This window comes from Dermacentor andersoni, chromosome 5, assembly GCF_023375885.2.
Source record: "Dermacentor andersoni chromosome 5, qqDerAnde1_hic_scaffold, whole genome shotgun sequence".
Lineage (NCBI taxonomy): Eukaryota > Metazoa > Arthropoda > Arachnida > Ixodida > Ixodidae > Dermacentor > Dermacentor andersoni.
Window position 1 is genome coordinate 204,410,228 of NC_092818.1, and position 72,089 is coordinate 204,482,316.

General features: G+C 46.0%; 1 long non-coding RNA gene across 1 annotated transcript; it reads right to left on the reverse strand.

Annotated features, from left to right (window-relative positions):
- Positions 1-39,501: 39,501 nt before the first annotated feature.
- LOC140218654 (uncharacterized) lies at positions 39,502-47,729 on the reverse strand. Its single transcript, XR_011894878.1, has 4 exons — positions 47,501-47,729; positions 46,525-46,623; positions 45,408-45,535; positions 39,502-43,352 (listed from the first exon to the last, which is right to left on the reverse strand). It is a non-coding gene; the product is annotated as an uncharacterized lncRNA (long non-coding RNA).
- Between the last annotated feature and the right edge of the window lie 24,360 nt (positions 47,730-72,089).

The following is a 72,089-nucleotide window of genomic DNA, read 5'->3' on the forward strand; positions in this document are numbered from 1 at the left end:
ACGTGTGTGTGTGAGCCCTCTTCCTTCAAAAAAGCGGGTCAACTTCGATGACGTTGGACCCTACTAATTGGCGGTTGAACTGCCGTTTCTCTCACCTAGGGATCTAGGGAGAACGGAGTGTTTATAAGGAGCTGTTTGTCGCTGCTAGTGTGTGCTCGTCAGTGTGCTCTGTGCTCGTGCTCGAGAAGCAGTGTCCTTGGAGCTTCGTGCTCGCATGCTGTATGCTTCGTCTTGCGTGCTTCATTTGGGAGTCACGCTACACTGTCGAATGTATCTTGTTCTAATGTAAATATATGTAAATAAATCCTGCTCGCCTAGTTCCTCCCAAGTTCCTCCCTACGACCTACAACTCCTACAACGGATGCCAGCGATCAGGATCGACCTCTCCGAACCCCTACACCATGCAGCCATTAACGATCACGTCCGACGTGGAAGAAAGATATTACTATCACAGTGAAATAAAATATCTCTTTGCCAGAAGCGCGAAAGCGCGTATAATATCTTCATACCACAGGGCATGCTGGTGCGACATGTAAGAGGGCGACGCCTCAGCAGACTCCGGCATCTGCCTGGCCCACAAAGAGTGTGGCCGCCGCCGTGCCACCATGCGCCCTTGGCAACAGCAGCCAGCGCTGCTCCACCGTCCCTGAAGGAGAGCCTATCGGTCTCTGGGCTGTTGGGATCCAAGCCTTTGTCTATCGAGGCAAGGCCTACCTCGAAAACACCCCGCTCAAGTGACCTGAAGTCCAGCGGCTCCCAGGAATCGATGAACACAACTCCTAGCCAGCCGGCGCAACCAGCGCCTCAGGAGTAGCGCGATTCCCGCGACCACTCCAAGAAAGACAAACCCCGGATTACAGGGCCTGGAAAGGCTCCGAAATACGCCAACTTGACTCCTCTTTGACGCAGTACAAAAGTGAAAGGTCTTATCCACAACCTTGATCACATGAAAGAACTTCTGTACAAATTCATTTCAAAGGTGTTATGTGTTCAGCAGACACACAGAAAGCCATCACAAAGAAACTTCCTCAGGCAATACGCCATTTTCCGAAAAGACCGCGTCGACGCATCCGCCTCGTCGGGTGGCGTTGCAATCATGGTGGACAAGGGTGCTGTTTCTCAGCAGTTACTTTTCCGAATTCCCCTCGAGTCCGAGCGGTGCTCTTTCAGAAGTTGGTGAGCATAAGTTTTCTATACTTCCTTCCGAACTACCCAATTTCCAGAATAGACTTTCTAAGCTTTATCGGTGAACATCCTCAGCCATATATTGTCGTTGGAGGTCTAAGTGCACATAGCACTCCGTGGGGCAGCTCTCGCTGTGACGCGAGACGCTGCTTGATTGAAAATTTCCTCTTCTCCACAAGTGTGTGCTTCCTAAACAAAAAAGAGCCCACATTCTACAGTACGGAAAGTAAAACATACTCAGTTATACATTTAAGTGTCGCATCAAGGAGAGGAGGAGGAGACAAAGGAGAGGAAAGACAGGGAGGTTAGCCAGTGTAAGTACCGGCTGGCTACCCTGTGCTGGGGAAAGGGGTAAAGGGAATAAAAGGAGAAAGAAGAACAAGAGGAAAAAAATGGAAACCAGAAAATTCACACAGTAACGCGAAACTACGCGCTACAACACTCAAAGGCGGTCGCACAATTCGCATGTCCTTAAAAACTTCAGCAAAGCCCTTAAGGCCTTGAGTGCCGAAGCCCGTCTGGACCGATGTCCTAGAGCTTTTTCCTCTGTAAAGGGGCGATTGTCCAGTTTTTCGAGAGCAGTCACGAGCACTTTTCTTGGGACTTTGTAACGGGGACAGTCACAAGGGAGGTGCTCAATCGTCTCCTTGCAGCCGCAGGTGTCACAAGTAGGGCTGTCGGCCATTCCAATGCATCAATGTCGCATCAAATACACTCATGTCACATCAGGAGCACAGCGCAATCATGAACGCTTACGGGAGTGACCACTTCCCGATAGTTTTAACATTATAGTTTTAACATTTGCATATGTGCAATAACATTTACATTTGTGCCTACTCCTGCTTGAAATCAAGAGACTCAGCAGTATTCTTAAATAAATAAATAATAAAACGTGATGAAACCTCTCCCCGTGTTCCCCAGTGGAAGGTTGACTCCACCGACTGGAGACTATGCAGAGAGCTCACGCCTCTGGAATGTGAACCTGGAATGACATCCGTACAGTTCATATCGACGACGCAATAGCATATTTCACAGCATTTATTGTGAATTTAGCATCCGTATGCATCCCAGAAACAGAAGGATCGCATTACAAACGACGTGTTCTCTGGTGGAACAATGATTGTATGGAAGCGCGAAGACAGCAATATACGGCTTGAGGTCACCTTTGTGACTCTCGAACCACGGAATACATAATAAACAATGAGAAGACAATTTCTGAGGGTAAAAAAACGCGCCGCAGTGCCGTAAGGGAAAGCTGGCGAAAGAAACTTTACCACAGACGAAAGAAGATCCTGGAACAGAATTAAAAAGTCGGCACTCATCCTATATCATTAGTAAACACCCAAGGAAATACTCGTGAAGACCAGGCTGATTTTCTAGGTGCCCATTTCGAGTACAATTCCAATTCGGGACATTACACAGACACATTTCTACGATGCCAGCGGTAAGAAGATCCATTGCCTCTGGATCGGAAAATAACAAAGAATAAATCATACAACCGTCCATATAACATCGCGGAGTTCCAGGCCTCACTGAATTGTAACAAGTCTGTCCTAGGAATACAGAACAGCTTACAACATCATCAAGCACGCCCCGAAACCCAGAAGAACCTTCTGCAGTTTTTTAACTCGACATTCTGTGGTGGGTACATACCGCTTGCCTAGAAAGACGCAATAGTAATTCCTATTCTCAAAGAGGGCAATAACCCCACTTCGGCCAGCAGTTATATGCATATTGCTCTAACCAGTTGTCTATGCAAACTTTGAGAAAATGACTAACCGGTGCGTGATCTATTTTCTTGAAAGCAACAAAGCACTAGATCCCTTATAGTGCGATTTCAGGGAAAGTAGATGCACGACAAATCACCTTGTCAGCATCGAGACAAATAACCGTGATGCCTAAGTGCGTAAAGTTTTACTTGTCGCTATTTTAGACGTGGAGAAAGCACATGATACGATTTGACGTTTTGGAATCCTTCTTGATTTGGTTGGAATGGGCATCCGGGCAACTTGCTTAACGTGATTCAAAGTTGTCTCTCGAACCGCACGTTTTCTGTTCGAGTTGGTAACCTCTTATCTCGTCCAATAATGCAGGGGACTGGTTTACCACAAGTTGGTGTGCTGATGTGTACTCTATTTGTTGTAAAAATGAACTGTCTTCATACTGTCATACCGCGCACAATGTCTTATCCTGTGTATGTGGATGGTGTGCAAATTGGTTAACGAAATGCCTGAAGGCTATGAATTCGCTGAATTTCCTGCCACGCACATCATAATGAGGCGACAGGAGATGCATCATTAGCTTATACAAAACACTTGTACGGTCATCCCTTGAATATGGAGCCATAGTTTATAACTCTGCAACACCTAGTGCTTTAAAGACTTTAGACCCCGCTTGCCATCGGCGTATGCGGCTTGCTACAGGCGCCTTCAAGACTAGCCCTATAGAAAGCCTGTATGTTGAGTTGGATGAATGCTCTCTGCCTCTCTAAAAAACGTATTTCAGTTTATCTGACTCCCTAAAGGTAAAGGCAGACGTAAAACATCCATGCCATTCCACTATAAGCGATATATCGGCTGCCAGGCTTTATAGAAACCTCACGGATTTGAGGGCTCAATTCTCCCTGAGTTTTAAAGTGTCGGGTGAAGAAACATGCATACTACTCTAAGAGAATGTCCTAGCGGATTCCAGTTGTCTTTCACCGCGTCGGGAGTGGCAGACTATCCAGTGTGATGTCTCTTCTATATTGATTTCCTAACGCGCACGTGAGGCTCAAATACGTTAGCACTTCCTCGAACTTCATGCGAAATATTCATGTGCAAAATTTTGCATGGACGCTTCGAAATCTTTTACTGGTGTTACTTACACAGCTCTGGGACAGTCTTTTCTCACTGTCTGGTGCACTAAATATGCATACAAGTATTTTTACGGTGGAATAACACGCAATCCTGTGGGCAGTTAAACACATAACGCTAATGTTTACTTTGCATAAAACTGTGTTCTATATGTAACAATAGTGTATTATGTTCTTGTTTCTGTTGCTACATGCTCTGAGTGTGTGCAGTGGGGTACCGGGATCCCGCCAGGCAGAGCGCATCTGCGCTTTTGCCCTTGTATCTGACTCCTTGTTGTCTGAAATAAATAAACATTATTATTATTATTATTATTATTATTATTATTATTATTATTATTATTATTATTATTATTATTATGAATGCACGAAATCAGTTGTGTTCACTGACTCAGTGAGCGTCGTTACACCTCTAACGACTCAAGGAAAACACAGGAATTCAGTTTTTAATTGACTATACTGCCTGGTATGCTCAGCTTACATGGGCAACCAGGTGATCATACTATGGTGGGTAGCTGGCCATAGAGGCATAAAAGGCTATGTACCTGCAGACAAAAGTAACACGTCAGTACTTTTTGAACATACAAACACAAACATAGCTAATCCTCTCATAGGACTAAACTCTTTTTTGCTCCGTGAGTTTCGGGAATACTCGCAAAGGCATTGGGATACTGAGGTGTGAAATAAGCTACACGTGATTAAACCAAGAATAGGGAAACGGATATCCGAGAAAACAGCAAGACACAGACAAGTGCTTCTTTGCAGATTAATAATAGGACATACGTCTGTAACGCACTCTTACCTCTTTACTGGAAGTGGTCCTCTGACATGAGATAGGTATGGCGACATTCTTGCAGTCCTCCATGTTCTTGTGCAGTTCCCTGGAAGAAAAACCCAGCGTAAGAAGTACTTTTATTTCGCATGTCGTGAGGACATCCCTCTTACCCCAGCATTATTTCTGAGCCATGAGCTGCTTTTGATTTTAAAAATCTGATTGTTTTTCGCAGACGCAAGCACCGTACAAACCATCGGGCCAGATTATCAGTAGCATAACGTCGCCTTGCAGTCTGCAGCTGCAGTGCAGAGTTTTGAGAGCACGTGCCTCTCAACTCTTGACTTCAAGGACCCTCTTGAGGCATTAGGGCTATTGTATACGATTTGTTATATCATCTCTTGGTAGCGGAAGGTTTATACTCGTAGCTCACATCATTGTCATTTTAGTACTCGTATATTTTACGTAATTTACAGTAACTTAATTCTAGGCCTTTGTACAGCCACCTTTCATCTACCATGTGTAACTCATTGTCCACTCCATTCATGATACATTGAGAACTCATCACTACATGTCATGGCGCTCTTTCGCCATATCTGGTCCTTGCGCCAATAAAAACCATATTATTATTATTATTATTGTTATTGTTATTATTATTTTTATTATCGCCTGCATCGCTTTCGCCGAGCCCTCCTCGGTGCTTCCTGGGCACGACGGCATCGGCGACCGTGGAAGGGCTCTCGAGTCACGATCTTCACAGCGCGCCCCCTTTTGCTGCTGCAGCCCGCGCCTTTATGGGCGTGGGCTAGCAGGTGGGGTGCGCGAACATGGCTGATTACGGGGCGACTCCCAGCAGCTGCCCGTGCATCGCGCCTCTGCGGTTTCCTGCTCTTACCTTTATCGCTCTCTTTTTACGGGCTCCTTCGTGTTCGAAATTATTCTTCAAAGCACGAGGTCGCTGGTACGTTTCCCGGACGTGGCTGTCGCATTTATTGAGGGGTGGTGCACAAAAGAGCTCGCGCGCTTGGCTGAACGATAAAAGTAACCCTAAGTGACTAACGTTGTTCTGGATAGCCAAACTAGTGCGTCCCTTATAGCGATACTGCAGCTTTTAGATGATGAGCCCTGTCGATTATTAACACGTGCTTGTCTTCATACAAGATGTGGACGTGCTCAGCAAGGTGCGCTGCAGTGACCATAGGATGGTAAGAGCTCGAATTAGCCTAGACCTGAGGAGGGAACGGAGGCAACTGGTACATAAGAAGTCGATCAATAAGTTAACGGTAAGAGGGAAAATAGAGGAATTCCAGATCAAGCTACAGAACAGGTATTCGGCTTTGACTCAGGAAGAGGACCTTAGTGTTGAAGCAATGAACGACAATCTTGTGGGCATCATTAAGGAGTGTGCAATAGAAGTCGGTGGTAACTCCGTTAGACAGGATACCAGTAAGCTATCGCAGGAGACGAAAGGTCTGATCAAGAAACGCCAATGTATGAAAGCCTCTAACCCTACAGCTAGAATAGAACTGGCATAACTTTCGAAGTTAATCAACAAGCGTAAGACAGCTGACATAAGGAAGTATAATATGGATAGAATTGAACATGCTCTCAGGAACGGAGGAAGCCTAAAAGCAGTGAAGAAGAAACCAGGAATTGGCAAGAATCAGATGTATGCGTTAAGAGACAAAGCCGGCAATATCATTACTAATATGGATGAGATAGTTCAAGTGGCTGAGGAGTTCTATAGAGATTTATACAGTACCAGTGGCATCCACGACGATAATGGAAGAGAGAATAGTCTAGAGGAATTCGAAATCCCACAGGTAACACCAGAAGAAGTAAAGAAAGCCTTGGAAGCTATGCAAAGGGGGAAGGCAGCTGGGGAGGATCAGGTAACAGCAGATTTGTTGAAGGATGGTGGGCAGATTGTTCTAGAGAAACTGGCCACCCTGTATACGCAATGCCTCATGACTTCGAGCGTACCGGAATCTTGGAAAAACGCTAACATAATCCTAATCCATAAGAAAGGGGACGCCAAAGACTTGAAAAATTATAGACCGATCAGTTTACTGTCCGTTGCCTACAAAGTATTTACTAAGGTAATTGCAAATAGAATCAGGAACACCTTAGACTTCCGTCAACCAAAGGACCAGGCAGGATTCCGTAAAGGCTACTCAACAATAGACCATATTCACACTATCAATCAGGTGATAGAAAAATGTGCGGAATATAACCAACCTTTATATATAGCTTTCATTGATTACGAGAAAGCGTTTGATTCAGTCGAAACCTCAGCAGTCATGGGGGCATTGCGGAATCAGGGTGTAGACGAGCCGTATGTAAAAATACTGAAAGATATCTATAGCGGCTCCACAGCCACCGTAGTCCTCCATAAAGCAAGCAACAAAATCCCAATAAAGAAAGGCATCAGGCAGGGAGATACGATCTCTCCAATGCTATTCACAGCGTGTTTGCAGGAGGTATTCAGAGACCTGGATTGGGAAGAATTGGGCATAAGAGTCAATGGAGAATACCTTAGTAACTTGCGATTCGCTGATGATATAGCCTTGCTTAGTAACTCAGGGGACCAACTGCAATGTATGCTCACTGACCTGGAGAGGCAAAGCCGAAGGGTGGGTCTAAAAATTAATCTGCGGAAAACTAAAGTAATGTTTAACAGTCTCGGAAGAGAACAGCAGTTTACAATAGGTAGTGAGGCACTGGAAGTGGTAAGGGAATACATCTACTTAGGACAGGTAGTGACTGCGGATCCCGATCATGAGACTGAAATAATCAGAAGAATAAGGATGGGCTGGGGTGCGTTTGGCAGGCATTCTCAGATCATGAACAGCAGGTTGCCATTGTCCCCCGAGAGAAAAGTTTATAACAGCTGTGCCTTACGAGTACTCACGTACGGGGCAGAAACCTGGAGGCTAACGAAAAGGGTTCTACTTAAATTGAGGACGACGCAACGAGCTATGGAAGGAGGAATGATATATGTGTAACGTTAACGGATAAGAAAAGAGCAGATTGGGTGAGGGAACAAACGCGAGTTAATGATATCTTAATTGAAATCAAGAAAAAGAAATGGCCATGGGCAGGACACGTAATGAGGAGGGAAGATAACCGATGGTCATTAAGAGTTACGGAATGGGTTCCAAGGGAAGGAAAGCGTAGCAGAGGGCGGCAGAAAGTTAGGTGGGCGGATGAGATTAAGAAGTTTGCAGGGACAACATGGCCACAATTAGTACATGACCGGGGTAGTTGGAGAAGTATGGGAGAGGCCTTTGCCCTGCTGTGGGCATAACCAGGCTGATGATGATGATGATGTCTTTTACCCTCACGATTAAGTTTAATGCAAAAGTTCAAAGACTTACGTAATATATTCATAAAATAAAAGAAAGAATCAGCCATTCCATGCTGTGAAGGTGGATGACCAGCGAAAACAGTTTAGCACACGACAGAGAGGTGGTACAGAATCTTGAACAAATGTACGAACTCATTTACCGTGATATATATATATATATATATATATATATATATATATATATATATATATATATATATATATATATATATATATATGTATATATATATATATATATATATTTATATATATATATATACTTTTCTAGCGAGGGTGGAAAAGGGGCCCAGTTACAGTTTTGTACGAAGCTGAGCTTATCAACTGTGTTTGAGCTACCCTAGCATATATATATATATATATATATATATATATATATATATAATGAAGAAGTCATAGTCGTTGGCAAAGGCTGATCCACCAGCCGAAACGTCAGTCAAATATACTGTGCGTATTGAACGTACGTCGTACTCTTGCTCATTGTACTACCGGGGTCAGCGTGATTTCCTCAGCCATAACTATATATATATATATATATATATATATATATATATATATATATATATATATATACACGCACCCCTTAAGAAAACTTGTGGTAAAGACTTTACTGCATAACTCATTGTCGCTTGGTATCGACGGTCACGACGGCTTTGTCGTCGATGTGATATACGCTGATCTGCATACTTGCAACTGCAAACACATTCTTTGTTAATGTCAAATCGATGCACGTACGCCGCTGGGTGGATTTGGGCCGTATCGGTATGGTATCGCAAGCGATATGTTTGCAACCCAAAACGCGCAAACCGCTCCCTTTTCGGTCCCGACACATCCACATCGAAACCAGTGACAACGACCACACGGGTAGCGTCATCGCGACTAACCCGCGAAAAGTGAGCAGCCGTGAACTTTACGGGGATATGAGCCATTGCATTTTTTGCTTGCTTACGAGGGTTCATCGCCAACATCTACAGTAACCCCAAGCACCAAACACAGAAATTCAAGACCCTACCACACGCAGCCAGCACTCAAGCCAGAGACAACACGTTGCTGATCGGAGGGGACTTCAACGCCGCCCATCGAGCGTGGGGTTACGTGAAGGACACGGCCAAGGGACGGCACTTATTACAGGATACCCTGGATCACAACTGTGTCCTAATCACGGACCCCGCGCATCCTACCGGCATCGGCAACTCCGTAGCACGAGTCACCACACCAGATCTTTCATTAATCAAAAATGACCACACGGGCAAAGTAACATGGCACAACACGGGCGTCGACCTGAACAGTCACCACTACATCCTCGAAATTACGATACCCAACCAATTACGGAGCAATACCATTATACACAAGTGGACGGACTGGGATGAATTCCGTAAGGGGCGCCTCACCACAGCACAAGACATCACAGAGATCGAAACCTGGACGGCGGAGCTCCGCGATGCAGTGCGCTCAGCCACAAAGAACATATAAACAGACAAGGACGTCACCATGGACAGCCGCCTGGCCCATCTGATCGAGGCCAAACGCTCGATACAGGCGCATTGGAAGCAGCGCCGGTTTAATTGCAAATTGAGGAAGAAGGTGGCTGACTTAAACAGGGCCATTGAACACCATTGCATGCTCCTGTGCCGTCAGCAGTGGAACGAAATCTGCAACCGAACTGACAGGGAACTGCATCGCAGTTGTACATGGAATCTATTTTGGCACCTCCTAGACGAAACAAAGATCAAGTTATACCAGCGCGGCCGCGTGGCCCGCTTCATGCACATCATCACACAACAACAAGGAAAAGACGCTGTTATCAGGAGCCTGGAAGCCAAGTATCTGCCAGACACGCCAACGGAAACCCATCCGCCGTACGGAGGGCTGCACAACACGTGGCTCGACCGAGAGATTACCATGTCAGAGGTACGAGTAGCGCTGCACGAGCTCAACACCCGCTCAGCAGCTGGCCCCGATGTCATTACCAACAAGATGCTGCGCAACCTGGACGATGCTTCGATAGGCGCCCTAACCCATTACTTCAATGAATGCTGGCATTCGGGCAAGCTCCCCCGACAGTGGAAACGATCCTGATTCCGAAACCGGGCAAACCACTGGACATGGGCAACCCGGGTCGAATCTCGCTGACGTCCCGCGTGGGTAAGGTGCTGAAGCACCTGGTCGCCAACCGGTGGCAGGAATACGTAGAGAAGGAAGGCCTCTATCCTGACACGATGATCGGCTTCCGGCGCAGACTCAGCACACAAGATGCCATGTTACAACTCAAACAAGAAATCATCGACAACAAGACACAAGACAGCAAAGTAATTCTGGGTCTCGATTTACAAAGTGCATTCGACAAAGTCAAACACTCAGCCATATTAGCACAAGTATCAAGACTCAACATAGGGGTAACGAGCTACAATTATATTCAAGACGTCTTGACCAACCGCACGGTGGAACTGCACGATGGAGACCTCAAGCTCCCCGAACACATGCTAGGCAGTACGGGTACTCCACAGGGTTCGGTCATCTCGCCGTTGCTCTTTAACCTCGCCATGATCGGGGTAGCGAGGGCAGTAGCGGGGACCGGCGTCTGGCATATGATCTACGCCGACGACATTACCCTGTGGGCGGCCGGCGGCACCGACGCCAGCATCGAGCAACAGCTGCAAGCGGTGGTTACCGCCATCGAGCAGCACCTTGACGGCACAGGCCTAATGTGCTCGCCCGCCAAATCCGAGCTGTTCGTCCTCACACCGCTTCGACCGGGACGGAAGTGCGCTCCCCTTCGGGAGTGTGACCAAATCAAGATTGTGACTGCATCGGGGCAACGCATTCCCGAAGTTCCCAAGATCAGGGTCCTGGGCCTGCTGCTCAACAAGAGCGGCCGCAACGACGAGACCATCAACAAGCTTATCACCAAGGCAATGGACGCCATCCGGCTCATACACCGAGTCTCGAATCTCTACACGACGGGCGGGCACGCGTGAAGAGAGTCTCGTGTGCCTGGTCCAGTCGTTCGTGATCAGTCACATCGCCTACGGTGCGGCCTACCTCAGCTGGCACGTCACTGGCAGGACCAAGATCAACACGCTGATCAGACGGGCTTACAAGACAGCGCTGGGTTTAATGGAGACCACGAGTAAGGCTCGGATCCTGCAGCTCGGCGTACATAACACCCTAGAAGAAATAGCCGAGGCGCAGCTCACCGCGCAATTCGAGCGCATTTCTACCACCAAGACGGGCCGCAGTATATATACTGACGTCCCTGGGTTACAACCCCCAATCTCCCAGCCGGCAACTGTGCGAGATCACAGATGAGGCGCGGGCCCACGTTTACGTGGACCACATACCGAAGAACATACGCCCAAAGTACAACCAAGAACGGCGGCAGGCGCGGGCCAAGGCCCTCACCGAACAACACGTCCAAGACCCGCACGCCCGGTACGTGGACGCAGCGGAATACGGGCGGGAAGGCTTCGCGGCAGTGGTCGTTGCGACGCCTACCGGCACCAAGACAACGGCAGCGAGCGTGCGGTGCACGAACGCCACAGACGCTGAGGAGGTTGCCATCGCTCTGGCGATCACCGAGGCCGAGTGTCGCACCGTGCTCAGCGACTCGAGGAATGCCGTGCGCAACTTTGCCAAGGGGCGAGCGAATATGCGTACCGGCGGCCGCCATCATCGGCAAGCTCCAACTTCAAGACCGCGGCAGCACCGTCCGTATCAAGTGGTTCCCGGCGCACGCCGGCGAGTGTGCATCCTCACCGAACCACAACGAGACGGCCCATTCGGTGGCGCGAGCGCTTACTTTCCGCGCCCCCGAGAGTGACTGTTCCGTGTGGTGGTTCGAACCCAAGGACAGATTGACCAGTTAAGCCGAAGTAACCAAGTGTTACCGCTTTGTTCGACGGATAATGCCGCCTCCCCACCCGGTACTCAGTCGGGAGGAGGCCGTAATCCTAAGGCAAATACAGACCGTGTCACTCCTCGCCCCCGCAATGCGGTGCGTGATTCACCCAAGGCTCTATCCGAGTGGGCTGTGTGGTGTTTGTGCAGCGGTTCCGCGGACCAATGGCACATCATGTGGGACTGTGCCACGTTCCCGACGGCAGCTACCTCCAGGACTTACCCACACGAACTTCAAGGTGCACTGCAGTCTGCAGACAAGGACTCACAACTATGGGCCGTCCAGCAGGCCCGGGGTGCGCTCGAAAATCACAAGCCTCATGACCCACTACAAACGGGCCCAACTGGACTAGTGCAGAGTAGAGTATAACCCCGGGTCGACGATTGGCCAGCGTCACGACGCGTTGAACTGTCGTTTGCGGGCACTTTCATAAAGTTATCCCTATCCCTTGCTTACGAGGGTATGAGCCATTGCTTAAGCGGGTATCAGCCATTGATGATGTCAGTTTTCGAAGACGCTGTTCTGTATGTTGTATGCGTAATTGGAAAGAATATAAGCACTGTTTGCTTCACTTGGCTGAGTACGTGTAGCCTCTGCCTTACGATGCTATGAGCCATTGCATATTTTGCTTGCTTGCAGGGGTATGAGCCATTGGTGATGATAGTTTTTTGTTGACGGAGCACAAAAATGAACGGAACCCAAGCCATGTACAGCTTAGCTGTAGAACGCTTTACGTCATATCAAGGAAGAATTTAGTGGCTGCCGTGAGCCATATAGTTTAGGACCTCTGTGACCGTATGTTGAGGAGGTTGTTCACGGATTCTAGCTCCTGTCGTCCGTCATGCCGAGGAATAATTGCGGCGATAACGATCGCAGGTCATGGTGCTAGCCTATGACCAAGTGCCGACCGATTCACATTATAGGTTGGACGTCCCTACGTATCACGTGCGTTATCGCAGACGCCATATCGGGCAGGGCTTCCGAGTTATTTTGGCAACCCACAGTTCTTTCACGAGCACTGAACGCACGGTCGACGAAAGCTGCAACATTTTCCCGCGATTGTTTTTGCATTTGGTTGCTGTATACGCAATACTTGACGCATTCAAACCTGCGACTTCACATCAGAACGTCTTACATTCAGTGCAATAGGGTGTGATATTGGGCGCGTTGTTCCAGTTCATTGTGATGCAACGCGAAAGGGACGTTGTCGCAGACAGAAAGGCGCACATAGGACAAGCGCTGGTTGACTGGCAGTTTATTTCCATGTGCCAGGAAGCTATACAACAGACCTCTGCGTACAAACATTCATACTACGAGCGCAAGTTGAGGCACTCGGGAATGCTGATTTCGCATTCAAGCAGGTTGAGAGAAAGAACCGAAATGTAAAATTAATGTTTTCATTTTCTTTTTGTGAAGACCCTCGACTTTGGGGTTTTACTGCGTGCTTCTTTTGCTCTGGATCGCCGCCGCCCTCTTTGAGCTGCCGCCGTATAATGCGGAGCCAATGAAGTGAAACATGCAAATTAGTTACAAAACGTGGTCCCAGCCCAAGCTTCTGGCACTTTGTCTTCTTCTATCACCTGTGAAATAAAAATTGAACTATATTGTAGCTTAAAGCTAAGGATAGATTTAATGACCTGGACAATTTTGAATTATGTCAAGCTGCTGTGGACTTTCGGACAGGTAAGCTCAATGTCACTGAAGACAACAGCAGGTGCTCCAAATAAATTTATGGTAGTCGAGAGTGCTGTATCGAAATTGAGATTATCTTTAAATGTATAGTAATTACTGAGACCTGTGAAAAAATAATAATCTGCTAGTCAAATCTTCGTCTGTCGCAACGAGTCGCAAAATAAGTAGCACAGGAACGAAAAGGTTAGTTATGACTTTATTGCAATAAAATCATGTCTATCTTTAGGAACACGAAAGTGCTCAAGAGAACTAGCAATTTCGCATCAAAAGACTACTCACTGGTAAGCCGCAATGGTGTTAGGCGAAAGTAGATAAACTGCGGATCAGAAACTGTCAGGCTCCAGTGACTTATTCATTCCCGGTGTTATGATTGGGGGTTCAATCCCATCGCTCGTGATCCTTTGTCAAGATTGGAGTCGGACATGAATTAGAAGGTAGCTGGCCCGTGCTGTCGTCCAACTTATCCACGCTGAGGACGTTGATGAAAGGAAGGACTGCTTCTCATGGAGAACGAGGAATATAGGTTTATTTACAGTATTTATATTAGTCTAACATGACTGTTTGAGAAAGTACATCAGTCTAACATGACTGCTTGAGAGAGAGTGTCCTGAGCAGCCGCACAACAGCGGTTTTTAAACACTCGGTCCTCTCCCGATACCCAGGTGACGGAAACGGCCGTCCAAGAACCGTAGGCGAGTTGACCAGGAACCGTAGGGGAGAACGAGGCACCGTAGGGACATTTATTCCCCGAACTTCAGCGCGCCCGCCGGCCGCCCATTGTCTGGCGTCTTGGTCGGCGCGTGGGAAGGGGTGTCAGTAGATGTTCCCGCGGCTCAGTAACAATAGTTGGTCCGCCGAGGCCGTTTAGTTACAATGGCGACTTCGTCAAACTCGGCTCCAGCGACGGAGAGTCGAGGACGCACGTATTGTTGTTCACACACAGTCGACTTAGTCACGCCGTAGCTAGAGGTGTGCGGCGGCGCTCCTGGAAAGTTGCGGCCACGCTTGCAATTGGTTGGCAAAACTTGCACTGCAGCTGGCCGTTCTTAACAGCGCCTCCATGGCCCGGAAAATCTCGACTGTCTAGCGCTGACAACCGCTAGGCAGGCAGAGAACGGCTGGTGGCCAGGGGGTGATGTCTTGGCTCGCAGTAACCACTTGTACAATGATGTCACCGCCCCAAAACATCCAACAAGCACAGGCAACTGCAAAATGAACCCCAGAACACGCCTCTGCACTGAGATGACGTACCTTGGCTATCACTTTAGACCCGCTAGGCTTCAAGAAAAAGAACATAAGTGCAGAAACCAAAAATGCTGCATTTCGCTATGCCAATTTCTGAAGCAATTTCGTGCTGAGAAATTCAGCAATAATGGAGGGAATCCTGCTAAATGAGAGGGGATCTTCTTGGCTTAATAAAATTAACACTAGTAACCCTAAAATTCAGGCGGGACCCTCAAACGCAGAATTCAAATTAGTCCGCTCAAACCATCCGCATTGCTATGCAACATTCCCTTCTTATCTCTAACGGAGAAGTTCTACTCTTGGAGAGTGAGGCTCCATCGGAGCAAGCGGCCATTTTTGTGTGACATTTGATTGAGCCACGTCAGATGACAGTGGTCGGCTTCGAAGATGAACTTCGCTGCGTACAAGTAACACGAGAACTTCTGGGCTGCCCAAACTAAACAAGCGCATTCCTTCTCTGAACCGCTGTAGGCTTCCTCTCTTAAATTTAGTTTACGGCTGGCATAGAGGATAGGATGCTCCTCGTTATCGTCGCCGACCTGACTAAGTACCACGCCCATACCTCTGTCGCTTGCATCGCATTGAACTATGATTTCCTTTGTGTTGTCTGGCGCGCGAAGCACAGGACGAGTAACCAATAGCGTTTTCAAACTTTGGAAAGCGTTCTCTTTGTCCTTATCCCAGTGTACGTTACTCGGTGCTCCCTTTCGGAGGGCGTCTGTTAATGGACTTGCCATTTGCGAGTAATTCGGAATGTACCGTTGATAGTAACCCACAAGTCCCAAAAATGAACGAAGGTCTGTTTTCGTGCGCGGCTGAGAAAATTGTCCAATCGTAGCTATTTTCAGCTCGGCCGGCCATCTCGTGCCTTGGCCGACAACATGGCCCAGATATGTAACATGTGAACAACCAAATCTACACTTTTTCGCTTTCATCGTTAAGCCGGCTTCGCTCAACCGTGAGAACACCTGTTTGAGGTGCGATACGTGTTGTTCCCAGCTGTCCGAAAAAATTGCTACATCATCGAGATATGGCAAGGCAAACTCCTGCAAGTCTTTTAGGACAATATCCATTAACTTAGAGAAGCTAAACGGGGCGTTCTTCAGCCCGAAGCTGAGTGCGAGAGGGCGAAAAGTGCCTACAGGTGAGATGAATGCGGCATAGCGGCTGGCACTTTCTGAAAGGGGAACTTGCCAGTACCCCCGCACGAGATCTATAGTTGAAATGTATTTAGCAGCGCTAACTTTTTCAATTCGTTCCTTAATGTTGGGCATCGGGTACAGCTGATCCCTAGTGATGGCATTTAACTTCCTGTAGTCAACACACGGACGAGGGTCCTTGTTAGGGGTTTCCACCAGTATTCCACCAGTCACTCTCAGCGGGCTCAATAACTCCCAACTCTAGCATGTGCTGTATCTCTGCCTCCATAATCTCTCTCTGTCTTGGAGACACCCTGTAAGGCTTTGATCTTAGTGTTTCGGTTGATGTCAGCTCTATTTCGTGCGTTAGTAGTTCGGTTCTACCTGGCCGATCGCTGAACCTGTCGATATATTCCCCTAACACCCCTTTTAGCTCATCTAGCTGCTCGGGTCTTAGAGCGTGCGAGCTTACCGAGTGTTCTACTACTTCTTCTAGGCCGATTTCAGAGTTGGAGGTCGCCCTATACTCCTTAAACTTGGTACTAGTGCCATCCTGCTCTTTGATGGTATAGTTAACGACTCCGCTCCGCTCTATATACGGCTTCATCAAATTGCAGTGATGTATCCTCACTTCCTTCCTGCGACCGCGCATTTTCAGACCCTAGTTAGAATCTGAAAGTTTGTGCAACACTTTAACGGGCCCGTCCCAGTGAACTTCAAGCTTGTTCTTTCTTGAAGGTTTGAGGATCATTACCTGGTCTCCGGCGTTAAACGTACGAAGTCTCGCATTCTTGTCGTAATAGAATTTGGCGTTCTTTTGAGCTACTCCCATGTTCTTTCCGACTATTTCATGGGATGCGCTTAGCCGTTCCAGCAGATTTAGCACGTATTCAACCACTGTAGGACTGTCTCCTCTTTCCTCCCACATCTCTCTTCACATTCTTAGTGGAGAACGGAGTGTCCTCCCATACACTAGTTCTGCTGGCGAGAACCCTGTCGCTTCATGTGGAACCGTTCGCAAAGCCGCAATGAAAGCATAGCGGCCGGCGGTCAGCGGTCCGCCACACATCGGTCTTCCGAATCGGGTAGCCGGCAGGGGATTCGCCGTAAAACCGAACTGTCTGCCCGCAACAAAGTTGCCGGCAGACAGTTCTCCCAGTCCTCCTTGTGCTCGTAACAGAGCGCACGCAAAACTCGCTTAAGCACCGAATGCCACCTCTCTGCACTGTTTGACTGAGGGTGATAGACAGAACTCTGTATTAACTTTACCCCGCACTTTTGCAAGAATGTGTAAGTCAGTGCGCTCGTGAATACTGACCCTTGATATGCCTGAATTTCGGCTGGAAACCCAACTCGTGCAAACACTGTCAAAAGCGCATCTACTACGTCGGTGGAGCTGAGCTCTTTCAAAGGGATTGCTTCTGGAAACTTTGTAGCCGGACACAGCATGGTAAACAAGTACCTGTAACCCGATTTTGTTTTTGGAAGGGGCCCTACCGTGTCTCTTACGAGTCGTCTGAAAGGCTCTGTTATTAAGGGCACTACCTTCAGTGGAGCTTTCCATGTCTCGCCTGGTTTACCAGAACGCTGGCAGGCGTCGCATGATTTTGCAAAGTTTTCTACGTCTTTGAAACAGCCAGGCCAGTAGCATTCCATAAGCAACCTTTCTTTTGATTTGTTTATGCCTAGGTGGCCGGACCACCCATTTCCATGACAGAGACTCAAAAGGTCCTCCTTATACTTAGTAGGTACGACTAACTGATCTAAAATCCTACCCTTTCGATCTCTGTAGTGCCGATGCAACAATCCTCCTCTCTCCTGTATCGTCACGTTGCGCCTAGCAATGCCTTGTTTAGCTGTGTCATGTAATTTGGCTAAGCTCTCATCATTGTTTTGCTCGGCTGCCAATGACTCTATCCACACGCAAGAGCTGATCAAAGGTCTTTGAGGCCGGTGATAATAACGACCCTGTCTCACTTGCGAGTGTGTCAGCTTGCTCTTCTTGCAGGCTTGAACTTTGACACTCTAGTGCTATGCTCTCATTGAACTGGTCAGCTGGCAGGCTTTCCTCAACTGTTTTTTCATCACTCGAGCCTAGCTCGGATTCGGTTATTGCAGTTATCTCCTTTGCTACTTCCGCTGGAGCAGCTTGTGCATTTTCGGCCGGAAGCGACGCGATTTTACGAGCTTGGCCTCGCGTCAATGCCTGTACTACGCCCTCTCCCAGCTTAAGCCCTTTTTCACGCAGCAACTGATTTGAACGGTTCGAAAAGATGTAAGGGTACTGCAGTGACAAAAATTTGGAAACTGCAGCCTCAGTCTCTAGCTCCCCGAATGGTCCACCGATTTTGACTTTGGCCATGGGCAGACACACGCTGTGTTCTTCTACAACCTGTTTGATCCATGCTACGTCTCCGGTGAACTCACCTACTGTCACGTAAGACGGATGGACAATGTCCATCGTGGCGGCACTGTCTCTTAGCACTCGGCATGGTTTGCCATTAACTTGCAGGTCGTGAAGATATGGACTTGAAAGTTCCATATTCTCGTCTTTTTCCTCTACGTAGGAGAAAACTACGCTAGGCTTCCCGCAGTTTACAGCTATATGTCACAGTTTGTGGCATTTGTAACAGCGAATTGGTCTAAAAGATTCGAATCTTCTTTTCTGTTCTTTTTGTGCGGTTTCTCCGTTAAGTTTCTCCTGCTTTTCCTGCATGTCTACCGGCTCCGATCTTCTAGTCTGCGAACCCTTCTTGAACGGAAATGGTTTCGGCGGTCCATTTCGACCGTCCAAGTTTCCGTCCTCGGCGTTCAACTTTCTACGGGTTGCGTACTCTTCGGCTAATTCAGCCGCCCTTTCCACAGTGTTTACATTCCCTCTGTCTTGCACCCACAGTTTCACAGCTTGGGGGATCGATTTGTAAAACTGCTCTGGACACATGCATTCAATGATCATGTCTCGGCTGTCGTACGCTTCCGCGCTTTTCAACCACTCAACTAGGTTGGTCTTTAAGCTATATGCAAACTCCGGATATCCCTCGCTATCTTTCTTGCCTGTGCTCCTAAGCCTTTGCCGAGAAGCTTCGGCTGAAAGGCGGTATTTCTTAAGGAGACTAGCCTTAACTTTTGCATAATCATATGCATCCTGTGCACTCAGTCTGGCGATTACTTCCGCCGCCTCACACGGCAATATAGACAGCAACCGCTGTGGCCATGTACTCGGGCCGAAGTTCATCTTTTCGCAAGTCCTTTCAAAATTGCTTAGCAACAAGCCTATGTCGGTCCCGACCTCAAATGGCTTTAATAGCCTGTCCATGCGGTACGATTCTGCCTCACTTGATCGTCCCAGAGCGCCTTCACTTCCTTGAGACAACTCGAAACGTTTGCTTTCAAGTTCAAGTTGCATTTTTCTTAACTCGCGATCTTTATCGCGTTCCTCTCTATCTCGTTTTTCTCTGTCTTATTCTTCTCTTTCTCTTTCCCGTTTCTCCCTCTTTTTGAGAAGTTCCAATCCCATTTCAATTTCTTCCTCGCTGGCCTGACTGGAAATTAGCTCCAAGAATTCCGATTTTAGCATTTCCTTGCGTACATCTAGGCCCAGTTCCTCACCAACAATCAACAATTCGTCTCTCAGCAGTCTCCTTAACTCCATGTTTGCTGCTTTACTGCCTTGATCCTGCTCTCTAAATCTAGCTAGGAAAACACAACCTAGCTAACACTCAACAATCTAGCTTCCGTACTGTTCTAAACAGAACAACCACGAAATGATGCCTAGAGAGCCAAAGCAAGAACCAAGCACTCACCGCAGTCACAGCACCACGTCGCAAAGTCAATCTCACCGCTGTCAGCCAGTTGTTATGATTGGGGGCTCAATCCCATCGCTCGTGATCCGTTGTCAACATTGTAATCCGGCATGAATTCGAAGGTAGCTGGCCCATGGCGTCGTCCAACTTATCCACGCTGAGCACGTTGATGAAGGGAAGCACTGTTTCTCATCTAGAACGAGGAATATGGGTTTATTTACAGTATATATATCAGTCTAACATGATTGTTTCAGAAAGTACATCAGTCTAACATGACTGCTTGAGAGAGAGTCTCAGTCCAACATGACTGCTTAAGAGAAGTGTCGAGCATCCGCACAACAGCAGTTTTTAAACACTCGGTCCTCCCGCGATACAATGTGAGGCGAACGTTCGTTCAGTCATCGCAAACTAGCCGCCTCTCCGCAGGACGGTTTACACACACACATGCACAAACACACGTGTTTACGGTCCCAAACCGACACCACACGAATTTCATAGAACTCGGAGTCGTTCCGGGTAGCGCGCTGTCTTGCGTCTTGGTCGGTGCGTGGGAAGGAGAGCAAAACGGCGTTCCCGCGGCAACTCGCGCACCGGTAGCAGATCAGGTCCGCGTTGGAGAGTTTGGTAACAATAGTTAGGCCGCCGAACTCATTCCGTCACAACGGCTATGAGGCTAGATGTTGGCGGCGGTTTCAGCACAAAGCCTGCTTCATCGAACGCATTCTAGCTGAAGCGGCGGAGAGGGGAGTATGCGCGCATTGTTCCCCGGCACAAAGTCGATTTAGTCACGCTGTGGCTAAAGGTTGGCGGCGACGCTCCCGGAATGTTGCCGCCATAGTCGTAACTGGGTGGCAAACTTGCACTGCAGCTGGCCGTTCTTAACAGTGCACGCAGTGCAACCATGGAGGACAAGCCGATGCGCTGAATTTGCACAGGCCGCAGCGTCTATAGGTGTAAACACATCGCTGTAATTCTGTGTTCGCCCAGAATTATTGAACTCCGTGTCTTTCCCAGAACACCTTGTTTCCTCGATTTGAACGTTCGCTTATTCGGAACAGCAAAAAAGAAAGAAAGCCCGCGGAGCGCAGTTGCAATTTGGACTGCACGTTACTGTGCGCTGGGGACTTGCCCCCGAGCGCTGTGTCCTGGGGGCGTGCCTTCGTTAGGGTTCCGCAGAGAGCCTCGTGCCCGGCTGTATAATCAGGCGCGCGGCTCATCAAGTGGAATAATGGGGAGCCCCTCCGGCCACCGCGGATTCGGAGCTGGGAGGGCACACGTTTTTCGCGCTTGACTTTTTCTTCGGCCAAATTTCAATTCCCGCAACTCGAGCCGTCCGAATTTCCTTACTCCTGCGAGGGTGGGCGCCTAGCTTCCTGCGCATGCTCTTGGCTGCTATACCGCGCTCTTTCTTTCTTTTTTTTCAATTTTGTTAGTCTTTATTTGCAAGTTCCCGATAGGCCGCTTGCTCCTCGATACTAACAGGGCACGAATCAGCTCCTTCTCATTTCGCTTTCTGCTATGGCGTCTCTTTGGCGCGTAGAAAGAGACAACGGGCAATCCAGTGTACCGCCATCTCACGCAAACGTCCACGCTGCCGTAGTTTTTCTTGCGTCTTGCAATGGTTTAGCATGCCGTTTCCTGCTTGTCTCGCGGCCGCTGCCATATTTCATGGTCGCTACAATCGTCGTCCATCATTCTGTGTCATTTTCATCCTGTTTTTTCTTTTGTCACAACGCTCAGACGATGGCCAGCACACCTGAATTCAAAAGTACCTGTCAGCTTTACCTTTACCTAAGAAAACTTTAAGTCGTATGTAGGGTAACCCGCAAAGGCGTTTTCGGTGTGCAAGTGTTTGGCGGTCTGAGACTCCATCTGAATCTGGTAATTGTGGTTTGGATGCATCCGTGCCTGGTCGTGCGTGACCTTTATGATTTACCTAAGAAAGTGGATGCTAGTGGATTAGCTTGCCCAGGGTGCTGTAGTGTTTAAGGACTCTTTGCGAAGGCAGCTTACCATTTTGGTTTCATTTTCGTACATGGTACTCCCTGAGTGACTAAGAGTTCACTTTTTCCTCCACTTCTCGCACCGTTCGCTTTCCTACCTTCCTTGTATTTTCCTCTCTGTTTAACTGTCAAATTCATTTCGAGGTGGTTTATGCTTGTCCTATGGAAATACGAAACCTTGAATTATGCGCGTGGAATTATAGGGCTTGCAAATAAATAAGACGTGTAGCATTTCTATGCCGCGTCGCTAGGTGAGTGACCAACGTTGCCCCCGATGAACGATCAGAAACCCCAACTCTAAGAATAAGCCTTTATTTTTCTCATCGTAACTCACTCTCTAAAGGGCTGACAGCGAGGTATCATTGATGAAACTTTATGGGGATCAGGAAAATATTATGAGTTTCCAGCGGTTGGTGTGGCAAGTAGCCAATGACCATTCACAATACTGCTTCCATTCGTAACAGCCAAAGAAATGGTAAGCTATAGCTGGGAAAAATTTGTCACCGATACATATTGCTGTATGGCGTGCCAAATCAGCGATGAGCCACAATAAATAGCAGTATATTTTTACTGAGCACAAGGCCCTAGCTGACGGTCATTTCTCGGCGGATAAATGTCCCCGGCCACCTAGCACCGCCGCTCCTGATCTGAGCCATGCGCCTGCTTCGCTTCCTATGCAATGGCTTGTCCCTAGCCAGCCGCCGTTCTCTTCATCTTCCTCGACGTCGATGCTGCTACAGTTCCTTGGCACTTCATAGTGAGACTGCACGGAAACGTTCCAGCTGAAAACATCTTTGATAAGACAGCAACGATTTTTGACAGCAACAATGTCATTCAGACGCCGATTCGATAACTACGATTTAATAACTACAGGAGATGCTCAGATTGAGCCACTAGTGATGAAGAATCACTTTGTGTAGTGTGACTGTCACAGCCATTATTCGTGAATGTCGTCTATGATACAAATGAAAGTGTCGATAAATGAGAATTTAATCAGCCAACATATATAATTGACATCACAGAGTCTATAATGATCACTAGTGATGAGCTCTGTTCGATGTTCTTATACTTTTATGCAGCAGAGCGTCATGCGTATCAAATGAAATTTTCTTAAAACAACGATTCAGTTATGATCATTTACAATCAGTGAGTATTTTTTTCTGCTACCATTGGTAACGGATGGGGAAGCTTGATTAGACATCACTAGTGATAATCGCACTTCTTCGTTTTTGTACTTTCATGCAGCATAAAGTCATGGGTATCGAATTAAAAGTGAGTCAAATGGAAATTCATGTTTAATAACTGGGAAGTGCTAGGAATTTGTCAAAAGTATTCACGAGTCACTTTGTTTGGTACGACAGCGGCAGCCATCATTCGTTCATTTTGCCACTGGTATAACAGTGTTTCTTTAAATACTTTCCTCTGAGATATCAGATGTGGTCCAAATACTTGTAGTCAGTGGTGACTACATTCATTTCAATTTTCTCGACTACTGTTAGGATCGGCCTGCAGAGGTACTGCTCTGCAAAGCTATTTCAGCCCGCTGCACGTGCTTCGATCGACCCGCGGTGGTGGCGCCCTTCAGAGAACCAGCGAGGACGACAGCGCTAACTGACCATGAACTTCCTTCGGAGAACTGGAGACTACGGTAGCAGGGCTGGCCATGTTTTGCGCCCCGTGTATTGTTGGTTGATTTGACGGGTCTTCATGGTCTCTCTGCAGCAAGAAGAGCTACCCTAACAAAGGGTGCTTTGTGGTACGTGGGCCCCAGGATTCGTCACAGTCTGCTGACACTCGTGGCGACTGCAGAAGAAAGGCAGCTCTGGAATTTAGAGGCGCCGGCTGGGGTCAGGCGTGATCACCTGGCTTCGAAGACGCGCTCAACTCGAGTTCTGGGAATCCAAAGTGCGTACGTGTGTGTGTGAGCCCTCCTCCTCCAAAAAGGTGGGTCAACTTCAATGACGTCATTGAAGTTGGACGTACGTTGGACGCCACGAATTGGCGGTGAACTGCCGTTTCCCTCACCTAGGGATCTAGGGACAACGGAGTGTTTATAAGCGGCTGTTTGTCGGCTGCTAGGTGTGCTCGTCTGTGCTCGTGCTCGTCAGTGTGCTTATCATCGCGCTCGTATGATGTATGCTCGTCTTGCGTGCTCCGTTTGGGAGCCACGCTAGACTGCCGAATGTATCTCTTGTTTAAAATGTAAATACTGTAAATAAACCCTGTACGCCTAGTTCGTCCCCAAGTTCCTCCCTACGACCTGCAACCTTTACAAATGGTGGCAGCGGCGAGATCGTCCGACAACTCTGACACTCCTCACAAATCACACCTTCGTGGACATAAAATTAAAGGGCGCTCAAAATGTGATTCAAGTATGACGATTAGGAAATGAGAAGGTTGAGCAAGAAATAAATATCAATAACCTTTTTACCATTGCAGCGTTTACTTGTACCTGTGGCCGTTGAGTAAAATAAAGTGCCAATATACCAGTAATTATCTGAAAGATATAAAGAACATCAGCGAGTCATTAGCAATAAATAGGTATTTTGCACTGTTCTGTGTTGTCGGGTTGAACAGTCCTTCACTGTAAGGGTATCCCATGAACAATCGTTAGCAGGGTAATTAAATTATGGTGCGTAGGATCTGGTATGCTTTAGTCCCTAGAGATGACAAAACACGTCACATTTCCCGTACGTCGCAAATACGTAAACTGCGGTAATGCGCTACGAAGTGAGCACGACGTTCACGGTGCTTTAAGCCCCAACCAGACGTGCGCGTTGGAACACGTACGCACCTGCCGCGCTCTCTAGACGTCGCGCCCGACGGAGGAAAATGGCGCGCACCCAAACGATGCGCGAGTGGCCGCGCGTTTCGTCGCGGAGGTGCAGTGTTTCTAGGCTCCTGTGTTGAAGGCAGCCCGGCCTCCGCTTAACAGTCACGCGTGCAATTATCGAAGCATTTGCAGCACCAAACGTGGTCCTTCATGCATCAGTTCACCATCCATCCAGTTTTTAGACAAGGAAATCGCGTATATGCAAACTTAACCGATCTCCGGCCACATGCAATCTCAAGCCATTCTTTTCGTGTTTTCATGCTGTTTATGTTTTTACTATTCTCTGCTTGTATATTCTGCGCTCGCGCAATAAACATACTTGTTGGAAGTCAGCGCCTGTGTCGTGTGTCTCTCTCTCTTCTGTGCCCCGATATTCGCGCTGTTTGCTAAAGAATAATAATAAAGTTTGTCTCTCACAAATTTACGCATAGCTGTTATGGTCAGCATTTGCATGAGCGATACACAGCAGTCGCTTTTGCAGCGCGAATCATAAATTGCTTCATAAGAGAAAGTGAAATCACATAAGCATACTAAGCTTATCCGATGAATTTCGAATCAGTTATTTTCCTATCAATTTGCTACCAGCGAATTGATGAAGCTCTGCTTCCGCTACGTTGAGAGCTTTGTTTCCATTTATTTCTTCTACTCGATTCGTGTCTGTTGCGCCGTTATAGTGAAAAAAGGCTTAAAAATTTAGAAAGTTCGCAACTAAAACCTCTCTTCGGCATCTTTCCATCGATTGGCTTAAACTTCTCAGTTTCTAGTTGTCATAATCGAATCACCTTTTAAACGACCTTTCATTTTATGTCCCTGAAGCTGTGATACTTAAGTAGTCGAGAAAATTGAAGTAAACATAGTCACCATTGACCACCAGTACTTGTACCACATCTGCAATCTCAGAGGAAAATATTTAAAGAAACACATTCATACCTGTGGCAAAATGAGCGATTGACGGCTACCGCTGGCGTACCAAACAAAATAACTCGCGATCATGATGGACAAAATCCTAGAACATCCTACTTATTAAACTTGAATTGCCATTTGACGCACTTTTAACTTGATGCCCATCACTTTATGCTGTATGAAAGTGCGAAAACAAAGAGGCGAGCTTATCATTAGTGATTTCTTTTCACCCTACACCATCAGTTACCAATGGTAGTTACCGATGGTAGAAAAATATACTCACTGATCGTAAATGATCATAATTGAATCGTTGTTTTAAAAAAAATCATTTGATATGCACGACGCTATGCTACCTAAAAGTACAAGAACACCGAACAGAGCTCATCACTAGTGATCATTAACGACTCTGTGATGCCAATTAGCAATGCTGACTGATTATTATTATCATTTATTGACACTTTCATTTGTACAATTGACGACGTCCACGCGCATAATTCAAGGTTTCATATTTCCATAGGACAAGCATAAATGGCTGTGACGGTCACACTACACAAAATGATTCTTCGTAGCTAGCGACTCAATCTTAGCGTCTCCTATAGTTATTAAATTATAGTTATTAAATCGCCATCTATATGACATTTAATTTCATATATAATACGCTATTCTAAAATGAAAGTAGAACATCGCAGTGAGCGCATCACTAGCGATCAGTAATAACTCGGCGGTATGAGTTAGCAGTGGTGACAAAAATGTCCTCATTTTGTTACAGCTTGATTGATACCATCGACGGCATTCACAAGTGATAGCTGCCACAGTGACCGCGAAATGGGTGAATAATATTCACTAGTGACTTAAGCATACGAGTTTATAGTAGGCGTAGTATAGTCACTCGTTTTATTGCATTTCATTTTACATACATGACGTCATGGTGTGCAAAACATCGAAAACCTTGAACTGCACATTGTATTTAACTGGTGCTCCTTACTGACTCGACCATATCACTTAGGAATATTATGCAACTATATGTTAATTCATGAACGTTTTAGGGGTATCGATGGAGAGGTGTTTGAATGGAGGCTACGGACATCGCAGTAAAATAGTGAATCGTATTCGCTAGCGACCGAAGCCTGCCAGCCAGGGCCTAGTGATTATCATTGAATCACCCCTTATTGTTCCGTTTTATAGCCGTGACCAAATAGCATGTATGTCATTAACTCTCTTAAAGTACTCATGCTGATGTTTCCTCCCAAATAATTGCAAGAATTGTGATCTGCTTCGCTCTCATGACGAAGTAGAAAAAAATAACTCCAAAGGTTGTCGTTGGTCACGTGGAAGGTAAGCTACTGGTCTCTCATCTCGCCCTTTCCTTTTTGAAGGTATTAACCCCCGATATGTTCGCAAAATTTTAGAGGCCTCGAAATTAAAATGTTCTTAAATTGTGTGAGGCCTGGATTGACCACCAGTACTTCACTGGTGGCACTGGTACAAATTAACTGGCGTTTGCATTACTGGCGTATGGTGCTTGGACTAAATAGAGTGGCGCTCGGATCGAAATGACCGGCACACGGATTAATTTCGAGGGCGCTTGGATAAAATTGACCTCCGCTCGGATTAAATTGAGCGGGAAAACCTGTAGTGGGTAAGCCGACCAGTTGGCTCCCGCCGTTTAGAAATCCTACGAAGGACGCGATGACGCCACGGCGACCCACCACTGTACGCGAACAAATAAAGACAACTTTTTTAATGTGCAGCTTTCTTTGCTTATTCCTGCACCTTTTTTCACTTGTGCTGTTGCTGTCTTGCACCCCGTGTCGGAGGGAGGTTCAGAGCGTGCATATACGTGGAAGGAAGCATGGAAAAAAGGAAAGGTGGCGCGAGAAACTCGTTTGGACCTTTCCATCGCGTCGCATGTGCACAGTGCCCTCTAGATCTCCCTGGGCGTGGTCACATTAGCCTCTTGGCAACTGTAATTATCCCTGACACCCCCCCCCCCCCCCGTATAAAGAATACATGCAAGTCCTGAAGAAAGGTAGATAGAATGGCAGAGAGGGGGCAGGGAGAAGGAGGCAGCGAATGGGGTAGAATCGGGGTATTCGCGAAACGAGTGAATTACAGCTTTGCCATTCTTGGCTCGCAGTTCCCATACAGGGGGAAAGGACGGCACAGAGAAAAGGTGCTGTGAGAAAGTAACGAAACGCTACTACTACAGACACGCCAGCGGTTGCGGGCAAACTGAAGGCACGGTACTGTACGTTTCTGTTATTTCTCAAAAATAAATACCACGCAAATTTGTGAAGTGCTCAACTGACGCAGGGCGTGCAAACACAAAGTGGCAATTAATCATTTATAGGCGACACTACTGAAGGTGTCGCACGTCAGACCAACACTTCCTTGCCCGCCGCGGTAGCTTGACGGCTATGGCATTGCTGGAGGTCGCGGGTTGGATCCCCGCCGCGGGAGCCTAATTTAGACGGGAGCGAAATAAAAAAGCGGTCGTGCACTTTGATTTAGGAGCACGTTAAAGAACACCAGGGTATCAAAGGTAATCCGGAGTACGCCACTACGGCGTGCCTCGTAATGCGAAAGTGGTTTTGCACGTAGTCTAATAATTCTGCCAACACGGCTGCCGTGATGCGATGTGCCATGTGAAGCAATGACAATGCTCGACCCTCACATAAATTACAAACAATGGCGCACAAGACTGCCTCAAACACGGCTCACTGTGTGTTGTGTACTACGCAGACAAACAGCAGTAGTTCACGCAAGGTAACATTTGCCATCAACTCAATACTCTCGCATTGCACCATATGCTAAAGAAATTATACATTCACAGTCATCAATACCGCTAATTATCGTAAATCAAACCAAACGACGCAGAAAGCTTCGCTTACATCGATTCGCACAGTGTGTGGTATCTGCATAATTTTTTAGGCTGTGAATCGATATGCTTAAGAATGGCGCTTAATAATGTAATATTTTCATTCGCAATGAGCAAAAGCGGCTGTCGTGTCCATGGTAGGATTGGTTTAAATGACTTCAATCCCATGGCCATTTCATCATTGCCAACTTCCGTGGGATCGTAGTCGTCAAAATGGGATACAAGTGACAGGGAAATCAGGAGGTTGATGAATGGCAATGAGGCAGAAGCTTGCTTAAGGTATCGGGAAAATAAAATGACTTTTTGAGCAGCATGGTCAGGGGGCCATGCTATGGTTTCAACGTCTATCAAAAATTCCACAAAATATGAACAGAGGGCGGCAAAAATGTGGGCATATTAGGAAAGGTGAAGCCGCTGGAGAAATCAGGGCAGCACTAGCTTAAATATAAAAAATGACCTAATAATAAATATAATAACATAACGTTGACAGGATGGCCAAATTTTTGGCTGTTGAAGCAATTTAGTTGAAACCCGATGGTGCGAAATAAGGCGAGAATGTCGGCAAGATTTGAAGAGGGTCAAGTAGGTGCTGTGGCCGACGCCAGCGATGTTAGGATCGGCCTGCAGGGGCACTGCTCTCAAAGCTATTTCAGCCCGCTGCAGGTGCGTCGATCGATCCGGGGTGGTGGTGCCCTTCAGAGAACCAGCGAGAACAGCGCTAACCAACCGTGAACGTCCTTTGGCGAACTGCGGACTACGGCAGCTCTGGAATTTAGAGGCGCCGGCTGGGTTCGGGCGTGACCACCTGGCTGCGGGGATGCAGGACAATGGATACCACGACGACTGCGCTGCAAAGGTCGTCTGCCCTCGAGAGAGCACTGAAACCTGTGCGGCACGTGTGTGTGAGCCCTCCTCCTCCAAAAAGGCGTGTAGTCTGCGATGACGTCGAACGATGACGTCGAACAGAGTGCTTATAAGCAGCGATTGTCGGCTGCTGGAGGGTGCTCGTCGTCGTGCTCTGTGCTCGTCAATATACTCGTGAGCTGTGTGCTCGTTTGCTGTATTGCTTCGTCTTGCGGGCTCCATTTGGGAGTCACGCTAGACTGTGTAAATGTATCTCTTGTTGAAACTGTAAATAATGTAAATAAATCCTGCTCGCCTAGTCCTGTCGCCCCAAGTTCCTCCGATCGTCCTACAAGCCCGACTCCCAAACCTTACAGCGCCCAGCAGCTGTCAGGCGACTCCATGTATGAGCGAGAGATGCCTCGTCGTCAATCGTTAGAGGGTGATTCGGGTCTGAAATTTCGGACGCGCACTCCATCACATTAAATACAATGCACCCTATAGATATACGGTGTCATTCTCCGATGGCTCGTACCGATTCTCGCGCAATGAGGATGGCAACAAATTGTCTGACGAGCCGACTTTCACCTTCCTCGAACTGCCAACAGTCCTTACCCGCTGTAGTTGCTTAATGGCTATGGTGTTTGGCTGCTAAGCACGTAGTCGTGGTATCGGATCCCAGCCACGGCAGCCGTATTTCGATGGGTGTGAAATGAGAAAACACCGGTGTACGTAGGTTTAGGCGCACGTTAAAAAACCCCAAGTGGTTCAGATTTTTACGAAATCCCCCACTACGGTGTGCCTCATAATCAGATTGTGGTTTTGGCAAGTAAAACCCCATCATTTATTATTTAACATTTCTAAGGATGTCCTTGGCAGTGTCGCTCAACTCCTGAGTACGAGTAAGTGTCAGGAGTTGTGCGCGAGGTCTTTGAGTATGTGGGTAGCCTTATGGCGTTCGATATCTGCTAGGCTGCATTCCGGCTATATAATAAAGGCGAAACGGCAACAAGGTAGACAGTATGGAGAACAGAGACAAATCCTGCATATATTACTGCAGAATAAATTTAAATAGGGGCCTTCCTTCACGCACGTGGATAACCGTGACAGGAGACTGCTTTGGGAACTAACTGCAAGTGCTATATATCGAGGGAAAAGGAGCGCACGGGAAGACACGCACGAACAGCTGAGAAAGCCAGAGGACAGGCGCTAACTCACATGTATTTTATTTGCAGCCACGCCAACAAATATATGCGGAAAGGCTGACGTGCGCAGTGCATAACAACAATGGAAAAACATAGTGACAAGGCAACCCAAATCATTAAAACTACAACACACGTGCAGGAAACTCGATTTCTGCCCTGAAGAGCTTCACAGACGTATCGCTCGCACATTTATCTCCCCTTTTCGTGATATAAAAGGCTTCCAATAATTCACGCGCAGCCTTATCGCGACCATTGCCTAGGATTTTTATGTCACTCAGTCGTGGTTCACACGCTGTGCAGTTGGCGCTATGATCAGCCAAATTTGTCCCACCTCTCCTAATAGCCCTCAAATGATACCCTGCCCGGTCATTAATGCAGCACCCAGTCTGGCCTATGTAAGCCATCCCACAGGTCAACGGGATCTGGTACATGACCACCGTACACCTGTTACCAAACTGCTTGGCATGCTTTTTTCTGCATCCGCTCAGATTTCCATCACGCGAAATGCGTGAGCAAAGCTGCGCGAGCTTCTTCGGAGCAGAGAACACCGCAGGCACGCCGTGTCGGTTCGCCACTTTCTTTACGTGTTGGGCCACCTTGTGAAAATTCGGAATCACAGCATGTTTAACCGAGTTCTTCACCCGTATGGTCTCCTTCGCAAACATGGCTTGCTTGGTTTTTCGTAAAAGGGCTTCCGTCACAGACACAATGACCGCGCATGGGTAACCAGCAGACACTAGCCGGATAGTTTGCTTATTAAAACTATACTGCACTGCATGTGGGTACGACTTCGTGATAGCAGACCACAGCCATTGGCAGCGATGGCTATTAGGGGAGGTGGGAGAAATTTGGCTGATCATTGCGCCAACTGCACAGCGTGTGAACCGCGACAGAGCGACATAAAAACCCCAAGCAAAGGTCGCAATAAGACTGCGCGTGAATTATTGGAAACCTTTTATATCAGGAAAAGGGGAGATAAATGTGTGAACGGTACGTCTGTGAACCTCTTCAGGGCAGAAATCGAGTTTCTTTAACTTGTGTTGTAGGTTTAATGATTTTGGTTGCCTTGTCACTATGTTTTTCCATTGTTGTTATGTACTATGCATGTCATCGTTTCCGCATACATTTGCTGGCGGGGCTGCGAATAAAATAGATGTGAGTTAGCGCGTGTCCTGTGTCTTCCTAGGCTATTTGTGTGTGTCTTCCCGTGCGCTCATTTTCCCTCGATCTGCAATGCACTATCCAGCCCGTCTGCAGGTGGTGTTAAAGTACTATATATATGTCATGCCCTAAGCTGTACCTGGCCCGGTGGTCAGTAAATGGGACGTAATATTGCGAACAGCTTCGGCCATAGCATACTAACGAACGAAGACACAGAGACAGCTTGCATAATTCTTGTGTCGTGCCTTTTGCCTCAAGGTACAAAACGAACATATCGATGTATATACCTTAAAAAGAGACGGGATTGGACAAGCGGCTGTGACAGTGATATCACGTACCATGCCAGAGTGATGGACTCTAACGGACGATCTGTGTGTGCTGTGCTCTCTCTCTCTCCCCCTTCCCCATCTTTCATCGCCCCCATCCCTCTCCCATGTGTAGGGTAGCAAACCGGTTAAGCTAAACCGGTTAACCTCCCTGCGTTTCCTTCTCCACTTTTTCCTTCCTTCCTTCCTTCCTTCCTTAATACTTCAGCACATCTAGATTTGCAGCTGCTGTGGCAGCCCGTGAGTGCGGATAACAACGCCGCTAGGGAAATAATTAGAGGCACCTAAACGTAATCGAAAAGCCATCCACGACGGTGGCTGTGGCAGACGCTGTGCGAAGTTCGGACGTTAAGAATGTGTGCCGACTGAAGAAGGGCTGCCACGGAGTGCTTCTGACGATTACCCTAGCTTGTTTACTGCATAGCATCAAAAAGAAAAAAAGAAAAAGAAAAAAGAAGAGCCGTATCAAAAGCCCAGAACCAATCATCGCTCTTCGCGACTAGACGTTCTTAGGAATGTAAGTCATTTCCAGCCGACAAGTGGCTACGCATTATCAAGAACACTGATAACGCCGGTGGGACAAGCATTGTGGCGAAGTTCAATGCACAGCGAAAGCTTTTGATTATTTTTTTTTTTTTTTGTGGACGTCATCGTGCGTCACCGCGGGAAGTTTGAAAAGTTTAAGGTCAGTACGCCACGTGGTGGAACTCACGCGAACTCAACCCTCGTGTCCAGAAAAGCTGGGTACGTACGATATGCGCGGCACGATGCAGAGTTTGAACCCTTTATTTAACTATCTTTTTCAGTCGAAAGACTTAGACGGCTTATGGGAGGGAAAAGACTATGTCCGGCGTCGTTGCATCAAAACTTATGGTACCAAAATTCATAGGGAGTTGAACCCTCGGTCTTTGGTGGGAGTCGAACACGCTACTTGTGTTGTTAATTAAGGCGAACCTAATTAAGACCCGCTGCCTTCGGTGGGAGTCGTACCCTCGATTTTTGTTGGGAGTCTAGCCCACGACCTTTGGTGCAAATTAAGGCGAAGTTGATTATAGCACTCGAACCCACGACCCGTCATTTAGATATATGGGCGAACAGGCTATATCTCCAAGTTGGATTCCTGTTGACGTCGCGAAGTACGAGAGTCGAACCCACTATCTTTGTTTATTAAGGCGAAGTTAATTAAGGCACCGTGAATAAAGATATAGTTAATTATGGCACTCCAAGCCACTACCTTTGGTAGGGTCGAGCCCACGTGAAGATATAGGTGAACCGGCGATACCTCAAACTCCGATTCCAATTGACATCGTGAAGGTCGAGAGTCGAACCCGCGGTCCTTGATATTTTGACACGTGTACTTATCTTTATCGGGCGACCACGTTTCGCCGCCTAACAAATGTTATCGCACAGCGCGGGACGCGCCTGCATGCATCCGAAGATTCTGGAAAGTTATCGATGCTTCTATCCGGCTGTCTGTTGTCGCTGAACCTTGTGTTATCAGATTTCATCGCGTGACGCGAATGGTGTAGAACTTTGTGGAAGGCACGCGGGTCCCAACGATTAGTCTGGAACATTCGACGACTGCTGTATAAAAGCTGACGCGCTTGGCCCGCTGATCAGGTTTTCGACGATCGCCGACCGTGTTCGCCGCTATCGTTGTGCTGTAAGTGTAGCCTGTTTTTGTGGGCACAGGCTCGCCCAATAAAGTAGGCAGACCTGTCTCGTTTACTTGGATGACGTCGTTGTATTCGCCGGAAATTTCGACGATCACCTTAGGCGGCTTGCCACAGTACTAGAGGCCATCAAGTCATCAGGGCTCACCCTGAAGCCAGAAAAGTGCCGCTTCGCTTACGATGAGCTTCTGTTCCTAGGCCACGTCATCAGCAAGTCTGGAGTCCGCCCTGACCTGCAGAAGACAGCTGCCATCGCAAAGTTCCCGCAGCCCACCGACAAGAAGCCAGTGCGTAGATTTCTTGGCATGTGTGCCTACTACAGACGATTTGTCGAGGACTTTTCACGCATCGCTGAGCCGCTGACACAGCTAACTAAATGTGACGTCGAGTTCAAGTGGGAAACGCCGCAGGCCGACGCATTTCAAGAACTAAAACGACGCATGCAGTCGCCGCCCGTACTTGCGCACTTCGACGAGCACGCCGATACCGAAATACACACTGACGCCAGTAGCCTAGGCCTCGGTGCCGTCCTTGTCCAGAGAAAAGATGGACATGAGCACGTGATAGCTTACGCTAGCCGGTCGTTGTCAAAAGCGGAAGGCAATTATTCTACAACCGAAAAGGAATGCCTCGTCATCGTTTGGGCTACAGCGAAATTTCGCGCTTACCTATTTGGCAGGCCATTCAAAGTGCTCAGCGACCATCACGCGTTGTGTTGGCTAGCTAACTTAAAGGACCCTTCAGGACGGCTGGCACGATGGAGCCTCAGACTACAAGAATACGACATCACTGTAACATACAAGTCTGGACGAAAACACTCAGATGCTGATTGCCTATCACGCGCCCCCATTGACCCGCCGCCGCAAGATGACGAGGATAACGACGCCTTCCTTGGAATAATAAGCGCGAAAGACAAAACTAACTTTTATTGGGCGAGCCTGTGCCCACAAAAACAGGCTACACTTACAGCACAAGGATAGCGGCGAACACGGTCGGCGATCGTCGAAAATCTGATCAGCGGGCCAAGTGCGTCGGCTTTTATACAGCAGTCGTCGAATGTTCCAGACTAATCGTTGGGACCCGCGTGCCTTCCACGAAGTTCTACACCATTCGCGTCACGCGATGAAATCTGATAACACAAGGTTCGGCGACAACAGACAGCCGTATAGAAGCATCGATAACTTTCCAGAATCTTCGGATGCATGCAGGCGCGTCCCGCGCTGTGCGATAACATTTGTTAGGCGGCGAAACGTGGTCGCCCGATAAAGATAAGTACACGTGTCAATATTAATTAGGGTGAAGTTAATAAAGGCACGCTGAATTAAGGTAGAATTAATTAGGGCATCCAACCCATGACGTTTGGCGCGAGAAAACAAGAAAGAGGAGGTAGCAACACATTAGAATGAAAATGTCACGTAATCAATGCCTTGTGATCAGGCTTTCGCCTTCATCCTCTTTAGCGTACGCCAAAGACACTATCAACGTTTTTCTGTTATTGTTCTCTGCCTTGCGGCGAATCCTCCCTAGTAAATTAAAGACTCATTGACAGCATATCTTCTAAGTCATTCCTGTGGCATCTGCATGCAACGGGTAGCTGCATTCTTTTAATTTAGTTTTTAACATGAAAGTGTTTTATGCCGGACTCTACCGAAAATCTGGCCCATATACGTACATAAAGCAATCATCATCAGGCAAATTCGCGATATGCCTATACTTGCCCTTTTTTGCCTACTTAATCGTGAGGAAAGTAGGCAAAGAGAGGTTCTTTTTTTTTTTCATTCAGCCCTGAGACTACCTATGCAAAGAAAAAAAATCTGAATTCCTATTGGGCAAACACACGTTTTAGGCAGTTCAACCCCTCCTACGTTTTTGACACAGCTGAACAGAACGTTGTAAATTGCACGGGAAGAAGGAAATTGAAAATATCAGATATTAGCAGATTTATGTCGCACCACTCTCACGTTCATGGGCCTAGAAGTATCGGGCGATGGCAGCTTCCGGACCATTTCAATCCGGCTGAGGCGATCCGACCGAACCCGTACGCACTCTTCGCAGCGCTCTTTTAGGGCCATCCCATATGTGTTCGGCAAGCGACCCGGGGCAATCTCCATCGCTGTTTTAAACTGCAAACCGCCCAGCGGCCTCGGTATCGCTCAGCCACGCATCGATCGGCGTAATGGTCGTGGTGCCATCCGCGGTGCTGGCGCGGAATAGGGCGGGTGAAAAGCCGTGGGATAAAAATGCGACTCATTTCAGCACTTGGAGCACTCGCATTTGCTCTTATTGAACTCTCAGCGAGAGGATAGGGAATACTTGAGAACGCCGCGCTTTGCTACACTTGTCCCTTTTCAAGTCTTAGTGGCAAGACCACTGGAAAACAAGCCGAAAAAAATTACACTTTATCTGATGGTGGTGGTGCTGTGTGTGTGTGTGTGTGTGTGTGTGTGTGTGTGTGTGTGTGTGTGTGTGTGTGTGTGTGTGTGTGTGTGTGTGTGTGTGTGTGTGTGTGTGTGTGTGTGTGTGTGTGTGTGTGTGTGTGTGTGTGTGTGTGTGTGTGTGTGTGTGTGTGTGTGTGTGTGTGTGTGTGTGTGTGTGTGTGTGTGTAACAGAAGTGTATGATGAGGCTCGCTGGCAACTTCAGTTTACTTTTGCCTTAAAGAAAAAGTACAGAAAAAAAATTGAACTCACGTTTACGGATTTAGTGGTGGAGGCCATATAGTGCAAAGTTGTAACGGCGGTTAAAATTCACTGTCATTGCGCAAAAGTATATATATATATATTTATATAATATATTCTGAGCGGTTTATTGCAATAAATGGAAACAAGAAAATAAGGCTACTTTTGTTTCCAACGCATCATCTTGAAACGCGCGACAGAAACCGAATGTCACAATATTTTTCTAAGGAATGGAGTGGAGCGTTTGGACGCGCGTGTTTTCTCAACCTCCAGCTCACACATATACGGGCTATGGTGATACGAGTGATAAAAATTACTCGATAAAAGATACTGAATAACGTGATAAAATGAATAAGAGCTTAATAATAGATGACGTGATGTCAAAGTGCAGCGCGAGGTTGAAAAGAGCAAACAAATAATGAATAAACACTAAGTACCACCGCATGCACAACTCAATGAAATGTAAAAAAAAAGCTGGAATGCATATACGCTAACGGTATTGTGATGTAACGTTCCCTGAAACAAAGACAAAATACGCCCAATGCATAAAACCCTCCTTGAATGGCTGAAGAAGGCGGCGTTAAAAAAATTCGTAGTTCTGCCCTAAAGGCGAAGCATAGATTGCGATAGCAAATTAGTAGATATACTTGTACGAAGTAAGGATAGTAGATTTATCGGCCGTGAAAACTTTAAACATTCGCTTGCTAACTAAATTAACAATGATAGAATATGTAAGCGTGGCCGAGGACGTAGAAAGAAACAGACACGCGGAGAACAGCGCTGTCTTTGCGTGTCTGCTTCTTTCTACGTCCAGGTTCAGTTGCGCTTACACATTCTATCATGGATTCAAACCAAGTGGCCTGCCAACGTGTTCTAACTAAATTGACCAGCACGGTGTCACGCGCGCACAGGCAAACATGAAGACATCTCGCTCAGTGCAATGAGCGTGGAAACTCGCTGTGGAAATTTTGGAGTGAGGGATCGCGCAGCAGCAAGCGAATGTACCTTCATGCATTTCTCGCTTCAACGCGAACGAAACGTCCAAAGCACAGCGCGATACGAAGCTACCGGCACTGCGCGCACCCTGCAAACATCGCAGATCACTTTGACGCCGAGTCCCGTGCGGGCGCGCGCTTTGGCCACGTCGCAGATCGCTTTCAGGCATGGTAGACATATTTTTCCATAGAGCAAAGAGTCAGTGGATTCGTCTAGAATTGCTATGCCCGACGCCCGTCACACTCGTTAGATATGTTAACCTTGCTTGCACTTGTTATGAATGATATTGTGTTTGTTCAAGATTTCTTCAATTCGCCTGCACCACTGTGAACCAGATCACGGCGGTTCACGAGAAGCTCAGAAATTGTGCAGCTCCATTACTGAGGCGCAGGCCCAGCGAGACACCCGAAACCAATGCACACGGGCAGACGCGGTGCTGGCGTTTTGTCAGACTAATGTGCACGGAGTGCGTAAGCTTTAGAGGCCCTGAACTTGATCGACTTCTGGGGCGTAAATACACACCGCACTTGCGTATAGACATATCATACATGCGTAAGCGGGATTTTAACGGCGCTCGCGCCCGTGTGCTACGTCGTGTGCTGCGCCGCTGCTTACAGATGTACGCCTGCACCAAGTCGGCACCGACAGGGGAGTGGGTGCAGCAAAATCATGAACCAGCCCTGCAACCTTCGTGCACCTTTCCTGCACCTTTTGAAACGAACGTCGTGGTTTGGCGGGCGCCATTGCTGCGCCGCTGAAGCGAATGTCAGGGTGCAGCACCTCTGCTTATGGTGGTGCAGGGGAATTGAACGTACCTACAATATGCTTTGCGTAAAAAAAAAAAAAAGACGGACCTCATCTATGACCAACTTTTGCTGGGTTTAGCCCTTAGGCTATCAACCACTCAGCAGTTTTCATAACGCACATTCCCGACTGGACAATAAGTGGGATCACTTGTGAATATTAATCACCCTTTGTTTATGTAACTTTTCTTGTAACGTCCTTTTTCTCTGAAGAAGAAAGAATGAAAATACTTTTTTTTTTTGCGCTGCGGGTGAGCATTATTTCTTCCGCTGAGACATATTATGATGCGGTAGAAAACAAATTTTCTCAATTCGTTAACTCGTCATCACCAGGTTGAATGAACCAAGTGTGGATCAGTAGAAATGCAGGCATTGCTCGGATGCACAACTATTTCCAAAAAAAGAAAGGAGTTCTTTTTTAACCTGCACGTCGAAACTCTTTTATAGTTTATTGTAGCTGTCGGTGTGAGTCGCATTCAATTTTTTGTATGAATGCAACAAAGAAACAGCACCATGCAGCAGACATGCAAAAATATTTTTTTTTGCCCGTAGAAATGCAGAAAAACTCGTTCGAATGCCACGGCCGGAATAATGCGAAACTTGCAACCGGTATCCTAAACACATCGGGGCCAGAAATGTCTGTCTTGCAACAAGTTGCATCTCTCGCGTTGACGCGGCGTTCAGACATTGTCACCACAACCACAGTGCCCACACACTAAACATTTTAACACCCTTAAGGGTGTAAATCAGTTTGTCGCCAGACGAACACCCTAAGGGTGCTGTTGTCTACACCCTACAGTTGGGGTGCAGTTATATCACCCTAGAGGAAGGGTGTCCAGCAAAATAAATTTAGGGTGTAGGGGTGCAAGTCCATATTAACACCCATCTATGTGGGTGTTGGAAGGGTGTACACCCTTTTATTGCTAGTGTGTATGGAAGGCAGGTTAGGCTGTACACGCCTTCAGTTACTACTATGTACAGCGATCCACGCGTAACTCTCGCGTGTGCCAGAAGGTTCAAGTTCGGCTACCAAACACACCGTCGAACAGCCGGCCTTGAAGCTTCGATGGGCACACACGCACGTATACGTGTGGATCACATTACATATTAGTAATTCACGGTGTATATTGCAAAACCTGTCTTCGCTGCACATATACAACCTAGCAAATGTCACTTTTGAGCATGTATCAACACCAACGGTTATCACGATTTCCAGATCCACATAAAATGCAACACAGACTGGTACGATATATGGCATTTTCAAGAAAAATGTAAATATATTTATTGCATGCTGCAATACAGAGTACAATATATACATAAATCACATGAAATATAAACATGCACAATCACCAAACACATCGGTAAGTACAAGAACATGTACATTTCCCACAAAGGTATCTAAAATATAAGTATTGATCAAATCTGTTATTAGAGAAGAAACTATGTATAGCAGCACTGAAAGAGCCTGCATTGACCTCGCAGTGTTTTGGGCCACATAAAGGAATAAATTTTCAGTATAAGGCTCAATGAACGAAAATTCAAGTTTTGAAGCCTTGAAAAAAAAAAGGGACATTGCAAAGGTGAATTAGGGGAGTAATTGAAATGCAGAGCAAATACACAAGACACCTGTTACTTTGTACACTAATGTAATCGCAAAGCATTATGAAAAGTTTGGAAAGTCGGTGTAAGCATAACTGGCCAACATTTTTCGGACTGATACAATACTTTCCAAGCACAGACGTGCTTTAAGTGAGGTTTAAGCCAGCAGTATTATTGCTAATTTTCTCTTTCCAACAAGATTACTTGAGCACGAAAAATATGTAGAATTTTTTAGTGCCTACATAGTTTGTCCTCTTTTGTGAAACGAGAGTTCTCTGTGCTAAAAGTGCTGTGTAGGAGATTTTCCAACTACAATTCCAGTTTCTATAAATTTCTGTCTTGTAACCCGAAGGCACTGGTACATATACAATATGCAGTTTGAAAATAGGTTCTTTTCTTACCATAAATCAAGAATGAGTATTCCACATTTAGTATTGTGTGGGTGCAAGGTGCAGTAAAAGGCCTGATAAAAGCAAACCACTGTTGATTAAACAATTTTGCTGAACACGAAAGGTGGACAGTGTTTTAAAATACATAGTAAATTTCTAAATTATTTGCACTTAGATGCAGTAATACAAGATTAGGGCTTGCTGTAGCATGTGAGTATACAAATTAGCAAATATGGTTTAATAAATTAGCCATACTCTGGTTACTAAAAGAACACAGGCACAGGCAGTCATGTAAAAGTTCAAGTTAAACATCACACTGTTAACATTTGCCAGCAAATGGTCGTATCAAACATTATAAATATACTGAAAAAGGTGCTTTCTTGGGATAGTTGGCAATTAATGCGAAAAAATTACGTGCAGCGTGAATTACAAGGACTGCGAGAGACGACATAGACTGCGCTGACTTCTAATAATATTTTATTGCGTTGCCACATTGTGTGTATGTATACAAGAGCGGGCATGCGCAGAAAATGAGTCACAAGGGGCGTCTAACAGCAAGTCATTGTACTAAGGACGTGGTCACCTGAAAAAAAAAAAAAAAAACATTACAATTTCTATCTTTTGAGATACAAGACTTCACTAGGGTCAGCGTGATAGAGGGGGCACTAACGCACACTACCCAGTTTTCTGGTGAAATTTGCTTCTATAGCTTCCCGGATGACCTGTTAGCTGTGTCTCACTAGAACTTCCGTATATTCTAAGAGGGGCTCGCAGTCACAGTCCCGGGGCAATGGATGCCCAAGTGGCCTTGAACAGTGTTATGGACGTTATAGTGCTCTCTTAAACGATCATTTAGGCACCTGCCTGTCCGTCCAACATATTTACTGCCTCAAAATAGGGGAATATGGTAAACCAAATTCGTTGCACATATCGCAAAACGTTTTCTGTGCCCGACAGAGCAAGAACTCTGACGTGATTTGGGCGCGTTTACACACTTACAGAGCTTTTCCAGCTTTTTTGGGGTTGAGAAAAGGCCTGTGATTCCTGGAGGTTGCCGAATCTTTTTTAGCCTATCGGAGACATCATGCACATACCCACCGGTGGCACTGCGAACCTACGTCTTTCAACCGGTTGGTTCCTTGACTGAGCGGGCTCATCACGGTTTGTGCCCCTCAGAAGCTGTTCCACTATGGCTGAAATTAAGGCCAAAGGGTAGTCAACCCTAGAAAGGTGATCAACCTGTGCAGCAAGACTATGTTGCATCTTGTGTGAACAAGATTTATTGAGGCTGTTAACGAGGGAAAACTTTTAATACCTCATTTAACGAGCTTTGAGTGTGCAGAGTTAAAGGGCAAGAGTGACTTCTTACTTCTCAGATCGAAGCACCAGCCTGAGATCTACAAAGCGCGAGGAATCATCAATGGGGACCTCATGCGTTAGTTGTAGAGGCTTTCTTAAACATCTCCAAGGCTCCCGAAGCAACAGGCTCGAAAGCGTGATCAGCGCAATCAATGAATACCACGTGGTCATTCACAAACCTGCACACTTTGACAGGAGACGCATCTAGGTGACCTTCAATATTGCAATCATGATGAGCGAGATAAATATAACATAGTGGCGGCGCCAGGCATGACCCTATACAAATACCATTTATTTGTATATTGTGCAGGATCGTGCCTGGCGCCGCCACTGAGTGATATTTATCTAGCTAATCATGATTGAAATATTCAAGGTCCCCTAGATGCATTTCTCGTTGTCAAAGTGTGCAAGTTTGTGGACGACTACCTGGTATTTATTGATTGCACTGATCATGCTTTTGAGCCTGCTGCTTGGGAGACTTGGAGATCTTTAAGAGCTGCAGCCTCTAGAACTAACAAATGAGGTCCCCACTGATGATTCTTTGCGCTTTCTTGATCTCAGGCAGTGCCTTACAAATAAACAGGTGGGCTACTGCTTTGGACCGAGAAGTAAGAAGTCACTCTTGCCCTTTAACTCTGCACATTCAAAGCTTGTTAAACGAGGTATTGTAAAGATTTGCCTCGTTGACAGCCTCAATAAATCTTGCTCACATGAAATGCAAGATAGTCTTGCTGCACAGGTTGATCGCCTTTCTTGGGTTGGCTACCCTTTGGCCTTAATTTCAGCCATAGCGGAACAGCTTCTGAAGGGCACAAAACGTGATGAGCGCACCCAGTCAAGGAACCAGCCGGTTGAAAGACTGGTTCGCAGTGCTACCGTATGTGCATGATGTCTCCGATAGGCTAAAAAAAGATTTGGCAACCTCCAGGAATCCCAGTCCTTTCCTCAGCCCCGGAAAAGCTGGCAAAGCTCTGTAAGCGTGTAAACGCGCCTAAATCGTGTCAGAGTTCTTGCTCTGTCGGGCACAGAAAACGTTTTGCGATATGTGTAACGAATGTGGTTTAACCTATTCCCGTTTTGAGGCAGTAAATATGTTGGACGGACAGGCAGGTGCCTAAATGATCGTTTAAAAGTGCACTATAACGTCCATAACACTGTTCAAGGCCACTTGGGCATTCAATGCCGGGACTGCTGCTGCATGCCCCTCTTTGAAGATACGCAAGTTCTAGCGAAACACAGCTCACCCGGTACATTATTGATGCTTATTTCACCAGAAAAATGGCTAGTGTGTGCGTTAGTGCCCCCTCTATCACGCTGACCCCTAGTGAAGTCTTGTATCTCCACAGATAGAAATTGTGATTTTTTTTTAGTGACCATGTTCTTAGTACAATGACTTGCTGTTAGAACACCCCTTGTGACTGCCTTTCATTTTCTGCGCATGGCCCTTCTTGTGTATAAACACACGATGTGGCAACGCAATAAAATATTGTTGGAAGTCAGCGCAGTGTATGTCATCTCTCGCAGTCCTTGTCTTTCACACTGTACGTCATTTTTATACTGAAAAGTGAATATTGATTCAAAATTAGAAAAAATATAGTACACATCTGAGCTGCAAGAATGCAATTGATACAGCAAATGACGTTTAGCTTTCCAAAAGAAAGAAAATGTTCACGTTTCACCACGAGGTGCAGGGACACCATTCTCTGAGCATCTTGACCAATAAATGCAGCGCATGGCATTGCTGGAATCTTGCATCCTGCATTAGCAAAATAAGAGAATCATGAGAGTTCAGTCTGTGCAATTACACATGTGCACTGTGGAAAATTTGATAAGGCAACAAGCTCCTGAAAGTAACAAACTTAATGTGACTGGGAACAATGAACAGCTCAGGCAACTGGGCAAGACAGGTGAAAGGTAGGAGAAATTTCTATTTTGCAAATTTAGGAATTGCATTTACTGTGAACACTAAACCACTATGTCACTGTGAATACAAGGCACATACAGCAGCAAAAGCAAATAAATTTACAGTAGCCTTTTCACCATAGAAAATAAGAGTGAATAAAATTTAAGGACACTACCAATGACATCTCTCAACAACAGAAATTTGTCCAAGAGTGTGTATGTGACATTAATATAAAATTGACATGAAATGTGGAATATATCTCTGCATTACACTTTATAAGTACTGCAGCTGAGAACCTTACGGGATATGGCATATTAAGACTGACATGCACAAGACATTAAAAAATGGCTGTTTTTACACAACATTATTACACTAGGAGACAGAGTAATTTTACAGAGTGCACACAAAATGAAAATGAGGGAACCCCCACTGGCATTATCATTTGCCCTGCAATACATGCATCCAGCCCAACAATCTCCAACTCCCCAGTGCAGTTTATTAGACCCTTTCTGTATCCTAAAATTTATTGTGTATTTCTTATTTACTAATTTAGTAAGAATTGACAGTTCGGCATACTTTCCTTGAAAATTTAGCATCTGGTAACTATTTTTTTAGAGCAGGCCCCTTTCTTTCAATAGGTTAGCTTGGCAAACGGTGACAAGTAGTATTCTCAAAGATCATAAGTTTAAATAAACTTATGATCCTTCGTCATGCTCTCACTTTCTACTTCATGCTCTAAACTGTGATACCCCTCCTAGGCAGTTTATGTTATTCTGTGAATACATACATGGTCCTCCTTTGTGTAGCATCTCAACAAGAGCCTGAAATTTCTTGTCTCCTAAAAAAATCATCTTTACCGCCCAAAATATATTGCACGGTTACCCTTCACTTGGGGGGTGGGGAGGGATTGTATATAAGTGTTCACATATTCAATGAACCTCAGAGCCACAACCATTTCTCATCCTGTGTTGCCACTACCCGCATGAGTCGCAATGGTTGTAAATTGGCTACCCGCCCTCCCCCGCCTAAAAGTACATTTTGCCACATGGAAAATGACCACAGCATTGCATTTGATTGAATGAGTCCTCCTGTGCATGTTTTTTTTCTCGTCTTGTAATGGCTAGGTTCAACATGGTCAAGTCTGAAAACTACCAAGCCCCAACCAATACTTTGTGTAGTTTCAAAATTATGAAGCATTCATTTTTCAAGACTTGTCCCAAATTAAGCATGAGGCAGATTTTCATGATGCAAATGAGGAAAGGTTGTGCTTCGTGACAATGATAGGCCTGCTATATCCTGCAAAACTGTATGAAATGACATATGCTTGCAATTTTCATGAGCAGCTAGCTCAGTACAAGAAATAGGTGCAATGCCTGCGGAAATGTTTTTTAACACGTATGAGAGGTCCTAGTTTCTTGTAATTTCTTCAAATCCCTTGCAGTCTAGATTGCAATCCAGCGCATGTTAATATTGTATTTGAAATAAAAACAGCTCAAATATTAAGGTTTTGAGAATTTTACGGGATTAAATTAAAGGTAGACAAGTAATGCAACGAGCAAATAACAAGCTCATTGCATAGAGTAAGGAAATATTCTTTTCCTGCAAAAACATTGGTAGCAGGAAGGTCATACGAAATTAGCACTGAATGCACAATAAAGAATATCATGCTGGAATGCCCCCATCTGTGAATATTCTTGCACAAAGAAAATCCTCGTTATGAAAGGCCATCAAGAAAATGCAAGTGTATGCTTTGGATCAACAGTCACACCTGCAGTATGCACTACAATCGGCAATATTTAAAAACACACACAACTGCATATGATATCAAGCTTTGGCCGCCAAAGAGCCTCAGAGTTTTAAATTATAACTTGACTTACTATATTAAACTACACACCTACATCTACTTACAATGTAGTCTTCCCAACTGCTTCCTAGAAGACATCAACCATCTGCCTGAAGGCGAACGCAAGTGGCTTGCTCTTAATGGAGGGCACCAAGGCTGGGCATTGTGAAATTGATGCTATCATCTGCATGACCTGCGAGAAACAACACTCTAAGATAAACAAATGCTATTAGAATGAAAGACAAGATCACTGGTAATGAGCCTCGTTTTGGTTTGCACGAGAAAAGCAAAAAATATGGACTTTGCGCTGCTTACTAAAAAAGAAGCAAGCTTCCTTCCAGATGTTGCAGTCATGCATTAAGATTGTCACACAGCTGCATGTTTGTATGCTCATATGCTGCTGTCGCTACTGTGCCAGCATGCTTTGCATAGCTTATTATTTCAAGTTATATTGATTATTGTGTTTTCTTGCCAATTTTTGGCAAATAGCACCAGCAAAGAAGTAGCTCACTTACACACACACACTCCCTTGTGAGGAGCGAATTCACACACGCACGCATGCATGCACGCGCACACACACACACACGCACAAGCCTCTACCACATAAGCAGCTTCCCACGCTTGACACACTGCATTTTTTATCCTTTGACACTCCTACTGCTAAGGCATAAAAAGCCTTCGTGTGACCAACCCTAAACTCCTCAACCTACACTTCCAGCTTAAACACTTTCTCGAGATCCAGGACAAGCCTTCTAGCTTCCCTAGTGCTCCAAACTATTATTACGAATTTCAATATGGCTATAGGCGACAGCTCTCGAAGAGCATGCAAACTACCCGGAGAGACCTAAAGCTTGCATATGATACCTCTAAAGCGCAACAACAACACTTCAAATTTTCAAAATTCATTATAGCTCCTGAAGACAATTGCTATATACGTAGGACGGGGGGGGGGGGGGGTCTTGAATAACCTGCTGTTCACAATTTCAGCGGTTGTATGCATCAACGGAAATGTGGGCTAATGGGAAATTCACGTCTTTAAGATCAGAATTAGTGTAATGGCGAAACACACTACCATATTTCTTAATCATTTATTTGTGCTCTGGATGTAACGTTTCTTTTAGAATAACAATCAAGGATATCGATTCATCAGGGCAGAGGCGGGAAAAAGGAGGAAGCGTATACCTGACGCCTTCCCACTGATCCTCCTGAGAAACAGCGCCTCATACAGCAGTTGTCCAGGTTGGCTTGAAACCAAACTCGGCTTTCAGGCGGCAACACTCGCTGCACCAAATTGGAAGAGTTTTATTGCGAGTAAAATTCTACCGGCCTTATGCAATACATACGCACGCACACAAAACGCACTCGCGCGCACACAAATATACGCACTCTCAAAGCGCAGACACAAAGGCACGCACGCGCACATTGATAAACACAAACAATCACACATACATGCAGGCAGACACGCTAACACGTGGACGCACACACAGTGACCCACACAGAAACACGCTCACAAAACACGTACGCACTAGACACACGCAAGCACGCCGGCCCATACAAACCGGCATGTATGCGCGCGCAAGACGCACGCATGCACACACGCACGCACGCATGCACACACACACACACACACACACACACACACACACACACACACACAAACACACACAAAGCGAGCTGAGCTGAGCGCACGCACACACACGAATCGAATCGAGCCGAGCGCGAGCGCGCACACACGCACAGACAAAGCGAGCCGAAAACATGTTAAAGGCGCCCGGCAAGCAGCAACAGCAGCACGCGACCGCATCAGGGAGAACAAATACCGCGCCAGTTCTTTCGAAAGGTGGCAAAGTCAGTCGTCCTTTTTCTACGCGACGCAAAAGTGGTCGACCACATTTAACTTAAGTGCGAGCGACCGTAATACAAGAAGCCGCGCTGAACGCACAAAAGAAGCATATCTATGAACGTTGAAGCGCTGAGAAAAGCGTAACTATGCAGGCGCATCACGCCCGATGTAAGACGGGGCGCGATCGAGGTAGTTAACTCTTGCTGCTCTTGCTCTTACACTAGTGAATTATGCTACGAGATCACAGTAAGATACTTCTAGAGCGAACAAAAACACGTAACAAACCAAAAAAATACCAAATAAATGGGCACTTGCCTGAAAATTTCCATTATGGCAGTACTACCGACCGCCGACACAGGGCACGTTGCAACTGCTCGTCTCAGCGTCCGTGGATCCATCTTCCAGTGCGTACGAAGGCTTTGCTTTGAAGTGGACCACGAGTAATACACAAAGCACGGGCCACACCTTTTTCTACACCGCGCACAAAACTAATCACACGTTTAAAATTATGTCGCACAGCGCGAGACGCGAACGCATTTCACGTAGCTAAGGAATGCAATAATGGCGTAGCTTCCGCCTTCCCATCGTGCCGCGCGCCGAAGTGACTGTACAGCGTCGTCCCGTCACTTCCGGTCGCTTTTCATTGGGCAGGGGGCGGGCGCGCAAATTGAACGTTTATTCTGGCAGGTTTGCTTGCTCGAATGGCCGCCTGTTAGCTGCTGCTTCGTTGTGGTCTCCAACAAGAGCGGTGAGGCGGGTAGTTGCTACTACGGTTCGTGCCGAGCATATTTTTTTTTTGGGGGGGGGGGCGCAGTCTGCGCTGCATGACTGAGGGTACAGTACACAAATCGGGACTGTGAGCGAGACGATCGGCGCTCTTCTGCTCGTGCGATTATATTATTCGCTGCGTCCAAACGAAGCAACCTTGCGAGGTCACAGCGTAGTTACAGCGATATCCTGGCTCGATAAAGACCCTCACATCTTTGTCGTGCGACAGCGACGCGTAAGCATTCATGAGGCGACTGAAGAATGCGTTTGTAAGAGCGTATGCTGTGGATAAGCAATTACAGCTTTGACACAGTTGTAAGGCTGAGCCTTACAAACTGTGTCCGAGGATGCGCTTAGAAGGCAGACCAGTAGCTCAGTAAAACTCTGAATAACTTAGGCAAGGTACGTGGAGATTCGGATTTGAGAACTTCCAGCGTGATCTCGCCGCTATAAATGTCTTCGTTACGGCTTCACCAAGCAAATCGTACGTTGATGCCATTGTACATCAGAGGCTCGTCTAATAGCACGTCCCTGTTTGTTCAGCAATGTATCCAGACAGCTTCTTTAATTTCGCCACTTCTTGTTGGGCGTTTAAGGGCACCGAAATATTCGTGCAGAATTGTGCAAGTTGCTCGCGCGTTTTCATTCTGCTACTGCAGTTAGTCTTAGAAGTGTTTAATTGCATGATAATATAATTGTGAGCACAAAATGTAGTGATAATTAAATTGTAAGTGAAAGTGCGTACATTTTCTTGATGATACATTTTGGAGTGGCCGTCACGCCAGTAACATCAGAATCCTAGAAAAAGATCGACAGTCACTTAGGAATGCGAAAACTTAATCACTTCATGGATGTACACTTGCAATTATCACGTGACCGTGATACGTCATACATTGTCACGTGTCTTCACAATTCTACCTTCATCTGCCGTAATCCACCTTGCTACAGTTTGTACGAACCTTAACCGAATTTATTCCACCCTAATTCACATTATTTACCCATAATTGCTCATAATTAACGTTGTTCTATATACTACCTTCTGTATCACTACTGACGTCATACAAGACGCTGATGACGTCACATTTTATTGCTTTGTATAATAAAGCAATAAAATGTGACGTCATCAGCGTCTTGTATGATGTCATTAGTGATACAGAAGGCAGTAAATAGAACAACGTTAATTATGAGCAATTATGGGTAAATAATGCAATAATGCCGCAATTTCACCCCTTCTTTCTGTTGTGTCTACTAGGCCTTGAAAGTATGTATAATATACTTTCAAGGCCTAGTAGACACAACAGAAAGAAGGGGTGAAAGTATACAATACAAAAGTATACAATAATATAGAAAATTAAAATGTAAGACACTTTGAACAGCAATGTTGAATTAGTGGTGTCACAAATTGAGACTGTGGAGGCGGGAAGGCGGTTCCATTCAGTGGCTGTTCTTGGCAAAAAGGAAGAATGGCACATCAATTTTGTGTTGATGGTCGATGCGAGACGAGATACAACTTGGTGTGGTGAAATATTTTCTTTAAAAGAAGGGTTAAAGTACCATATTCTATGAAAAATACACAGACGAAGGTACCTACGACGTAACCAAAGGTCAGGTTGACCTAGTGTTCTTTTCATGGACGTGACGCTAAAATGACGTGAATAATTTGAGAGAATAAAAGGGCGGCGCGGTTCTGAATGCTTTCTGAATGCTTTCAAGGGAAATGTCAAGATTGACATGAGCAGGGTCCCGTATGGATTGTTGTTGCGGAGAACGCCATCTTTCCTACCTGAAAGGCCATAAAATGCTTTATCATTAAAAATGCAATACCTACACGCATTGCTCAATGCGTGGACGTGTACACGTTACTTAGATTTATGCATCAATGCGTTCAACACCCTTCAGTCGTCGATTTAACACCCTTCTTCTAGCAAAGTCGCACCTATGTGTAGTGTACACCCTTGTGATAGGGTGTTTTGACCGAAAAGGGTGCTGAAAGGGTGTGGACAGGGGTGTAAATGCAGAAAGCACCCCTCTTAACACCCATAAGGGCGTAAAAATGTTTAGTGTGCACGACCCTCATGCCGGGATTGCAGCTGCGTTGGCTACGTGCCTCTCATTGAAGATACGGCAGTTTTAGCGAGACACATCTCACAGCTAACGCGGGAAATAGCCTAAGCAGATTTCATCAGAAAACTGGCTAGTTTGTTCGTTAGTGCCCCTTCTGTATAGCGCTGACACCTAGTACGCTCATGTATGTGTACAGATAAGGATAGTTTCGTGCTTTTTTTCACGTGAACATGTAATTAGTACAATGACTTGCTGTTAGCACACTCACTCCTTGTGACCAGCTTTCGTTTTCTGCGCATGCCCACTCTTGTATATATACACAGGATGTTGCAACGGGAATAAAATATTGTTAGAAGTCTGCGCAATGTTTCTCGTATCTCTCAGTCATTGTCCTTCGCGCTGTACACCGTTTTTACCATGAATTACCAACTAGTCCAAGCAACCACCCTTTCTTGAAGAATTCAGGACATCCACGCTGCTTTTGTTCCCTAGATATCACGCACAGTTATCTGTATCGCTTAACTTCTGTCGCGTTGTTTCTCATTAATAAGGTCCCAATGCACCGTAGCGCGGCACTGTAAACGGAAATAACTCCTAGGTGGTAGTATACTGCTTGTGCTCTATAGATTGCAAACGAAAATAAACCCACCTGGGAGTTTTTAACAGGTGATGTGCCCCAAAATTTTCCCCATCTATGAATATTTACTCCGGCGGATGGGAGCAATACAGCGCCATTCCCTCGTTCCACTCCGTTGGCTAGTTGTGGGAGGATTAAGGCGCCACGACGCGACATTACTCTGCTTCAAAACTTTGTGTTCCCCTGTGAAAACTCCGCACAGATAGTTTTATAGAACTCCCTCTGCCGAAACAGGTCGCGTGGCGCTTCCCATGCGGCTGTGCGCCGCGCCAGCGACCGGCCGCGTTCGGCGGAGTCTGCAGTGCTCATGGCTGACGGCTTGTTTGCATCTGTGAAGTATCGTTCCGTGACAGCTTTTCGTCAATTTGTTTCCCCTATTTCCTTCCAGAAAGTGTTATAGGCGTCCCGGAAGCTCACTGTATCTCAGCTTCAAGTACGTTAGCTCTGCTCACTTCGCCAACAGCAATGAATGCAAGAGCAACGTTTTCAAGTCTGGTAAAAGGCTTAGGTATACCTCGAGGCTGCTCACTGACTCGGGACAGGTTTCTGACTGTGTTTTCGTGCTGCGTGACCGTGGCTTACGCTCTTCAGTACCTGAAATGCGACTTTTATGTCCTTGTGAGTACATGCTGACAAGGGCCGGAGTAACGTTTGAAAGGACCGCGTAGCAATGGCAACAGCCGCCACTGTTCGAGCGACCCCGTCTGTGCTAGTCGCACATGAATGTCATACTCCAAGTTCATTGCGGTGTGGTGTTGCCATTGAGAAAGACCAGAGTGCAAGCAACTGTTTTATGTATCTGTGTATGGATATCCTCGCCCCCCAAAAAACGGTAGGATATAAGTCTACGTACTGTAAATAAAACTTCTTCCTGAGCGATGTAAATCGAATTGTTATCGGACACTTCTGGTTTGATCACGTCGTTGCTTCCGATATTGCATTGACCTTATGCTGTATCCCAGACACTGATTTAGAAGCATGCCTGCTGGTTCCGAGTGAGGGGCTTCGCTCGACCGATCACTGATATAGCTCCTTTTCACTACCGACAGAGATTGCATGGACGATGAGCAAGCAGTGCGGCCTAAAAAAATGTATTACTACGCACTTTTCGGCGTTATAAGGATTATACTCCCACCTGCGAGTTATTTTCGTTAATAGTGTAGCGACCTCCGGGTGAGGAGTTTATTATACTCCGTATGATCGTAGTAGAATTTTTACTCTGTGCGAACGGAATCTTTGCGTGGAATTATAGGAGTATACTTTTCTGTGTTTAATTTTTTTTTTTACTTCGCACTGGACGGAGTTTTTTCGAGGTGCAACGGAAGTAAATAAAGAGATATCGCGTCAGTTTGCGTGAAAGTCTTCTATATGCAGAGGCTACTGATCAAATTTCAAAATATACACACAAGACAGCGTCAATTTCAACAAAACAAGTCAATGAAACCACATAAATCATGACATACATAAACAGTTCCAAAAGGCCAATTCACAACTCTGAAAGACATCCAACGTACACGGGACACACAAGAACCAACGCTGCCAGTATGTATAGCCACGATACTGTGTGCCTCGAAACCGCCTAGCGAGCAGCTGTGCTGTTTTCAGGATTACGACTCACATGCTTGCTCGTACGAGACCTGCCTTTCTAAAATTAACAGAAGACCTTAGTCAACACAAAACTGTTAATTCAGAATTGTGAGAAAAGAAGTTAATGGTATAATATTGCAAAATTAACATGCCATTCTGTGAGCGCTGAAGCGACTTCGCACACTGCCGGCGTTCGCGGCCAGAAATCAGTGCATCAGTTACAGTAAGCAAGAGAAATGTAAGTGCGTGTGCTTCATGGCAAAATTAACTTCGTCGAAATGAAATTTGTGTTCTTAACCTCAATCTTAGCGCGAGCCTGGTTTGTCCGTAGCGTCGTGTTTGTTGTAAGTATGCGTAGAAGTCATCTGGGAATATTTAGAACGGCGCAGAAGCCGACACCACAATTTTTTAGCAGCAACAGTCACTTCTGTACGTAGCATCGTAGCATTCTAACACACATGGGCGTCGTCTATTTTCCCTTCCAGTATCTAGCGCTCTTACTATGTTGTGAATCTGCGTATGCTGCAGTAGGTGGCTTCGCGCAGCCCCACGGCAAACATTCAATACCTTGTTAGTTGTACATCTGTTTGTTTAATAACAAAGCAGAGCTCTTGAATTTTGTTTTCTTGGTGACAAGCGTAAATCAGGAAGCTATCGTAGCTATTGGTCAATCTCGTTGACATGCTTGTGCTCCTGCCTACTTCAGCACATCATCGTAAAGTGGAGATGAAAACCCTAGATTACCAAAAACCTATGTGACTGGAGCAGGTGTTGTGGTTCCTTCACTAGAAAATAAAGCGAGCATCGCAATCTGTTAAACCAGTCACGTGCTTAACCAGCGTTATACCAATGTTATAGCATGTTAATAGGAACTATTTCAAACCAGATTGTTCGACCAAAATAAGAAAGTGCAAGGTACAATCAAACCTGGTATTCCTGAACCGATTGTATCAGTGAAATCTTGTTTTCGAGAATTGCCTCTATTAACCCAATGCTCAAAACAGGGTAAATTGATTCATTTTCTTGCTGTTAAGAAGCTGTTTGAATGTCAATAGCATACTACATATTGTTCTGAGAGAGAATGTTAAGCATTGACAGTATCTCTAAGCTTTTATGAGATTTCTTCGTGAACAACAATGGAATAAAGCTTTTACTTTTGGAACTTTCAAAATCCAAACACTTGGGAGTCTTTGAGGAGGCCGCATTAATTTTTAATATATATGCAATAAAAAAGTGTGCCTAAGTATAAATACAGACTGCACAAACTTGAGTGGTTGTGTGGCCCACTGCGGATTGCAACAGCGTCCGTAGCTGCTACCTCGAGAAAACTCTTAGGTTCCACATATCTTTCTCCTATAGCCCATGGACCTGTCAAGCGGCATGATAACGCACGGTCTCATTGCACTGTTGGCTTTTGCTTTTATTATTATCATTTTCTTTGCAATAGATGGCGGCTAACTAACTCAGCCGAAGTGCGATTCCGTCTTTATACGTATTTAATATTGGTGCGCATCTTATTATTCGCATGTGTTGGTATCATGTTCCGGTTGTTGAAATGTACAAAATATGGCCATCCAGTAGTGGCCAGGATAGCCGGCAGCATGGGCAAAAATGTGATGCAGATGCAATGCATTTGCTGGTATCGACATGAGGCGAAGCTTTCACGCAATGGTCAATTAAATTCTATAAAGCTAACTGCAATGTGTAAAATTGTCTTTACTTTCATCTTACGCGACACATACTCCTATGTAATGTGTGCTTATCCACCGCGCATGTACAGGTCCCAACTATAATGTCATGTCATAGCTCGGTGAACTCATTCAAACGTCAGCTCACTAAGACTTGGACCGACTCGTGAGGGTGAATTCGTATAAGCCTGACTGAGTAGAATTTTCGTGAATATGAGTTCGAGCAAGTTCGGCTCAATAGAAATTTTGTGAGTACGAGTCAGAGCAACAGTAATGTGGCTGTTTGAGCTTGCTGGCATGGCATTGTGTTGAATTGCAGATAGCACAGATGTACGCAACGGCAGCAGAGACGAGACGACAGACAGCGCTCATCTGTCGTCTCGTCTATGCTGCATGTCATTGTGTATATCTGCTGTACAATTCACCACTGAGCCAGAGCAAGCTCGGCTGAGTAGATTTTTGGCATAGTCTAGTCCATGTGAGCCAGCCTAAGTAGAATATTGGGGAGCTGCGCAGACATGCCTTTAAAGCACATTATGGAATAAAACGTTAAGCAGCACCATCTCACAATCTAACAAGGAGATTCAGATGCACAAATGTCATGCTGTCTTTGCATATATTGTCAGTTGCATGATACTTGTCTTCTAGAGGCAGTAATGACGGGAGATGGTTATGAGTTTATGGAGTAATACACGTAATTGCAAATTCATTAGCAACTTTGCCTCTGCCTTGTTGGGCACGGCCTGTGCCTCGTGATACGTCTGCACACTTTATTAGCTGTGGATGTGCAAGAGCTGTCCGCGCTAGAAACAATGCTATCATTCGCAGGAAGGGATGCAAACTGCTGTCTTCACTGTACGATTTCAATTTGTTTTTGCTTAATGTGTTATCTACTGTTTATAAAAAGGAGTTGTTTGCCTGCTTTGCAAATTGCTACATGTGTTTTACAGGAGGTAGAGAGAGAAAGAAGCAAGAAAAGGCAGGTATGTTTACGGCGAAGTGATTTCTTAGAATGCTGGAATATGTTACGACCATCGTAAACAAAAGAAATTCAATGCACTAAAGTAAGGGCAATATGCAATTACCCTTTAAAGTAAGGGTTAATAGAGGTGCAGTAAGAATACAAAGTCTACAACACATATAAGGTTTATTGATTCCTGTGCAGGGAAAAATCAAACATCAGGAAAAAATATGTAAAACTGCTTAAATGATGTCCATCGCGCATTAACCTTTCTAAAGCAAATTGGACATGCTGTTATTTTCTTAGCGAAAACGTTAAATATGTTATTGTAGAAAATTCATTGCGATATATACTTTGCACGTCCGCTTTGCGAGCTTGATAAGCAGTCGCGTCTCGCAGAGGAAGTTACAGGACCTTGAAGCGGGATAATTCACCGGGAAAAATACGCGTGAAAGCAGAAACGAACAGACTACAACTAAATAATCGCGCGTAGAGCGCGACGTTGAAACATCGTATGCTATGCTGTCATGTCATATACCCTCCGAACAGCATTTGACCGTACTTGAATATTATTTAACTTGCTCCTTCCGAAAACGCATACCGTGTTGCAACTGCGTTTTCGTACATCGCCTGTAGCTTGTACGCAACAAAACAGAAAATTGGAACGACATTCGAAGGCCAAGTCTTCTCGTGAGGGACACCTCGTAGTATATTTGCAACTCGCAGCGCGTGTGAGCAATGGAGAGGCACGCCACAGTAGGTACTATCAGCACCCGATGCAAACGTGGGGAAGAAGCGTCGCTTGCTTAGCAACGTAGCGGGTCAACAATTTCATAAAAATCACACAACCGAACGTGCCCTAGGAGTTGTTATCTGCCTTGTTCGCGTGTTCGTGCTGATTGTACGTACCATTTGCGCAATCCACGGCTCCACTCAGTGAGTGGCACTTCTTCCAGGTTTGTTGCGCCAACGTTTATACATACAATAGTATCTATAAAGGTTGTGTTGAGCGACCGACGTCATTTCCTGAAACACCTCGAAATAGCTCTCGCTGGTCTAGGCGCCATTTCGACGTGGTCGCAGCCGCACTGGCGAAGGCTTAACACCTGCCACTGCGATTTCCGTCCCATACGACCGAAATCGCGCTTCCCGTGCGATGGAAATGGCATCATGCGAAAAACTACTACGTCTCATAATCCTTCGAACACGTGAAGACTAGGGTAAGCACGTGTACGTATTAAGAATTCCGGCCCAATATCCCTTCGACTTGTTTTGATCAAATGCGATGCCGCATGAAAAAGGTGGTGTTTGTCTTAGGATGATTATTTATTTCATTAAATTGCGTAAATTCAGTATTCCTACCCATGCGTAACAAGAGGCCCGCATCGGGAAGTAAGATCGTGGGATCGCAGGCGACCTAGCCGTCTCGGCGTGCATGACGCCTCCAAATGTGGACGGGGCGTCACGCTTCGCGGTCAGCGCGTGGCCAACGGCAGGTGTGCGCGCCTCCTCGGAACGAGACCTGGGGCCCCCTGCGAACGCTCTCTCCTCCAAGCGGCAGCGCCCCGCGTAACATGTCGAATATCCTTACTCGGCACTGCAACAGACGCACTTTTGTTCGGTGCGATACTACGAGGAAATATTACGGCATTGTCTCGTGGTGACGATGCATGAAGAGACGATCTTTAACCGGCTTTCGACGGCCTTGGACGTCTGTGCATAAAGATCTCATGCTGGGGCCATACCTTCATTCTGTTTGCCATTTACAGACCTCCTGATGCATTAGCTGATTATCTGTTAAAACTGGAAGAGCACATGTCTCGGTTCCAGAGAAACAAATTGCTACTTATTGGTGACCTAAACCTGGCAAGCGTTAATTGGGAGCGTTTTCAATCCCTTCCTCAAAACAGCACTAATTTAAACAGTGTACTTAACGTACTGTTAACACATGACCTAATTCAAATAGTTCAGGAACCGACACATGTACAAGGAACTAGCAAATCTGTATTGGATTTTGTATTTTTTCCAAGTGGATTACCTGATTACACTGTTGAAGTTGTGGAAGGCATCTTTGGCCACCTGCTTGTCAGTGTTCACTTACTCATTGTCACTTGCACTCTACCTAATAACACTGTTAAACATTGTTCTTTCAAAGATTACCCACGTGCAGATGATGCATCCACTATAGAACATTTGAAAACATGTCTTATCGATTTTAATGATACGGATTTGAACACACTTTAACGGCGTTTTAAAGATATGTGCCACTACTGTATAGATAAGTTTGTGCCGAGCAAACGTAAATTTGTTCGTAGACAAACGCCTTGGATGACGCGTGAAATAATCCACTTAAAGTGAAAGATCAAAAGGTTAAAGAAACAGCGCTTGCATTTAGGTCATTTAAAGGATTTAAAAGAAGGTCTTGCACGTGCAGCACACTCCTCGAAAGAACATTATTTTAATACAGTGCAGCCAAATTTCATTGTAGAGGAACCAAAAAAGTTTTGGAATTATATAAGTGAAAAAAAGAAACCGGTGTCGCAAATTTTGGTTGATGGTTCTGTGGTTACCGATCACGGGGATATTGCGCACCACTTCAATGACTACTTTCACAGTGTGTTTTCTAAATCCGGTGCTTGTCCATCCAATGACGCAGTGTTTCACCCCTGTGATGTAAATCTTATTTCATACCCTGGCGTAGTTTCTATGTTACTAAATTTAAAAACTAAATCATCATGTGCTCCCGACAACCTTCCTAACGTGTTTTTAAAGAGATATGCGGAATCTGTTGCAAAGTTTCTAGCTATTTTATTTCGTATTTCATTACTTCATGTACAATTACCGAGCGACTGGAAGATAGGCAGGGTTGTGCCAATACACAAGAAAGGTTACAAAATTATCGTCCAATATCACTTACATCATCATGTTGTAGACTAATCGAACATATTATTGCCAACCAGATTAATCAATTTTTAGATGCACACGCAGTCCTCTCTAATTTCCAGCACGGGTTTAGAAAAGGATACTCAACAATTACACAATTAGTGACCGTAATACATTCACTCGCTTCATGTCTCAATAGGAACGGGCAGATTGATGCAATATTTCTTGACTTCAGTAAAGCTTTCGATAGAGTTCCCCATGACAAACTAATTTTAAAACTCAGACGCATTGGACTCCCAGAAATATTAATCATATGGATATCAGACTATTTAACCAATCGCTACCAATTTGTAACAGTCAATGAGCAGCAATCAGGTTGCCTTCCGGTCGGCTCTGGCGTGCCTCAAGGAAGTGTGCTGGGGCCATTATTATTTTTATTATATATTAATGACATTACTGCTGAACTTGATCCGAATGTCCAAATCAGGTTGTTTGCGTATGATTGTGTGCTTTTTCAAGAAATAATTTCAATTAACGACCAAATCCATCTTAACTCCTCTCTTACTAAGATTTTTGAATGGTGTGAAACGTGGGATATGAAACTTAACACTGATATGACCGTCTTTCTTCGCTTCTCTCGCAAAAAAGCTCCGCTTTCTTTTAACTACAGCCTTGGTTCGTCACCTTTGCTGGAATAGTCTAAATATAAGTATTTGGGTGTCACACTTACTAATATTTTATCATGGAATCTACATATAGATAACATCTGTTCTTCCGCATTCCGTAAACTGTACTTTTTAAGACATAAGCTTAGAAATTCTCCCCCTAGCGTAAAATTACTTGCTTACAGTTCACTAATTAGACCTAAACTTTAATATGCGTGCGTTGTCTGGGACCCATTTAATAAACACGATATCACCCGCCTAGAAAAGGTACAGAGAAAAGCTGTAAGATTTATTTGCTCTAAATTTTCCCCGTGTGACTCACCCTCTGAATTAATCCAGATTAACGGTATACAGTGTCTTGAACAACGAAGAAAAAAATTTACGTTTGCAATTTCTTCTCTTGCTTTGGAATCAAGATCTAGCTATTAACCCTTCTTCATATCTGTCGCTTTCAACGTCAAGGCATACACGCCACCATCATCCTAATTCCCTGACGCCGTATTTTGCGCGAACAGATTTATTCAAGTTTTCATTTTTCCCTCGCACTGTAACGAACTAGAATGATTCCTTATTGCCTTTCGCCACACTTTGATGTTTTTTTTTTGTTTTTTTTTTTACTTTGTTATTATTGTTTTGTTGCCATTTGACCCACCCTGCTTGGACCTGTACAAGGTTTGCAGTATTGAATAAAGAAAAGAAGAAGACTGGCTGCATGTTCCAGATGTGCTCGCCGCGGTGCCACAACGGTTACGGCTTTCCGCTGCTCGGCCTCACGTTTGACACCAGATACGACCACTACCATACACACTTCTTACTGCATACGGAGCATTCGATGGCAGTGACATGTAAACGATCTCGAGTGCATTGGCAGCACTCGCGATTTTTGAGTAGCCATGCTTAAAACTGCCATACAATGCTGCCGCGTGTGAAATTTTAGCTGTCCGTTTTAAATATACGAATGTAGTCGCACTGTTGAGCAACGAGATCTGGCAAAGCTTGCATGAAAATGTGCAGTGAGCGTAACTGGCCTTAGTCGGAAACCGATTCTGCTTGGTGCGTGCGCGCGCGCGCTTCTGATTCATTTCGCTATTGGGGAAAATACTTTTTTCTTTCCGCTTTTAGTTGAACACTTGTGGTACAGCGTTGCAGAGGTAAAATAAAAACGCTACTAGCAGACGAATATAGACGAGGAAGCGCTTCTAGCAACAGGTTTACCAACTGGACCCTCTGCTTCCGCAGAATGTTTTTGCTTTTGCCAAATCCATAAAACCGAGCGATGCGCAATGCGATTGTTCAAGAGAACGAGCACGGAAACATCGCTCAAGTGTCCAACTCACCAGACGCTGTTTTGGAGGTTAAGGACAAGGCTAAACAGACGTCAATATGTTCCTTCTCGTACAATCGCCTATCGTCATATTGCAATACTCCGTTCTTGCCTTGCCGTATTCTCTCTTGGAAGGGCGAGGAAGAGAAAGAAGTGCCCAGGGCTCACCGGGCTGCTCGCGGGTATGCAGTTTTTTACGGTTTTGCTAGTTTAGGGAACGCACTTTCATCAAGAATGAGTAAGAAGACGCTCGCACGACCACCTGAACAAGGTCAGCCGTCTACTTCATCGCTCATGTTTAGACGTGCCTTTGACAGTCTGGACCGGCTCCATTCCTGGGAGAGCTCAACGGCCAAAGAGATGGATTCTCACAACGAGTACATCATAGACATTAGTCGTCGTATGAAGAAGATGCGCCACATGTCGAGTGAGCTGACTTCATCTTGCCAGAGTGAGCAGCAATCTGTCATGGTCTCTTACCTGCCGCTTACGATGTCACACAACCTGAACTTCCTAAGTAGGCACTTTTTAACAAAATATGCCGAAAGTGCAGCACCTGGGCAAATCAACGAAGTCCGGATCAACTGCCGAAAAAAAAAACATCCTGACGGTAGATGCAAAATATTCACCTATAATGGAGAAGTTAAAGACCATTCCAACATTAAGTGCAATTCTCGTCCGTTCCTTTGTAATTGCGGGAAGGAGTGAAAGACTGGCATAATTCCCAATGTCGACCTTGTAATCAAATATGTGGACAGCAGGAATCTGCTGAGTTGATCGGTGCGTATTCTTGAGATTCACCGCTGGATAACTCGCGGTACTTCAAACTAGAACTTTCTTCGTCGAATTTGTTAGCGTCTTTCAAAAAGAGGTACCTAATAAACCGCCTCCAACCATTCGTCCCGAGGCCTCTGCAGTGTCGGAGGTGTCTCAAGATAGGCCACGTAAGCGCTGTATGCAGAAATCAAGTGACCTACCAGGGCGTTGCGGTGGGAAACGTAACACTACCGACTGTGATGCGCCTTCATTGAGATCTCCCCGCTCTCCTGGCTTTCACGAAGCTGAGTCGAAGGATTGCCCGAAGATGCAACAAGAAGTTTGTATTCTTCGAAAAATGGCGGGAGACAAATGCTCCCATAGAGAAGCTGCTCAATCTGTTCGCCGAGACAGACAACGCTCGCGTAAGAACCGTCACCCAGTGACTTCAGAAGAACTACATTGCGGTACGCAGGGGCCGCGACAACCGTCGCCCGTGCTGGCATCGAGGATGGGAACTGCATCTACCGTAAATTCGGCGTCGCTGCAAGCACAGGGCAAACATTAGTCGCCCCTGGGTGGAACAGACACGGAGGGGAATTTGCTGCCCTGTAGACCCACGGCCAAGAGAAGGGAAGCGCAGTCGAGGACGACAGAAGACTAGGCGGGGTGAAGAAATTAAGGAATTCACAGGTGCTAGTTGGGGGAATTGGTTGGCGCAGGACAGGGGCGATTGGAGATCGCAGGGAGAGCCATTCGTCCTGAAGCGGACATGAAATAGGCTGATGATGATGAGGAGACTCACGGGCACGACGCTATGCCGTAGTGGTCCTCTACGTCAAGGAGGGGACGTTAGGGATAGTAAAGCCGACGAACCTATAGGCATGCAAGGAGCCGAAGAGAATGATAAGGAATTTGAGTCAGCGCCAGTGTCGTGTTCCTCTTTTCCTTCGTCCTTGTCTGTTTTGCGCTGTTAATCTCCGAAACATGAATCACCACCAAATCGCCCAAGTTTCTCTTCTAAGACAAGGAAAACGTTCAAAAAATGACGAAGCACCTGTTGTAGAATCAATGCGCATGATTCTCGCTCCCTCTCAGACTACGGCCGCTAAAAGCGCCTTGCGTGTCCTCGCCGAGCCGCTTATCGGTGCTCTTCACGTACAGACCTTTTTAGGCACCTGTGCTGCTCACGCAGGAGAATACCACACACAGGCTTCTTCGTTGCACGTTTTTGCAAAGTTTTGAATCGATTTGCGACTCAGCCATGCTCTGGATAGCGGATGACACTTCTGAATGACGTTTTTGGACTTTGGCGATGGCTTTGACTTTGACCATGACAATGCTGAACTTCATCGTTGTGCATCCTCCTCCTATGTCACCGTCAACCCCCGTTCCCCCCTCCTGCTGTGCATGGTAGAAGTCTAGAGTACGCTAGCTCAGGCTGACCTCTCTGCCTTTCTTCAAATACAAATAAATTCTCTTTATCTCGCTCTCTCTCTATTGTAAATCACAGTGCAACTGCCTACAAAGAAATGGGTCCCATGAGTTCCCAATCAGCGCTTCGACCCTTCGAGTGTTAAGGGTTAACACTTTTTCGTACAAAGAATGACATTTGTGTGATCTCCAGGGCTTTTATTCTTCCTATATTAACCTGTTTTCGGCGTGGCACATAACATTTCAACAGCGATTTTTACGTAATTTTTTACAGCTGGTTTTACATTATGTAATCACTGGTCGCTCAAACGCAGAAGTTTTCACGAGGTCTAGGCTATATAGATGGAGCAATCTGTCTGTGGTGGCTATGCCTTCCGTACAACCTTGGCTGATAGGCTTACCTTTGTAAGCCTTCCACGCGGAAATTTTCTATCCCCTTCGCCTAATCAAAATGCAGCTGGATGTCATTGCGAATTCTAAAAATTTCGAGCAGTCGGCTTCCTTTCTCTTTCGATGCGTCTTCTCCATCCCAAGACAAGCACTCTTCACTTTCAAATTTGCTCATTCTATACTGGAAGAATGCACCAGCAACAGCGTTGACATAAATACGGAAAGCTTGCGATATTATTTGTGTTGCGACGATGTCAGAAGGAGATAAAGATCAGTAAAAAGGACTATGCCAACCGGCAAGCTGAATTCGGTTTGCTTGTATATCGCAAGCGCGTATTTTTACATCAGAATTCCGAATCAGAGCGAGTGGCTCTGGGGAGTGTCTCCGGGGAAATTTATATGCATTGGTCGCGTCCTTCATACACGAAATAAGTGTAAAAGATTTATCAGTGTTACTAAGATGGCTGCTCTCAAAATCAAGGATTCTTAATGCCAGTCAAGAATGAAACAAGCATGCGTTTATTCGAGTTGGAAAGCTCACCCTAGTAACGTTACATTGCACCCTGTCTGAGCACTGCTGCTGGAAACACATCACAGGGAAATGATGATCCGTTGCTCCACAAAAGCTGTACATATTCCACGTTCACAAACTCAAATAATAGCGAGCTCCTGAACTATATGCAACAGCTGGTAGGCCTCTTGCTTTGGTCGTAGCTTTAAAATAAAGTGGGAGCTGTTTGCCCGAAAGAAACATCTTTGCAAACGTTTACAGCAGAATTACGAGGATAACAGAATGTAGAAAGTTAGTGTCGACAATTTTACAAGTTTTTGATCCTCAACCACACGTATCCTCTGTATCACGCAGTTTTTTCTGTCGGCGGCCAAAGGTTGCGTATGTTCTAGCTTTTTTGGACTGGAAAACCTTTCAAAACCAGAAAAAATAAATAAATGTAAAATAGGGAGGCAGATTGTTCTGTGTGAAGCAAGAAAAGGTGGCTTGGCAGTGCGAATTAGCTCTCATGCAGACGTGGTTTATAAAAACAAAAGGAAAACGAAGAAAAAATACGATTATTATCTCCAGTTTCTGTGCCTCCGTTGGAAGCCGACTGTGAGGTCTTTTCGCTCTACTCTTGTGTGCTCAAGCAGTGCTCCAAACAGCCAGCATGACGCGCCTGCCTAATTTGCTTTTAATCACGCCTAGGACGTTTCTTCTCGGAACAACGTGTATTTCTTGAAGACAACCTCATTTTATATCAACGTAATTGCTGAGTATTGCAAATGGGGAGCAAGCTATCATTCCTATTATGCGTTGCGATTTACTTATATATATTAACCGCGTCATATGTGTTTGCTGTGATTGCACTTAGTTATATCGTAGCGTGAACCTTGTCACAGAAGCCTAAGAGCACAAGCGGCAAACGGGCGTTCGTTTTAGGCGAGCACTGATGTTTGCTCGTCTCGCAGCCCACGAGCACAGACTTGCTATACATGCGGTCGCATGCTCACACTTTCGAGGATCCTGTAACGCCAACGTAGTGCGAGTGGGCTTGGCATTTCTTTCTGATCCAATGGAGACGGGTGACGGGCAGTTTAAATATGGCCATATGACTGGTACCGTGCAGTCTATGCGCTCGATCGATGTAGCAGTGTCTCGATAGCAGTCAAATTAGAAACAGCATTTTCGTGCGCAGTGGTGGTCTCAGCATGGCTTGTGTTATCGGTTACACAGGATGCGCTTCATGGGACACAATGGTAAACATTGCAGAGTGGGGTGTGTCACGCTCAACAATGCAGAGGTCCATTCAGTTGCTCTGTTCGAGACGCGTGTCCTTCTGACTTTTCTGGAAGCCGTACGCCAGGCGAGAAACGATACGGCAGCAGAAGAGGGCAGCGGAAACGGGAGAGTGACGCACCGTCTATACGTGCCATGCTATTTCCGCGCCCGATCCTCTTGGCCGATGTTTTGGGCATCGCCAGTGGGTCCTCACGGGAGACGCGTGCCGTACAAGTAGAAAGCGAACATCTGCAGTGAGGGCAAGTGATCGCCGACAAAACGTTCCGGCTGTCGACGCAGCCGTGGAGCGAGCCTAAGCAGATTTTGATCGCGCCTCCTCTGACCGTGTTTCCTGTGCGTCTGTTTTCTCCCTCCCGGAGAGAAAACGCCCTTCGGCGGGAGGCGTCGACTCGGCGACCAGATGGATGCGCTGGCGCCTGTCGAGCGCCTGCTGCTTCGGCTCGTGTCGCTGGGCTGCAACCGTGTTACGCGCGGTCTTCCGGCTTTCGTATCTGACGCAGCAGCGCATACCGCTTTTTTTTTCATCACGGTTTGCTTCTCGAACCTGCTTGTTTTCATAAGCACCGCCAAAATGCGCTGCAAAAGGGTTCGAGAGAGTGCACTCTGGTTCGGCTAATGCATCACCGTATCGCTGCCTTAAACAAATTTCCAAACGTCACCCGAATCTCTTGGCGCTGTCCGGAGCGATAATTGTACTAAATATTATAACAATTCCTGGAACACCTAGAGCAGACAGCGACGGGAAGTTTATGCTGTGTTTGGAATTGAAATCCTGGAAAAAAGCATTCGACGGAGAACCCATGTTGAGCCATTTTGTGAAGTTTATAAGTCGTAAACTTGACGCATTCATTCGTAATTATTTTGTTCAGATAAACTTCATTTATCAATAAATAGCATTAGATGGTGAAGAAAATTGTTTACTACATCGGTTACGCATTTCTACGGTCGTAATATTTAGTCGTCGGTAATAAATGCTGCACCGTCTGAAACTTCCTTTTTCTGCATCTAGAATTCAAGCGTATGCCCAAGCATCGAATGCCTATTTGAAAGCGTACGTTGCAGAATGTGGTTCTTGCTAACGAAATTTGGATGGGAAAAGAACGTACATTAGCGTTTTTTTTTTTTTTTTATTGGGGAGATTCATATAAACGTGCAAAAATTGTGCGGATCCCATGCAATGCTCTAGTTCGCTTAAGCGAAGCTTTCCATGGTGTTTGCAAGAAATGCTGTTTGCTGCCATTTGCGTGCCATGGTCAGGTATGGGGCACACGAAGTTGGTCACTGTTTTCACCGAAAACGCCTCGCTCAGCGTGAAAAACAATAGTGGCGCTTCAGCACCGCAGACACATCCGAATCTACCGCACATGCTCCCGAATTATTCCTTAGTTATGACGGACCGGACCGTGGGCCTACTGGTCACGTGATGGGAGTCCCGTACGCTGCCCGCCTAGGTATTCTTCAGAAATGGCAGATGACAGAGCGGGCCGACTACGTTGTGCTCTCGCATCCCGTAATCCGCTAGTTAACAGCAGCTCGTTTCAAAGTGCGCACAGCGCTTCGAACCGTTGCAGGACACCTGCCGTGGTGGCGCAGTGGCGTTGCGCTAATAAGCGAGAAGGCGCGGCATCGAATCCCGGCCGCGGCGGCCACATTTTTATGTGGGTGAAATGCAAAAACGCACGATGCATTTGGGGCGTGTCGAAGAACCCCGGGTTGTCAAAATTTATCCGGAGTCCCCCACTATGGTGTACCTCATAATCAGATCGTCGTTTTGGCTCGTTATACCCCAGATTTATTACAGAACGGGCAAAGGCAACTTGTATTTACGCTACCTCTGCAGCTTTGGCAAAATCTTGTGTCGTCTACCCACTCCTTGCTCACTGTGCTGGCCGAAATAGCAGTTGCCTGACCCGCGCTTGCGGCCGCCGCGGCCACTGTATACACAAGCGAGAGAACGCCAATCAGAAGGCGCTCGATGTCTAGCTCACGAATATGGCGGCGCCCACGGGTATGGTGCTGCGAAAAGTCTTTATAGCTAAATGCTGAGAAGCAAGTAATACCTAGAATAATCTTTTGCGTTATGGCCGGTATGAGATCCCGTTCCGCCCCGTCTCATTTTTCCCATCCGCTTTTCGCACATTTTCATTACGGCTGAAAGACAAACTTTGGGAGTGGCAATGCTTCTCAGAGACAGAACAAAATGACAATGAACTAGGCACTTTTTCGCGTTTGGGTTGCGTTGAAAGGAAGTTACACTCGCGTAGATAGTGGAAGGCTCTCGGAAAAGGATTCCCTAGGCTGTCTTCAGCTGCGAAACGTATTCTTCACATTGTAGCCACAAACACAGGCAATGAAAGAAGCTTTAGTGCAGCTGCTGTGGTTGCATTCTTCAAAAGCTGGAGACCTCTTTAAAGTAGTCGTTGGACAATCTTTTGTCTCTAAAGAAAAAACATATTTAGACTTCATACAGCCGTGACTGATTTGCCGCCTCGCACTGCCTTGCCTGTAATCATATTAATTTAAAATAAAAAAATTCACCACATTTAAAGCACTTTCTTAGAGAACCGATAATGTAGCAGTCAATAAATCTTGGAGTGGGGGGGGGAGGCGCATTTACAACGTATGTTGCGTGTTAAGGCCTAGTGCAACTGGCTACAAGATTCGATTTAATTTATTTGTTCTTTGTTCAAGCGAGTTGATAAATATGCCGCACTTTATCACATAATTAGTCCAACATTACTGATTTCAAATTTTCAAGTGTCCTTAGATGAATAATTGAAACCGGTGCGGGTGGTGCAAAATCTTGCAACGTTGGTGAAATTGTTGGAGAAAATAAAACATAACGCATAAAAATTTAATCCCTCAATGCATTTTTCATTTGAACGAATATTTGACTGGTTCAATAGCCTCGTTCTCGCTATTCATGGCCTTGTATTCGTTTTTTCTTAGCACTATACGTGGGTTCGCTGAGAATTAGCACGAACGAAGTACGAATTTTTAACTTCATGGAGAAAGAAGAAGAAACTACGTTGTCGACGGTGTACACGCAATGTGATTAACAACCCCAGCATGTTAAAATAAATGTAAACAGCTTAAATTCACTCTTATTGCAAAACACGGATGCTTGAATCATTTATAGAAGAATTGCCGTGGACAATATGAGGCCGAAGTAAAGCAATAATAATTCCTTGTTCCATGTGACAATAAGGTAATGCATGAGTGCTACCCTTGCTTGTCACCTGTTTATAAATAATGGCGCTCGAAGCAGTGTTTTACGCAATTCCAAAAACCAATAAACCGGAGTTTGGAAATTTAGATTCCTGCCAATGTTATTCGCTCAAATTCTAGCTTCGCACATAGCAATGGTTCTTCGATATTCCAAGGTGCGACGAAATGCCTAGAGGCCGGTACAAAACTATAACCACCTATAGCTTCACCTATCGCCGTACAACAATTTGACCGCATAGTGTGAACGTTCACACATATCATTAGAGTAACGCATGAGTATATTGAAGAGATGCTTCTTTTTTCCTGTTCTCTCTCTCTTTTACCTGTTCATTTGTCAGCAACAACTGCAGTGAAAAACCTGACGCTGTCAAATATGTCTCTAGCAAAGAATGTCTGCGCGACTGGTGTCTTCACAATAATGGAAAACTGGACCCTGCTTCATTTAAGCTCAGGCGCTAACGAGCGGAGCCGGGTCTGTGTGGGTCGGGCCGTGCCCAAATCTTTGGGGTCCAGGTCAGATACGGCCAGATTTCAAACCATTTGGCCGGGCTAGGGCAGACACCATCACGTGGCATTTTCGGGCTTGGGCCGTCCCTGGCCCAGAAAAACCGACCCGTGCAGTACTCTAAGATAAGCAACTGAAGAGCGGATTCATCGCAACTGCTATTCCACCATTCGCGAAGATGCTCGACGAGGAAAAAAAAGTAAAAAAGAAGTGTGCAGCCGGTGTTAGATACGGGACCCTTTCCTGAGCCTACTTCGAATTCCCCAGACCACATCAAATCGCACCACAGCTAATTGGGGAGCGCAGAAGCACGGATACCACATTTCTGAGGCACGGCACGTGCAAACAAGTTGGCGGACCCCACTTCGTGTGCAGCCGGTGGAACTATTCACTGCTTGGCTCTTCGCGAAAGTAAAGCGAGAGCCTGGCACTGTTGCGGGTAGAGTGGGTCCCGAAGCAAGACGGCTGTAATGCGCCGTGACAACCTGACGGCTGTAATGCGCCGTGGCAACCTGACGGCTGTAATGCGCCGTTACAACCTGACGGCTGTAATGCGCCGTGACAACCTGGCGGCGTCGCCCCATCCCTCTATGGTGACGGCGCATTGCAAGTCAGCAAGGCAAGACCGCAGGCAGAAGAAAGCCCAGGGACAAACACACGAGCAGCGACTCTCTTCACCGGGTGTGACTCCATCGCACGGGCGCCTACCATTGGCCGAAAATGGCGTCACCTCAACGGGCTGTCCCATCGGCCGAACGTGACGTGCCTTCGAGACACCGAAGGGCTCAAAAGACGCAGACCGGGAGCAGCAGGAGAGCATTCCTAGAGCATTCCTTGATTCATCTCTTTCGAGCTTCTTGCCACGGGCCGCAGCGTCCGAGTTGCTGCCGGCCCGTAATGACTCTAAGACTGTTAATTGACTCTCAGTGTAAATAATGTAAATAAACCTCCCAAGTTTTTCATCCCGACGTCCTTCTCAACTCCTACACCGGTGATCAGCGCCGCAAAATGGGGAAAATAGCATTGCCAACACCAGAGGTCGAGCATTCGACTCCCACCAAGGACCGGGGGTTCGAGTGCCGTAAGTCTATATTAAATAACTTCACCTTAATTACCACAACAGTTACTGGGTTCGACTCCTACCAATGGTCGTGGGCTCGAGTGTCGTAGTGAACTCTATCGTAACTAATCCTCTGCGTTAATTCACTCTACCTTAGCTTAAGAGGAAGCTTTAGCTCGGGCCCAACTCCGGCGTGGCCTATTCAAATACATGTAAAACGCAAAAACGTCTTTCTGAAATAACGCCTGGTCCGATTTTAATGAAATTGATTGCATTTGAGAGAGAAAGTTAAATTCTAGTGACTGTTGGAAGCGGAATTTCGATTTAGGGCTTGAATTTCGTTAAAGGGATTTTCAAAAATTCAGAAGTTTGCAAAAATATAGGAGCACGAAGTTTACAAACTAATAGCTCTACATCAAGAACAGATATCGCGGTTCTTTAAGCGGAATCCATTAGATCAATCAAAGCGAATAAATTTGATATGTCATTTTACAGCTTACGTGAATTTGTTACGCTGTTTACGAGGGTTCTGCAAAAGTTGTGATTACATATTAATACATTTTTTGAGGTTCATGTGTAACATCAATTTTGTCCGCTTTAGATGTGCTATCAGATACAATTCACAGAATTGCGATATCATTTTCTCTTGCTAAATTGCGGAGTTGTAAACTTGATAGTTTCGTTTTCTGAAAATTTGCGATTTTGCCAATTTTTTATAAAAAATTGATGACCTAAATAGAAAATTCGAAACGTACACTCACTAGATTTTAAGTTTTTCCTTTAACTGCAGCGAACCCCGTTAAGTTTGGTGCAATGGTTGCCGAGAAAAACGAATTCTCCGTTTACATGTATTTGATAGGAGCACACGAGCCTAAAGGTTCCTCTTAATTAACACCAAGGGCCGTGTGCCCGGCTCCCACTAAAGGCCGTGGGTTTGCGTGCCTTAACTATATCTTTAAGACTGGGCCTTAATTAACTTCGCCCTGATTAACACGAACGGTCGCGGTTTCGACTTCCACCAATGGTCGTGGGTTCGAGTACCTTAACTCTGTTTCTATTAACTGTGCCTTAAATAACTTCGCCTAATTCACTCTGCCTTAATCCACTCAGTCTTAATTAACTATGCCTTATCCGACGTCAACTACCTCGATTGGCTCACTTGGGCACCCTTGATGTTTTGGACCGTCGTGTAGTCGCGCTAACGCAGTCTCATGAGCCATACAAGGCGTCCGCAAAAATAATTAATTATTACTAATCAGCTGCAGCTGATTATAGCTACTAATAAGCTACTTACAGCTACCCGTCAGCAACAGCTGATTAGTAGAGCCCAGTTGAAGGCTGGGGCTGCTGCGGCCCTATGGGGGAGCGCAGCAGCATTTTCACAGCTACTTAAAGCTTTTAATCAATCTGCTAAGTGCGAGACTGTCAGAAAGTTGAAAAAACGCATCGGTGAAAACACTTACTGCGTTCGGAAGTTGCGAAGTCGGAGGACCCGAGCACCTTGCCGACGCAGAGCTCTACTGCTCTACCACTTGAGCTAATGCGAAGAAGTGGGATCGTTCCTCACCGGTGGCAACTTGTTTTTCATCCACATTCAATTCAATTAATTTATTATTCCTTTTTCAGTGAGCAAGTACAACTAATTTCCCCTGTGTTGTCTTTGGTGTCATTGTTGGCTTCTTATGATATGATTAATAAAAATCGGGGTCCTCAGTTAACGAGGGTTGCAATGTAGGCTTGTTGGTAATGCATCTTCAAGGGGAGTACGGTAGCGCGATTCAAATACAGGACAAAAGAAGACACAAAGGCACACACAGAGCGCTTTGTCCCGGCTTTGAATCGCGCTACCGTACTCCCCTCAGTTAACCCCTTTTCTTCTCGTTCATGTGCTACCTGCAGTAACCTACAAACAATGCGCTGCATTGGACATTTACTGTCGTCAGTGACGATGTGTCCGATCTGTCGACCATGTGCAGGATGTTATCTGCCGCACACCCTTGTCCGTAACCCGTACGCGTGTCGTTGGTCAAAGCGTGCGTATCACGTTATTTTTTTTGTGTGCATATGTTAGCTTTCATGGTGCCACAGACAAAGACGACGACAACACATTGCGTCAATTTTGTCTTCGTATTTGATGCTCTAAATCTGTGGCTATGGTGCTGGGCTGCTAAGCACGAAGTCGCGGGAGCGAATCCCGGCCACGGCGGCCGCATTTCCCTCCATCGAAATGCGAAAACACCCGTGTACCTAGAATTAGGTGCACGTTAAAGAACCCCAGGTGGTCCGATTTCCGAAGTCCTCCACTGCGGCGTGCCTCATAATCAGAACGTGATTATGGCACGTAAAGCCCATAATTTTGTTTTCCCTCTTAAAGCCAATGCTGAGTGCTATCCTGGACATCGTGATTGCGCCATATTGTTAACTTCGCCATCTTGTTAGCTGTGATTGGCCCAGATTGCTTCTACTGCGTCTCTGGCTCAAGATGACGCCATTATGGAACTTTAAATATGTCGTAATTCGGCGATGTTCCAAGGATGGTGCTTCATGTACAACTCGACAAAGGGCTCGATTTTGTCTTGTCTATTGAGATACACTGGTACATATACCCTGTACCCCTTGCGTAATGCCTTCGGACCTTCAAAGTGAAAATAAATGAAATTAAATGTATTTATTCATTCTATAGCGATTGAATTCAAGCCCTCATTTCCATGACATTTCGTTTTAAGTTTGAATTGAAACTGAATCTTTTGGGTTTCACGTGCCAAAATCAGGATTTCATTATGAATTTAAAGGTAGCACCTATGATAAAAAAACTCAGTGCCCTTCCACTCTGTCACGAAGGATGACCAGCGAAGCTATGTATGTGCGCCCCTTAATGGTGAACTGCACCTCCGCCGCGGGTCGGCCCGGCATTGCAATATCTTTGGGATCGGCGCACGTAATGAAGTTTTACTCTAGCAGGGCCGCGTCAAGTCACGGCGCGTGCTCGACGGCATGAACCCAGGTGGCGACGCCGGAGGAGAAGGCTCGAGTTTTATGTCAACACACGGACACGATCCTGGGGCAACTAGCCCTTGACAGTTTCACTGTAATAATAATAGCAATAATCATAAGAATTAGATGTTTTTGGTCGCATGGTATGGTTGCCTTCTTCTGACA